Here is a 72,089-nt window from a genome sequence, read left to right as displayed (position 1 = left end):
ACTACCACCTGCTCAAGAGTTACTATGCACCCGTGATCAATAAGTTTGACAACTCCTACCAATGCCCATGTGACTGCACTCATGCCGCAACGGACAAAGGAGCACAGTACACCCGTGCATCCGCAAAGTACAAAAGAGCACAGTACACCCGTACATCCACAAAGGATAGACAAGTACAGTACACCCGTGTCCCTCAGAAGATGAGTACTCAAACTGCATTACGACTACTCGACACACGGGACTACTATGAGCCAAGCATAGCCCACGTCAGGGGCTTTGACTACTCCGACCTCAGGGTCGGGCTCCGCTGACCCCAGGACTCAGGGTCGGGCGAAGCGGAGTCTCACTCGGGGTCGGGCGAGGCGGAGCTGCCCTTCCAAAGGGTCGGGCTCAGCCGACCCCAAGACTCAGGGTTGGGCGAAGCCGACCCCAAACCTCAAGGTCGAGCGAGATGAATCCCCAGAGGGTCGGGCACAGCAGAGTTGCAATACTTCGAGTTTCGACGGAATGGAGTTAAAACTACTCTTCGCAAGACGACGACACAACAAATCCAAAAGGTTCGACATTTCAAAATATCAATGTATTCAAGTACAAGAGTATGTTGGAGGTATGCCCTAGAGGCAATCATAGAGATGATGATATTCCATTTGTATCCATGATTTGTATGTTGTGTTCATTGAATATCCATTGAAGGCTACTTGAATTGATTTGCAATTATGTGAATTGTATATGAAACTCTTTACTTGTATGGTTATTCTAAAGTTGTCCCTAGTCGGAGTTCATGTGAGGACAAACATGAATATTAGACTAGCACATGTATTAGTTGATGACTATGTTTCACAAGTCATGGACATGGAGATGTTGAACTAATAATGTGGACACATGTGGAGACATGTGCTAGGACTGACCCAACACGAGAAGTAGTTCTCTCTTTAAACAACATATACGCTTTGTCCTTAGACCTGAGATTGTCGCATGTGTTCTAGATGTGGATCGACCTACTTAGGGGCTATCAAACGCTACGCCGTAACAGGGTAGTTATAAAGGTAGCTTTCAGGTTTGTCAAGAAGCATGCTATGAGACATGGTCAATCAAGATGGGATTTGCCCCTCTCTGATTGAGAGTGATATCTCTGGGCCCCTCGAGTGATCGGATCCGAAAATGCATGGCCATGCTACGTACGGTTAAGAGTTAACCTACAAAGGGATTCCGAATCACAGGATCGAGAAAGAGCGGTCGGCTTGAAGCTAGACCAAATATCGTGAGGCAAAGGGAATAGCATGTATATTATATTGTGATGGTTCGTCTGATATGATCTTCGTGTGCGTATAGGAGTTGGCACGTCTTGCTAGAGGCCGCTACCGACTATTGGGCCGAGTAGGAGTACTCGGGCCATGTCTATACGTATCCGAACCCATAGGGTCACACACTTAAGGGGCTAGAAGCCCAATTCGGATCAAATCCGAGTTGGATTAGGTTGAGAAGTACTAATGGGCCTCGGATCCAGAGGCCCGTCAGGAACCTCTATAAATAGAGGGGTGGGGGCGCCCTAGGGTTTACACCTTTTGGCAAAACACACCTGCCGCGCCTCCCACGCCCTCGCCTGTTGCAACTCACGGATCTAGCAGTCCGGCTTGCGACACTTCCTCCCTGCACGTGTGGATACCTTGGAGGTGTTGCGCCTGCAGCACTTGGACGAGCCGCCGACGAGCCGCGGCACCGGAGGCGATCTTGCTGCACGTGGACGAGCTGCTGAGGAGCTGCTGACGTGATCGACTACGTACGACTACATTGATCGACTACGTACGACTACATGATCGTCTTCACTGCATCAACGCATATCTACATCTTCCCGTGATCCTTATACGGCAGTTCTTCCTGGTTATACGCGGTAGAATTTTTGAATTGCGCTAGTGTAGCCTACCTCGTATCCCTACAGTGGTATCAAGAGCCGTAGCTGCTTAGTTTTGGATTCGGGATGTGTGCATATGGAGATATGCGAGTTTTCCGTTTGATCTATGTCCTGGTTTCGTGCCCTTGCTGCAATGGTAGTGTAATGACATACTCCTACCGGTCGGTTTCCGCCATCGGAGTTAAGTGATACACGTAAATCCAGTTGCAGTGAGCGAAGATCAATATGATTGGTCGAATCGAAATCCAGGGTCATACGCCAGGCGCATTAGATGTGCAACAGTAGATGAGATCTACTGCCGGGGTCGGGATTTTTGCTGTTTGCGTATGCTTCGGTAAATCAGCCGTAACTTTTCAGTACGATCTCGGATTGGGGCGAATTTTATATGAAAATTGATCTACAGAAAAATTTACACATGAAATTCAACCGCTTCGCCGTTTTCGGCAAAATTAGATTTCCCAAATTCGGCTTGGAAGATGGAGTTTCGGGCATCCGAAGTTTGGAACGTTAGGACGCCTAACTCTGTTTTGCAGGATGTATGTTTGTATCTTGTGATCAGTATGGCCCCCTTGTGTATGTGATGCATGTGTGTAACTCATTCGTGACCTGCGTGTCGCGCGTACGGCAACACGGCAGGAGCCATATGTGTTGTCACTTTATTATATTTAATGGTCTGCGTACCAATCTGTGATGACCCAAGCAACTATGTAATCTTCATTACTAGATTCTTTACTAGCTATTAGGCGTAATAGCATGCTCTAGTTCTTGGAGGACTCATCACCAGGAGGATGGCACACATGGAACATGGAGATGGAGATCACCATGGTGAACAGGTTCTATGGAGATGGAGATCACCATATGAAAACGGGCCATACTGTGTCACAACTGTGTGAATGCTATTATGTTTATGTTTTACTTTCTGCATGCTGTGATGTTAGAAGTAGAACGATCCCTCACAAAGTTTAAGTTAGTATGCCCTCCCAACTAAAACTTGCACCGTCCCATGTCTTGTACAATTAGTGGTGGGTCTATGAAATTAGGGTACCACTAGTTTTCCTTGACTAGACGGGTTTGTGTCGGACACTTACACGCATAAGGGTTGGTTTGCTTAACGAGGTCATCTTAACGGTTAAGGACCTTGGGGCATAACGGTTGGGCGCCGAGACATGGAGATGTCACCCAACAACAGGAGTCATATGTGATATGATTAGCAAAAGTTGCTTACCGATCTACCTCGTTTGCTAGCAGTGATGCTAAAGCTCACTAGTGGACTTGTTAGTTGTGGATCCTGAATCACTAAGTTTCAATAGAGGGATATTGATTTTAGTGGGAGTAGATTCTGTTAAAATAGTTTAATGTAATTTGCTCTATCATGGATACGTTTGTCTTAGTGTATTTTGCATTACTTTTGTTGTAGATTAAATGGCACCTAGCAACACCACCACATCGTTTGCTTTGCTTTCGGTCCTTGAGAAGGACAAGTTGAATGGAACAAACTACTCGGATTGGATCCGTAACCTGAGAATTGTTCTCAGGGCCAATAAAAAGGAAGATGTTCTAGACACCCCACTACCACCAGTACCTACTGATGATGCATCTGCTGCCGTTAAGGCTGCTTACAAGAAGGCATTTGATGCTAATCTTGAGGTAAGTTGCCTTATGCTTGCTTGCATGGAACCCGAGCTACAGATGCAGTTCGAAACAAATCATGAGGCACACGATATGATCGTGGCGCTCAAGGACATGTTCCAGACACAGGCTAGGACCGAAAGGTTCAATGTGTCCAAAGCCTTTCTGGAGTGCAAGTTAGCAGAAGGCGCAGCAGTAGGACCACATGTAATCAAGATGGTTGGTTACACTCAGCGATTGGAGAAGCTGGGCTTCCCAATGGGCAAAGAGTTGGCCACTGACTTTATTCTTTCATCTCTTCCGCCTAGCTATGGGAACTTCATCTTGAACTACCATATGCATGGGACGGAGAAGGGTTTGAATGAACTGTGTGGTATGCTCAAGACAGCAGAGGTAGACATCAAGAAAAGCGCTAGTACCAGCCATGTGATGGCTATACAGAACAAGCCTAGCTTTAAGAAGAAGGGCAATTCTTGGAAGAAGAAGGGCAAGGCTGGAACGTCCAAGCCAAACCCAGCGCCCAAGGTTAAAGCTGGACCTGGACCTACTCCAGACAAAGAGTGCTTTTACTGTCATGAACTTGGTCACTGGAAGAGAAACTGCAAGCAGTACCTAGCTTCGTTGAAGAATGGCGGAAGTAAGAGTACTTCTACCTCAGGTACGCTTGTTGTTAATGTTATAGACAACATATTTCTCGCTGATACAATTATTAATTCTTGGGTATTTGATACCGGATCGGTTGCTCATATTTGCAATTCAATGCAGTGAATGATAAGAAGTAGAAGCGTGGAAAGAGGAGAAGTTGATTTCCGCGTGGGCAATAATGCAAGAGTTGCTGCGTTGACCGTCGGGACGATGCAACTCCACCTCCCGTCAGGATTTATTATGGAGTTGAATAATTGTTATTTTGTTCCTAGTTTAAGTCGAAACATTTTGTCTCCTTCATGCTTGATGAAGGATGGTTATTCATTTGCGAGTAAAAACAATGGTTGTGTGATCTCTAAGAATAATATGTTTATGGCTTTTGCACCCATTGTGAATGGATTATTTGTTTTAAATCTTGATGGTTCACCTGTCTGTAATGTAAGTGCTAAAAGGCCTCGGCCTAATGATTTGAGTCCTACCTACTTGTGGCATTGTCGTTTGGGTCATATAAGTGAAAAGCGCATGAAGAAGCTCCATTCTGATGGACTTCTAACTTTGTTTGATTTTGAATCATACGAGACATGTGAGGCTTGCTTGCTAGGCAAGATGACCAAGACGCCTTTCACAGGATTTCCTGAGAGAGCAGTAGACTTGTTGGAACTCGTACATAGTGATGTATGCGGACCAATGAGCACGACGGCTAGAGGAGGATTCCAATACTTCATAACTTTCACTAATGATTTTAGTAGATATGGCTATGTCTACTTGATGAGGCACAAGGCTGAAACCTTTGAAAAGTTCAAGGAATTTCAGAATGAAGTTGAAAATCAGCGTGGCAAGAAAATTAAGGCCTTACGATCTGATCGTGGAGGCGAGTATTTGAGCCACGAGTTTAGCAATCATCTAAAGAGTTGCGGAATTGTTCCACAACTTACGCCGCCTGGAACACCTCAGAGAAACGGTGTGTCCGAGCGACGTAATCGAACTTTGTTAGACATGGTTCGATCAATGATGAGCCAGTCGGACCTACTGTTGTCATTTTGGGGATACGCTCTAGAAACAGCAGCTTTCACACTTAATAGGGTACCATCTAAATCCGTAGTTAAGACACCATATGAGATATGGACTGGAAAGGTTCCTAGTTTGTCTTTTCTAAAGATTTGGGGATGTGAAGTTTTTGTCAAGCGACTTCAGTCGGACAAGATCACACCCAAGTCGGATAAGTGCATTTTCATGGGATATCCAAAGGAAACTTTGGGATATTATTTCTACAACCGATCAGAAGGCAAAGTGTTTGTCGCTCGGAACGGGGTTTTCCTAGAGAAAGAGTTTCTCAAAGGAGAAAAGAGTGGAAAGACAGTGCATCTTGAAGAAGTTCAAGATGAGCCGATCGGGCAAGAATTAATGAGTGATGCTAACATAGCAGAACAAGTTGAGATACCCATGGCAAGAGAAGCACCGCCACAACCACGAAGGTCGGCAAGGCTCCGCGAAATGCGGGAAATATTATTGTTGGACAATGATGAGCCTGCGACATATGCATAAGCAATGATGGACCCAGACTCCGAAAAATGGCAGAGTGCCATGCAATCCGAAATAGAGTCCATTGGAGACAATCAAGTTTGGAACTTGGTTGACCCGCCTGATGGTGTTAAAGCCATAGAGTGCAAGTGGATCTATAAGAAGAAAAAGGATGTGGATGGAAATGTTCACATCTATAAAGCACGACTTGTCGCAAAAGGTTTTCCACAAGTTCAAGGAGTTGACTACGACGAGACCTTCTCGCCCGTAGTGATGCTTAAGTCCATTCGGATTATTCTAGCTATAGCTGCATATTTCGATTATGAGATATGGCAGATGGATGTCAAGACAGCTTTCCTGAATGGAAACCTAGCTGAGGATGTGTATATGATACAGCCCGAGGGTTTTGTCGATCCGAAAAATGCTGGAAAGGTATGCAAGCTTCAGAGATCCATTTATGGATTGAAGCAAGCATCTAGGAGTTGGAACATTCGTTTTGATGAAGTGGTCAAAGGGTTTGACTTCACCAAGAACGAAGAAGAGTCTTGTGTTTACAAGAAGGTTAGTGGGAGCTCTGTAGTATTTCTAATCTTATATGTGGATGACATATTACTGATTGGAAATAACATTCCTATGCTTGAGTCCGTAAAGACTTCACTGAAAAATAGTTTTTCGATGAAGGACTTAGGGGAAGCGGCATATATTCTGGGCATTAAGATCTATAGAGATAGATCGAGAAGGCTTATAGGTTTAAGCCAAGATACTTACATCGACAAAGTGTTGAAGCGGTTCAGCATGGAAGAGGCAAAGAAAGGGTTCTTGCCTATGTCACATGGCATACATCTCAGCAAGACTCAGTGTCCTTCGACTGCTGATGAGCGGGATCGCATGAGTAGAGTGCCATATGCCTCGGCTATTGGATCTATCATGTATGCAATGATAAGTACTCGCCCAGATGTTTCATATGCACTAAGTATGACAAGCAGACACCAATCTGATCCAGGTGAGAGTCACTGGACAGCGGTGAAAAACATTCTTAAGTACTTGAGAAGGACTAAAGATATGTTCCTCGTCTATGGAGGTGAGGAGGAGCTCGTTGTAACAGGTTACACCGATGCTAGTTTCCAAACCGACAGAGATGATTCAAAGTCATAATCAGGATTTGTGTTCACGCTAAATGGTGGTGCTGTTAGTTGGAAGAGTTTCAAGCAGGAGACGGTGGCTGATTCTACGACAGAAGCCGAGTACATCGCGAAGCCGCGAAGGAAGGTGTTTGGATAAGGAATTTCCTCATTGAGCTTGGTGTGTTCCCGAATGTGTCCAGCCCATTGAATCTCTACTGTGATAACAATGGGGCAATTGCGCAAGCAAAGGAGCCAAGGAACCACCAGAAGAACAAACATGTAATGTGGCGATTTCATCTCATTCGAGACTTCGTTAACCGGGGTGAGATCAAGATATGCAAAATACACACGGATCTGAACATTTCTGATCCGTTGACAAAACCACTCCCGCAGGCTAAGCATGATGCGCATGTAAGAGCTATGGGTATTAGGTACCTTCTAGATTGATTCTAGTGCAAGTGGGAGACTGTTGGAGGTATGCCCTAGAGGCAATCATAGAGATGATGATATTCCATTTGTATCCATGATTTGTATGTTGTGTTCATTGAATATCCATTGAAGGCTACTTGAATTGATTTGCAATTATGTGAATTGTATGTGAAACTCTTTACTTGTATGGTTATTCTAAAGTTGTCCCTAGTCGGAGTTCATGTGAGGACACACATGAATATTAGACTAGCACATGTATTAGTTGATGACTATGTTTCACAAGTCATGGACATGGAGATGTTGAACTAATAATGTGGACACATGTGGAGACATGTGCTAGGACTGACCCAACACGAGAAGTAGTTCTCTCTTTAAACAACATATACGCTTTGTCCTTAGACCTGAGATTGTCGCATGTGTTCTAGATGTGGATCGACCTACTTAGGGGCTATCAAACGCTACGCCGTAACAGGGTAGTTATAAAGGTAGCTTTCGGGTTTGTCAAGAAGCATGCTATGAGACATGGTCAATCAAGATGGGATTTGCCCCTCTCTGATTGAGAGTGATATCTCTGGGCCCCTCGAGTGATCGGATCCGAAAATGCATGGCCATGCTACGTACGGTTAAGAGTTAACCTACAAAGGGATTCCGAATCACAGGATCGAGAAAGAGCGGTCGGCTTGAAGCTAGACCAAATATCGTGAGGCAAAGGGAATAGCATGTATATTATGTTGTGATGGTTCGTCTGATATGATCTTCGTGTGCGTATAGGAGTTGGCACGTCTTGCTAGACGCCGGTACCGACTATTGGGCCGAGTAGGAGTACTCGGGCCATGTCTATACGTATCCGAACCCATAGGGTCACACACTTAAGGGGCTGGAAGCCCAATTCGGATCAGATCCGAGTTGGATTAGGTTTAGAAGTACTAATGGGCCTCGGATCCAGAGGCCCGTCAGGAACCTCTATAAATAGAGGGGTGGGGGCGCCCTAGGGTTTACACCTTTTGGCGAAACACACCTACCGTGCTTCCCACGCCCTCGCCTGTTGCAACTCGCGGATCTAGCAGTCTGGCTTGCGACGCTTCCTCCCTGCACGTGTGGATACCTTGGAGGTGTTGCTCCTGCAGCACTTGGACGAGCCACCGACGAGCCGCCGACGAGCCGCGGCACCGGAGGCGATCTTGCTGCACGTGGACGAGCTGCTGAGGAGCTGCTGGACGTGATCGACTACGTACGACTACGTTGATCGACTACGTACGACTACGTGATCGTCTTCACTGCATCAACGCATATCTACATCTTCCGCACCAGTAGTGCGTCGAGTGGTAATCCCGTGATCCTTATACGGCGGTTCTTCCTGGTTATACGTGGTAGAATTTTTGAATTGCGCTAGTGTAGCCTACCTCGTATCCCTACAGAGTACACAAACAGTTCAAAGCTCTTCTAAGGAGACAAACTCCAACATCTTGGATGCAATACGCTCCGCCTCCTCGAGGTACTGCGCATAGGCCTCCTCTGTGCAGTTGCGAGCCACGCCATCACCTGCTGCCGCCAAGTCTGCCCTCGGGTAGTAGGACTTCACAACCGCAAGTACCTGTTTGCAAACAGTCTTGCAAAGTCCCGCCACTTTACTCAGGGCAGCTCTTAGTCGCTCTACTAGCGATTGCGGTCCTGCGCCTTCCTCCACCAGGGCTATGGTATTCACCAAGTCTTCGGCCGCTCCAGACAACTCTTGGAGTTCACCTCGAAGTCTTCCCAAGGTATGGGCATGATCTTTACATGCCACCATGGCCATGGCAAGCATCACGCCATTTTGCATCTTTTGGTCTCGCTGATGCTCGCAAGCAGCCTGTGCTTCTGTGAGCGCGGCCCAAAGATGTTCGGCTTCATCTGCCACTCGGTCGTGAGCGTTCCTCCAATCAATAACTTGGCTCCTTGTAGCTGCTTCCTGCTTCTTGAGCTCTACAAAGCAAAGAACTCAGGCCACATCCAACTACAGTTGGACACACCCAAAGTAGTCACAATGCTTACCTTGATACTTCTTGTTTAAGGACTTATAGCGGCTCTCCAGTTTCTCCTGCAGAACAGCGTGATCCGCGCATTCCACGGCAAAGGACTTTGCCCCGACTTCATGAACTCGAAGCGCTTCTATCAGTTGGGCACATTCCTGCTCCAACTGATGGCTCCTTTCCTGAAAACATTCAAGTCAGGTATGGTGAGTCTTAAAACCTCACAGCAACTCGGGTCATGCAACAACATCAACAGGGATATCTACTTGGAAACCTCGGAAAACATCAATGGCCCTCTGGAACTCCAAGTCAGAAGGTAGACTGAGTACTGGCCTTTGGGTACTCTCCACAAGATGAGGAATCGTACCCAGATCAGCACCTACAACATTCGCCATGTCAGCTACCAACTACGACTACAATAAACAGACTACAGGCAGTTACCAGGAGGAGTCGCCTGTTTGGCTTTTCCAACATCTACTACGGCCAGCGATCCGCCAGTAGATGATGACAAAGCAGTGCCTCCTGAACCTGATGCCGTAGTAGGAATCTCCACTGAGCGAATTATGTCTTGCAGCACTGACATAGTAGCTCCAAGACGGCCGGCGTCAACCTCAGGTACCTCTTCAACAATGAAGTCCTCCAGAGGAATAGATGTTGTAGTCAAGGGATTCGGCACTATCCCTACAGGGATAGTCTCCTCTGCATCTCTGCACCAAAAAAGTGTCACTACATGATTTTAAGACAATCCAACGGCATCCAACAAGACAAGGAGGCTCACCGAGTTGAACGCGGCGGCAGTCGCACACGCTTCTTCTCGGCGACAGCCGACCGAGTACTAGGAGCCGCGGGAACAGCCGCCGGCACCGTCTTCTCACCAAGACCTACAAAATCGAAGTCAAGACCAACAATACTACTCAAATGAAAACAATCGGAAGGGACAACGCTTACCGCTGGCGATCACATTGGACAGCAAGGTGCCAGTAGCAACTACTGGTCACAACTCCTTCGCTACTCCAGTAGGCAGCCCCAGAACCGCCTGGTCAGCAATGGGCGGCATGGCAGCCAACGGAGTTGGCGTGGTTAACTCGGGGGCTACCATAGTTTCTGTTGATGGCACCCTCTCCGGCACCGTGTCAACAGCCGCATCACCGACTTCAGGGTCGGACACAACCATTTCTTCAGCAACAGCCTCATCTATAGCCTTCGCAAACCAAGACAAGATTCACCACATCAATAACGAATTTCAAGTTCATCAGTAATACACAAGTTACCGACTACATACCTTGGTACCCCGAGACTTCTCAGGGGTTGAAGCAGACTTAGCCGCAAACATCTTGCGGACTACTCTACGTCTCTTAACAGGAGGAGAAGGCTCATCCTCCGACTCCTCGACGACGGCTTCCGACTGCGCCAAGTAGCCGGCAAGAACTCGGGACTTCAAACAACAAATCGGTATCAGCAACAAGAATCACAAGTCAAGGAAAAACAAGTCAGGAGGAAAATACTTACCACTTTTGGCTCGTACCAGGATTCATACTGGCGAAGGGCTGCAGGGATTACTGGTATTCCCTGATAATTCCTAAAAAACTTAGCCAGCAGCGCCTCTACGTCATCATCAGATATGTCCTCATCAAACATACGCGATGGATCCTTCAGACCTCCGTACTCACTTCCCGAGTGAGCACGTTTTTGAAGTGGATGGACCCTTCTCTTCAGGAAGCTGGCTGCCATGTTGATCCCAGTCAAACCGAGTACCTTCAACTCGGTGATCTGCTGCATCAGGAGATCAAGCTCAGGGGTGTCCTCGGGCTCGCTTACCCAGTTTTCCACATGCTTGGGCGCGTGACCAGTCACCACAGGCAAGCGAGGATCATGGTTCCCAATGTAGAACCACCTTTTCTTCCAATCCCCATGGGAGTCGGTCAGATTATACTCAATATATGCATTCGAGTTCCTGAGTTGGAACCCGGCGCCTCTAAACACTTCCGTCCGCTGGGCACTCGACTGAGGCTTGCAACGGAACAGTTTCCTAAATAACTCGAGACTTGGCGGTACTCCCAGAAAAACTTCGCACAGATGTACAAATATAGACATGTGCAGTACTCCATTGGGATTCAAGTGGACGAGCTGAAGATTGTAGTACTCGAGAATACCTCTGAAGAAGTCGGAGGTGGGCACGGCCAGTCCCCTTTCCACAAAATGAGCAAGCATCACCGTCTCGGCATGATGTTCCTCAAACTGCCACGCATTGGGAAACGCGGGGTGCCACTCAAGGATTTCCTTTGGCTGAAGGAGCTTGGCATCAACTAGCACTTGGACTGCTTCCTCCTTCATCATCGAGTGTTGCCAAGTTACCCCAGGTGGCGGCGGAGCAGTCTGGTTCATCGGCCCCACCTTCGGCGCCGGCAGCACCAACTCCTTCCCCTTCTTGGATTTGACCTTGCCCATCGCCAGAGCCTTGCCTTGGATCTTCTCGGGTTTCTTGCCCATCTTCTTGGAGCGCATTCGATGAACTCAACCTCAAGTTAAGGAAGAGGTTTCCACTCGGATCTATCTCAAAAAGCGGCAATGGTGGAGGCGGCAGCACTAGCGGCGGTGAAACAGCGAGCGAAGGCGCAGAGGAGGAGGAAGAACAAATCTAATGCCCCTGCATCACCATTGATTCCTTAATTCTCGACGACCCTTACCGCATAAAAGACCACCTAGGGTACCCCTAGGCGGGTTGCCGGTCTAAAACACCGATAGCAGCTACAACAATTTGGTGAGTACCACGCTGGTTGAAAAGTTGTCTTTACCCACTCGTAAGCATCCAAATCCATATCACATTCAATGGCTTAATGATGGTGGGAAAATTAGAATTACTCGATCAGTCCGTGTTCCTTTCTCCATGGGTGCTTACTCTAATTTTGTCGATTGTGATGTTATTCCCATGGAAGCATGCTCTCTGTTACTTGGGCGACCTTGGCAATATGGTACTAATAGCTTGCATCATAGTCGTTCAAATCATTATTCTATCATGTTTAAGGGTCAGAAAATAATTATACATCCAATGACACCTGAACAAATTCTTAAAGATGATCTTGCTAGAGCTGCTAAAACTGCTAAACAACTTGAACCATCGACATCTGTTAATTCTGAAATCAAGTTGAATGCTCCTGTTTTGCTTGCTACACGTGCTGATTTTGATGAGTTACGCGATGCTCCTTTACCATGCTATGCCCTTATATGCTCTAGTGTGCTCGTTTCACTTGATGATGCACCATCTTTGGATATTCCCCATGCGGTTGCTAACATTTTGCAGGAGTACGCTGATGTCTTTCCAAAAGATTTGCCACCGGGACTCCCACCACTTCATGGCATTGAGCACCAGATCGACCTCATTCCCGGCGCACAGCTTCCGAACCGCGCCCCGTACCGTACAAATCCGGATGAGACGAAGGAAATCCAGCGCCAGGTACAGGCGTTGCTTGACAAGGGTTATATTCGTGAGTCTCTTAGCCCTTGCTCCATTCCCGTGTTACTTGTTCCAAAGAAAGATGGCTCATGGCGTATGTGTGTAGACTGTCATGCTATTAATAACATTACCATTCGCTACCGATACCCTATACCACGCCTTAATGATATGCTAGATGAGCTTAGTGGTGCCATTATTTTCACTAACATTGATTTGCGTAGTGGCTACCATCAGATTCACATGAAATTAGGTGATGAATGGAAAACGGCTTTTAAAACAAAATTTGGGTTATATGAATGGTTGGTTATGCCGTTTGGTTTGACAAATGCTCCCAGCACATTTATGCGTTTGATGAATGAATTTCTAAGGCCCTTCATAGGATTGTTTGTAGTTGTCTATTTTGATGATATCCTCATTTACATCAAGTCTATGGAAGAACATTTAGAACATTTGCATGCTGTTTTTGATGCGTTGCGTGCGGCCCATTTATTTGCTAACATCGAAAAATGCATGTTTTGCACACAACGTGTCTCGTTTCTTGGCTATGTTGTTACTCCACAGGGCATTGAGGTGGATAGCAGCAAGATCGATGCCATTCGGGCGTGGCCTACACCGACGACGGTCACACAAATTTGAAGCTTTCTTGGCCTTGCAGGTTTCTACCGCAGGTTTGTTCGTGATTTTAGCTCCATTGCAGAGCCTCTACATGAGCTTACAAAGAAGGATGTCCCCTTTGCTTGGAGTGATTCGCAAGAGGTTGCGTTCAGCACCTTGAAAGATAAGTTAACCAGTGCTCCTCTCTTGCAGTTGCCTGATTTTACTAAAGTGTTTGAGCTTGAATGCGATGCTAGCGGTATTGGGCTAGGTGCTGTTTTGTTACAAGAAGGAAAACCGGTTGCTTACTTTAGCGAGAAATTAAGTGGTGCTAGCTTGAATTATTCTACTTATGATAAGGAGCTTTATGCTTTAGTGCGCACTTTGCATACTTGGCAGCACTACCTTTGGCATCGCGAGTTTATAATTCATTCTGATCATGAGGCTTTAAAACATATTCGTACCCAAACAAACCTGAACTGTTGTCATGCTAAATGGGTAGAATTCATTGAGTCTTTCCCTAACATTATTAAACACAAGAGCGGGAAGGAAACTGTAATTGCTGATGCTTTGTCTCGTCGCAATACCATGCTGTCACAGTTAGATTTTAAAATCTTTGGCTTGCAAATTGTGAAGGATCAATATGTGGACGATGCTGATTTTAAAGATGCTTTCGCCCATTGTATTCATGGCAAACCATGGGGCAAATTTCACATACAGGATGGGTTCCTGTTTTGCGCTAACAAGCTGTGTGTTCCAGCTGTCTCATGGGGCACTTTGGCGTCTACAAGACGCATGAAGTGTTGGCTGGCCACTTCTTTTGGCCCCGGATGCACGTTGATGTTGAGCGCCTTGTTGCACGCTGCACTACTTGCCAGAAAGCTAAGTCACGATTGAACAACCATGGTTTGTACATGCCTTTGCCTGTTCCTACTTCCCCTTGGCTTGATATTTCTATGGACTTTGTTTTGGGATTGCCTAGAACTAAGAAGGGGAGAGACAGTATTTTTGTGGTTGTTGATCGTTTCTCCAAAATGGCTCATTTTATACCTTTTCATAAGACTAATGATGCTAGCAATGTTGTTGAATTGTTCTTTCGCGAGATTATTAGTTTGCATGGTATTCCAAATACAATAGTCTCTGATCGTGATGCTAAGTTTCTCAGTCATTTTCGGAGATCACTGTGGAATAAAATGGGAACTAAATTGCTGTTTAGCACCACTTGTCACCCTCAGACTGATGGACAAACTGAGGTGGTTAATCGAACTTTGTCAACCATGCTTCGGGCTGTTTTAGATAAACACTTGAAACATTGGGAAGATTGCTTGCCTCATGTTGAGTCTGCGTATAATCATGCAACGCATTCTTCTACAAAGATGTGTCCCTTTCAGGTTGTTTATGGTTATATTCCTCGGGCACCTATTGATTTGTTTACGCTTGATGCTGAGGATGCCCCACACATAGATGTCGCTGCACATGCTGATCAAATGATTAGCTTGCATGAGCAAACTCAACAAAACATTGCTGTTGCTAATGCTAAATATCAGGTTGCGGGTAGTAAAGGGAGAAAACATGTTACTTTTGAACCGAGTGATCTGGTTTGGTTGCATTTGAGAAAGGATCATTTTCCTACTTTACGTCGTTCTAAATTGATGCCACGTGCTGCTAGTCCTTTTAAAGTGCTAACCAAGATTAATGATAATGCTTATATCCTTGACCTGCCTGCGGAGTTTGGTGTTTCCACGAGTTTTAAAGTTGCAGATTTGAAACCGTATGTGGGCAAAGATGAGGAGTTGCCGTCGAGGACGACTTCAGTTCAAGAAGGGGAGGATGATGAGGACACCACGAGTACATCTACACCAGCAGCACCTCAGGCGCCTCCAGTTGCTCCTCCACCTCAGGCGCCTACAGTTGATCATCCAATTGGGCCAATCACTCGGGCCCGTGCGAGAGAATTAAATTTCATCATGCTGTTAAGGAACGAAGGCCCAGCGGAATAAGAAGATGGCCCAACAGGGCAGCCCAGGTGGGGCGCCTAGGGTTGGGAGCCGCGGCCCTCCCCTGGTCGCGCGCGTCCCCCCTCCTGCTGTGGTGCCTCCTCCGGACTCCAGGGGCTGCGCCCCCTTTATTTAGTCGGAGTCCCTTTTGTTTACAACTTGAGTTTTGTTTTACATCTAGCTTTCGCTACTCTCGAACACACGCAAATACGTGCTGTCCTTGTGTGATTCAGAACTCCACCTTCGAGTAATATTTAGATTGCTCGCCTCTTTTTCTTGTTCGTTCTTCGATTGCGGACAGGAATCGATCTTCATGATCAGGCTGATCTTGCGTTGGCAAGGTTGGTAACCACAGGGAGTTGGTTCAGCGATTGCATTGGTGCTTCGGGTTCGCTCGTCATAGTCGGATCGTGAGGGTCTACTTCCACCAAGTCGAATTTATCTCCACTCACCGAAAGATCGGGCACTCCGACTCTATCACGTCCTTCTTTGGTTTCGTTGCTTGGAGGTTTCATTGTGAGGAACGTCAGCTGTAGACTCATCTTCGGAGATGTTGTCGAGTTGTGCTAATTGCCTGGGGGTTCTGTTCTGGCTAGTACCCGGGTTGTTATTCTGAGTAATAACAAGTATCTCCCTGTCCGGGTAGTAGCTTCCGGAGCTTGACGTTGCAATCTCTGTGGAGCTTTCCTCATGGTTGGAAGTGAGTGGAATGCCTTCTTGATATGGGAGGTTGTCTATATGGGCGACAAGGCGCGATTCATAGTCGCGGTCAAGAAGAGATGGTCGCAATCCTGGCCAATGGACGAATCTGCCTTGTGATGTTGAAGTTATTACCAATCCTTGGGCTGGACCGGATAATGGTATCTCTGGCGAATAAGACGAGTCGGAGTTGATGTCTTCATCGTGCCCGAGTTCAAGTTGGGTTCGAGTAAGAAAGCCTTGGTGAACTTTTGTTGCGTTGCGGAGTCCGTGCGAGAACCGCTTTGAAATCAAAACCTACTTGGGCACTAGCTGGGATCGACTAGTCCGAAGCAAAGTCGCATCCGATGCGTAGTCGAACTCGAACCCGTCGATTTTGAAACCTTGGTTTTTTCCGATCAGATCTTCTGATTTCTTCTCCTGAGTGCTGACGATCTGGCGTCGGAACGAACCCGAGCTGTCGGCGATGCAAAGCCAGGATCCGAAAACGAAGGTGGCTCCCGCTTCGATGAAGAAAACGGGCCTGATGATGACCTTCGCCATTGAGTTCGCGCTGAGAAACTCGACGAGTGCCCCTACCTGGCGCGCCAGCTGTCGGTGTTTTAGACCGGCAACCCGCCTAGGGGGTACCCTAGGTGGTCTTTTGTGCGGTAAGGATCATCGAGAATCAAGGAATCAATGGTGACGCAAGGAACATGATTTAGACAAGTTTCGGGCCGCTAGATCGCGTAATACCCTACATCCTGTGTGTTGGTTTGTATTGATGAACTAGAGTTGTTGTTGAGGGGGGTCCCTGCCCGCCCTTATATACATGGGAGGGCAGGGTTACAAGTCTGAGTCCTAGTCAGGTACTATTACAGAGTTCTACTCGGTAAGGCCCGAGTAGTTTTCCATAAACATACTTGACTAGTTCGAGTGGGATACGCCTATACCTTGTCCTGATCATATCCGAGTACGCCCCTTAGTGGGCCGTCCAAGGTCTACTCATGGGCCTAGGATGCATGCCCGACACCCAGGACATTGCAGAGGGTTCAGGGTCATTCCGTGGAAGTTTGCTTTTCGAGGTGACAGCTGTGGCGGATCCACTTCGGATTTGCTTGATTTAAGATGATTAAGCCGCCTGATATGCGACACTCATGCCTTAACCAAGTAAATGCAAAGTGCCGTCGGATTTCATCCGATTTAACCACTTGAACAGGATCGAATAGCAAACTCACACGAAGGTGAGCGGTTCCAGAGAATACAACAAGTCCACTAAGTTAACAAATTAACCATTTAGTTTGGCCATAAAATAACATCAGAGTTTACAAGGTTCAGAAGAAAACAACAGAAGGTAAAACAACAAGCGGAAGCTACTTCGTCGGGGTCGGACATCCCTGGTGAGGCCAACCGAGACGTAAGTGATCCCTCTCCTTGCCATCCGAGGAGGGATCCCACTCAACCGTCCAACCCGAAGGGAGTTGGGACGGCCAAGTGCCAACCGAGGAGGGCTCAGAGGCAGCAACTTCACTTGAAAAGAAGAGCCACAACAAGGCTTATCTACTAAGCTCAACAAGACTTAACCGACAGGAGTACTACTTACTCCACCACTCTAGACATGCAAGGCTCTATGGCTGAGGGGTTTATTTGCCAAAAGCACTAGGTGTATCCCTACTTTCAAGTTTTAGCTCAGATTCTAAGTTCATTACCCGATCTAAGTTAGCATCTTGCTCTAAGCAAACATAGAACCAACCAAAAGGTATATATATACATTCATAAAGACCATGTTCTCATCAGATTCCTTTATTACTCAGGGTGACATAGCGATCAAGCAGTCTCAGACTGTGAGAGGCAGACGAATCGATTCGAGTTTCTTAACCATGCATGGCGAACCTAATCTCACGACATCCATGCACCACAAGGGTCGCTTCCTGTGTTGGCCGTCCCCATCAATTCCCAGGCGCGTGTTAGGTCCAAACTTCCCTTGGCATGTAATGCTCCACAGTCCCGGTCTCTACCGTACTGTGACCGCACTTGCACCCACATGATGCACCATGGGAACCTCGTTCCAGGGACAGCAGGGGTATAAGCCACGCCCTAGTTCAATCAGGTACTGGGCTTCCCCATCCATACTAGGTATGAGATTAGTACTTTCAAACACTTGATCATGAACACCACCACTGTCGGGCCTTAGCAAACTTCATAGACAGACGGGGCGATCAACCGACCACCAAAGAGTTAACCAGAACCCTGCCCCGTCCATCGTCCTTATAGTTGTAACAGAAGGAAAACAGCCAACTCCTATAACTCGCGAGTGACAGGAAATCACTCGGCTTTTACCGTTTCCTATTTAAGCAAAGCATCTACTCGGTCCAACAGCTAGTGATCAGATCAAGGGATCTAAGTCATGCATCTATGGTTCCAAACAACTCCTATACGTAAATGCACAACCATGATAAAAAAGGCATGCGCAAGTTTGGTAAAACACAGGGGGATTCATGCATCCGGGGCTTGCCTTCGATCAGGGAGGAGGGAAACTGCTCTTCTGCTTGGACGGCTTCAGCTTCTGGAGGCGGGAGCTCTGCTGCAGCTTCGTCCTCTGGCGCCGGGCACAGTTTGTAGAGGCCGTCGGCGAGACGCAGCTCTACTCGAATGCAATGCATGGGTTAGCATTTAGACGGTTATTTCAACAGCAACACTTGCAAGTTTGAGCCCAGAAACTTGCGGCAAGTTACGGGAGGGTGGGGAGGTTCGCTTGAGTTGGTGGAGATCAAGATATAAGGGTCGGATGGGAAGGAACTTATGATCAGACCCTTAATCTAGAGGAATAGATGTGCTAGGGTCCTCAGACTTAACTCAGAGAAGTCCCCAAGTTTTACACATATACCCTCGGTTCAAGGAAAAAGATACAGCCGAGCCCTCGGGCGAGGCGGAGAAAGGTCGACGGAACAGACAGGGTCGGGCGAGATGGAACCGGGGTCGGGCGGACAGGAGGGGTCGGACGAGACGGACAAAGGGTCAGCAGCTTACCTTCGTCTTACAGATGAAGCTTGGGGTCGGGAAAGAACAGGCTTCGGCGGAAAGACTAAGGCTTGGGCAGCGGCGATGATGCCCGGTGGTACTCCGGCGGCGGCGGTGCTTCTTGTGGACCACAAGCAAGCTCTTGTGTAGCACGGGGAGCAGGGGCTGGGCGGATTGAGAGAGCGGTGTGGAGCAGAGAGGGGAGTTCCTCAGAAACTTAGGTGGTGGTGCTGTGAGCACGAACATGGAGCAAAGCGGGAGGGCAGCGATGGCGAAGGGGAACTCCGGTGGGGCTCTGGCATTCCCCTTTTATAGCTGCGCGAAAGAGAGAAGGGGGAAGCGGCGCGAAGGCTAGGGAAGAAACGATGGAGTGCATTGCCGGGGCGGCGATTGAGCAACGTGGGCAGTGGAGCAGGACTTCGGGGATGGCACCGGCGGTCATTGGGCACCAGAGGCGGGGCAGTGTAGGTGCGGTTTTGCCGGTGGTTGAGATTTGGCGGAGGCGGGCGTCGTCGTGCGGTGGATCTGATGGAAGTGACCACGGGAACGGTGCTAGAAACGAGGGCACACAGGTGAGAAGACAGGCGGCTGCGATCACGCGGGTGAGCGCGGAGCAACAGATTGTCGGCGGTGAAGCTCTGATAGGGCGGAAAAGGAGCTGTCGCGGCCGTGGTCTGGGTTGGCGGAGGAGGAATCGTCGCGTAGCGAGGACCGGGGCGACGCGACTGTGGAGGGGCGACGGAAAAGACGGGCGGCATCGGGCTCTGCAGCCGGGGTCTGGCGAGGTGATGATGGGCGCGGGCGGTGAGGTGCTGCAGAAAGGGTAGCAGAGGGGCTTCCGCTGCGATTGGGGAAGGGGGCGCAAGAATCCATCCGGTCGTGGCCGGCGACGAGGCGGACCGGCGGGCGTCGGAGAAGTTGAGCCACGCGGCAAGGGAACTCTGAAGCGGGCATGAAACTCGAGTGCGTGTGTCGCGGGAGATCTGGGAGAAAAGATCTCGTGGGTCCACCGGTCAGTCTCGGTGGTCCACTGCTCAGATTTGAAGGGAGGTGTTGTGGGAGGACTTAGAAAGATCCAGCGGGTGAGTTGGGGTCGGCGAGGGGTCGGACTACAAGGGTCGGGACCGAACTGGAGGTTGAGCACTTAGACTTGGTAAAACTAAGACAGGGGATCAGTGACTCGGGTTAAGATTAACGTGAAGGATTTAACCGAGGTCGTTACAACAACGCATCGTACAGAAGCCGCAAGTGAAGAAAGGAACAGATTGAGGAGAGCTGGTGGCAGATGCTAGAATCCAAAGTGCAGTCACAAGAAGAAAGAATGTTGGAGGAAATCAATCGTCGAGTAGCCCACGCAGTTGCGGAGTTGGCCCAATCTGGAGCATTGCCGAATCCAAACTATGCCAGCCCTTCTCAATGCCTCTTGAGCAGTTGTGCTTCTACAGGGCTTCCCGATGCACAGACGCCCAGGTTACCCATGGAGGAGCAACGGTTCGCTGTAGATGCCATCATGCAACGCACCTCATGCGAGCTGCATGCACCGGTCGGCAACCTCACCATTAAGGTATACTTATACATAATATTTATGCAATCTTCTGAAATGATCCACACCTTGGGATCAGAGTTTAATAACTTGTTTACTTCTGCTATATGTACAGGTGGTGTACGGGAGTGCGTTACCAATCCTGGTAGGGCAGACAAGCCATGGAATGGAGATTCCACCTGGCTATGCCAGCGTTAGCATAGAGCAACTTGTTGATAGCCAATATGAAGGCCTAGAGCTCAACCTCCCGGGAGGCGACGGGGAAAGGACACTGGTAGATGCGCTTCATCGGATCATTCTATGGCGCAAACGCTACATCATCATGACCGGCATGGAGCCATCTCCTCAGAGCTCAAGACCGGTCCCCGTAGATCCCCAGCAGCAACCTTCTCCTCATAGCTTGAGACCGTCATCTCCTCCACAACATGCTCCAGGACCGTCGCTTCCTTCTTGATCAAGGTCTCCATCACCACCACATCTTGGTGGTGGGAGCGACGATGACAATAACAACACCCCTCCCCGATCACCATCGCCGAGACTAAGAGCAGCCCCGATGAAGGAACCTGCAACACCACTAAAGAAGTCACGAGCACCGCCTCCCAAGCAAAGACAAAGAAAGAAGAAAATAAAGGAGCCTGAAGTGACTCGTAAGGAACGCTGGGAGGCAATGAGTCATGCAGAACAGTGGGCAGAAATCCAAGCAGAGGCCAATGCGTGGTTCAAGAAACAAGCCGAAGAAAAAAAAGCAAGGGAGATGGAGCCACCGCCAGTAAATCGAAAAGATTTAAATTTTTTTTATCAGGATGGAAGAAGGAGCTAAGAAAAGGATACCACTACTATCAAACTACGAATGAGCTTTAGTAAAGGCTGATGAGAGGGACAAAAGAAAAGGAAAGTCATGTTCTAGTGGTGTTGTCCCGGACCTCGGGCATCTACCAAAAAAGACGCTCAAAAGATAGCAGCAATGCCCTTGGATCAACAAGCACAAGTATTGAAATTCATTGAAGAAACAGGTATGGGACTAGATGAATGTTTAGGGCAAGTTGAGCTGCCAGCTGCACTGCCAGTTCAACCGAGATGGACTTTTGAGCTAGGCAAATCTCTAGTAAGGCCTGAGTTGGTACGGAAGCTATCAACAAAGATGTACGAATTCCATCAATGGTATATGAAGGTGTCCGCCGACTCGAGGGAGATGTTTGGCCTTAAGGTAAAACTGATAGATTTTTACGACGAAGGCGAGAAAGTTCTGTGGCTAGACTTCATGGATATAAATGAAGTGTACCATCATGATGCCCTAGACGTCTCTTTGATCAGTGCCTGGGTTCTGTAAGTGTCCGTTTATCTACATGGAACACAGACTTCCATGTACGTATGAAGTCTGCATATTTAGTACATTGTATAACTTTTTTTTCCGCACTGAAGTGGTTAAGACAGGAACCCGGGAATAATCTATGTGGCTACTATATCTGTGAGCACATGCACAAATTTATGGGACCCAAGGGACTAAAGATGATGCCGCACAACTTTAAAGTACGTAAAATAAAACTATTACTACTTAATTATTTTCTAGCTCCTTATATTTAATTGTTCGTGTAACATTCACATATTTTCAAATTATATATGTTAAATATTCAACAAGGACTCTTGAAGAAAGAAAGAGTAGAAGCAATATATGAAGGTCTCATTGGATTCCTAATGGATAAGGTGGTAAATCCACAAGGAGAATTTTATTACGATGGACGAAATTTAGACGCTCCGAGCAACACCTCGACGGGAAGATTGTAGATATATAGTTTGATTTGTATATATGATACGCACTAAGATCGATTTGTATATATAGTTGATTTCATTATACTAGTTGAATTGTGTATATGAATTGTGTATATATATAGTAATTGTATAATTACTCTTTTCATTCGTTTAAATACTAGTTGATTTCATTATAAAAAAAATCTCAACTACTAAAAGTTAATAAAAGGGCCAGGGTACGTACATGATGCATGAAAATTTCAAGCGCCATGCAGGGTGCCATGCATGAAAATTTAAGTAGGACTTTAGTCCCGGTTGGGGTTGGGACTAAAGGGGCACCCTTTACTCCCGGTTGCTTTTACCAACCGGGAGTAAAGGGCCTATCCCGCGCCTGGCGTGGCAAGCCCTTTAGTCCCGGTTGGTTTTGTGTGACTTTACTCCTGGTTGAAGGACCCGGGACTAAAGACCCCCCCTCCTTTTGTCTCGATTGGTTTATCCCGGATGGATTTTCGGGAGATATGCACCCTACCAACCGGGACTAAAGGTGAGTTCTCTACTAGTTACAGTATGGCACCATTGCGGCTATGTTGTGTTGCGTTCGGTCAGTCCGCATGGCATTGTCATCATCTTACGGCATCCCCAGCAGCCCTCGGTGTAGATGTTATCGGCACCATCTCCAGTGTGCCTAGCAGTTTCGTGGCATCATGGTCCGGCTCCTCCACTATTTGCTTGCGTCTCTGAAGATGAAGGCCATGTATTCCTTCTTGTTGGCTTGTCTCGCTCGCTGGCTTTTGGTTAGACTCTGATCCGATGCGGTTGCCGGGTCTGGGCGGCAACGGTGAGATGCGAGTTGTCGACGATGGTTGTGAGGAGCGTGGCCAGTTTGGTGATGATGGACACCAACCTCTCTATGGAGTGGGTCGGCCTTGACTCTTGAGGGCATATGTTAAAGTATGTATGCTAGAATGCGGCGATTGGTCTCCTCCGGCAACCCGCGACATCGTGTTGTTGGCCCACTACTAGAGAACTGGGTATTAGTACCGGTTCGTAGGGTGCATATCTCCCAAAAATGCATCTGGGATTAACCCGTCGAGATAAAAGGGGGCAGTCTTTTATCATGGGTCCCTGAACTGGGATATAAGACTATCTTTTAATCCTGATTTGTAAAACCAACCGGGACTAATGGGGATGCCATGCCAGGCACTGGACAGACCCCTTGGACTAAATGTCTCCTCTTTAGTCCTAGTTTGTAAAAAGAACCGGGACTAAAGTACGTGTGTACAGTGGCATGCAGGCGCCTGCATGGTGCCTATAATTTCATGCATCATGTACCCCTTTACTTAGTTGAGAGTTTTTTTTATAATTAATGAAATCAATCAAACTATATATAGTATTTAAACGAATCAATTTAACTATTACATACTTATATAGACAATTCTTATACAATTAGCTAGTATATGTACAATTCTTGATTAGTATATATATATAGTACAATTAATTCCAAGCTAGCTAGCTATATAGCTCTAGGATCTTCATCGAGGTCTTCCCGTCAAGGTGTTGCTCGGTGCTTCTTAATTTCATCCATCGTAATGAAATTCTCCTTGTGGATTTATCACCTCATCCAGTAGGAATCCTACGAGACTTTCGCATATTGTGTCTATTCTTTTCTTCTCCAAGATCTTGTCTCGAATATTATGCATCTGTAATTTGGAAGTGAATAATGTTACACGAACAATTAAATATAAGGAGATAGAAAACAATTAACTATTAATAGTATTATTTTATATTATGTACTTCCTGTTTTTCCTGCGGCGTCAACCTAGCCTTGTGTGACAGAAAACTTTGCATGTTCTCACATACATAGTACCCACATAGATTATTCCCTTGTTCCTGTCTTAAGCACTTCAGTGGGAAAAAAATAAGTTATAAAATATTCATCATATAGAATGTACAAAATATGCAAACTTCATATGTACCGGGAAGTCTGTGTCCCATGTAAGTTTTTCTTGGAATGCACCTTGGCATCATTTTTTGATGAATTATTTCCATGCCCTACGGATTTAAATAATTAATGATATAGTGTTGGGTGAAAATTTAGGAAACACACTTTTGTATTGAGATAAAGGTCCAGAATTATTAATTACAAGTGTAGAATGTCTTGAATCTCTTGGTACTCCGCTAGTGGTTTCCTCAAGGAATCGAGGATGGTAACTCGGTTTCTATCAGGCTCAATTACTATTAGGATCCAGTGGTAACTGCGTACATAAATATTCATTAGTCAGATAAGGAAAAGGATACTAAGATAGACGGTATACGTACATACAAACATTTACATGAAGTTGTATGGAAGTAGTATGTAGCTCTTGCCACCTTGAAGGTCCAGCATATTGAAACATTCCACCAACGTTTTTATCTGTAAAATCTCGTAGTTGGGTTTGGTTAACTACGAATGGATCCATGAAGCCAACATACAAGTATCCTTCTTGTCGGCACTTCTGAATTAGCCGCCTACATAAAAAGGAAGACAAAGTTAGTATGGCGATGCATGCATAAAAAATAATGACGAAGATAAATGGATACTTACAGAGCCCAGGCGCTGATGAGAGAGACATCTAGAATATCTTGATAGTACACTTTGTATATATCTTTGAATTCCAGCTAGAGGCATTTCTCGCCTTCGCCGTAAAAATCTATCGGTTTTACCTTAAGGGCGAACATTCATGTTCAATGGTCAATGGATGTCTTCATGTACCATTCATGGAATTGGTACATCTTCGGTGATAGGCTCCCTACCAACTCCGGCCTTACCAGAGACTTTCCTAGCTCAAACATCCATCTCGGTTGAAATGGCTGTGAAGTTGTTGGCTCGTGACCACCTAGCTCTATACATTGATCAAGTCCCACTCCAAATTCTTCCATGAATTGCAATACTTAATCTTCTTGAGACTTGGGCAATGCTGCTATCCTTCTAGCATCTCCTTCTGGTAGATGACAAAGGCGGCGATCAACAACAGTTGAAGATGACTTTCCTTTTCTTTTTTCCCCTATATTCATCGCCTCCTTGTTTGAATGTGACATCTTCTGAAAAAATTGTAATTTAGTTGGATCAATTGTTGGTTGTGGCTTCATCTCCCTTGCTTTTTGTTGTTCAGCCCTTTTCTTGAACAAATCCTTGCATTCTGCTTGGATTTCGGACCAGCGTTCCTCTTGAGTCATTGCATTCCAACGTTCCTCAGGAGTCAATTCAGGCTCCTTATTTGTTTTCCTCTTTTTATGTGCTGGCCTGGGAGTGTAACACCCGCCATTTTAATCATCAAAGTGACTTTGAATAGTTGGAAGCAATTCGAGAAGAAAGGAAAAAGAAATTGACCGAAAATCAAATTCGGGTCAAATTTGGCCGAAATTTGAATTTTGAATTTGAAATTCAGAAAAATTCGGCAAAAATATAGAATAGAAGTGTAAAGATGATTAGAACTTAAGGGTCAAAAATTTGGAATAATATTTGATCCTAAACACTCAAAAGAAATCAGAGAAGGAAATGAAAAACTACATTTACTGTTCACCGTCCGAAAACAAGAAATCAGAAAAACAGCCTCAGAGTCCATTTTGGAAATTGAATTCTGATAAATTTCTCAAATAAGTAAATCAGGACAACTATACCATGTTGAAGTATGAACTTTGGACTCCTAAATTTGGGTGTTGTTTATCAGGAATAGCAGAGGGAAACATTTCAAATGGAGACCTAAAGTTGGCACTTTGTCACAATAGGCGGCTTTGCTGGAATTGGTTGTCTGAAAAGGATATTGAGTACATGACTTTGGAACCAATTTCTGGAGAATTTTCTTTGAAAGTGAGTAGATATTTTTGGACATTAGTGAAATATGGACTATGGAAAAGGTAAATGAAATGTTTTCGTCCAGAGAAAGTGGAAGATTTGAATTCAAAATGGAGCCAAAAGTCAGCAAATAAGCAGATTTCGGGCTCCTTGCTGAAATAATTCTAAGTCCGAAAATAGTGTTGATTAGCAATGTTTGGAGTGAATTTCAGAAAAATCCAGTATAAAAGTTATATGGGTTATTGTGCAAAATGGAATCTTTGTTAGTTGTAGAACAAGGATAGGTAAGGTTCAAGCTGTATGGAAGGAGTTTGAGCAATTTAAATCGAGCTCAAAGTAGGGCAGAAGTCCCTGTTTTGGAACCTGACGAAACTGAATCGTCAAGGTTCAGTTACAGGAGGTTCTGGCCGAACTTCGAGCTTCAAAATCTCAGTGTTAGGGTGCTCATCTCGGGTAGAGGCCAATCTATCAATTGAAGTTCTTGGATTACTCTACAAGATTGTTTAAGGGATGTTCGAGAGATTGGGTTCGGATTTGCCGATTTTGAGGCTTGAACATGTAGATTGGGAGGAGATAAAGGAGAGAAGATAGCAGAAACAGGGGAAGAGCCGTGCCGCCGCCGGCATCTCGAAGCACCGGCCAGCGCAACGAGCTAAGCCACGTTTGCATCTACATACACCTGCCACAAGCCGAGGTGGATGGCATGCAGCGGTAACAATTTGTATAAGTCACCTTCCGTGCCTATCCGTCTACCCCATCGGTTTTCACCGTGGCAAACACAGAGCTCGAGCGAGCCAGCGCCATCGCCGGCCATCATCCTTGCCGTCGATTCCTTTCGCGCCACCGCCCACCAACAGCCCCTGTAGCCTCACCACGACGCCTTGAGGCTGACCGTTGCTCAGTTTCTCGCCGTCGAGCTCCGAAGCGCCGCCGCTTTAATCCGCCCGCCGCCACCACCATCCTCCGTTGAGCTTCTGTGCCGTCCGTTTCTCTTCAATGTTTGGATCCTAGTCACGTTGCTGGGTTGTATGAGAGCCATAGGAGGAGGCCGGGGACCGTGTTGCACCGTCATCTTGCGAGGCCACGGCCGGCAGCCGGCCAAGCCGCCCGCCGCCATGGAGAGGCCATCTCCGGCCGTCTCCCGGGGCGCCGCCGCCGCCCACGGGTGCACCGTGGCCTGGGGGTGCCTCCCCGGCCCGACCCCGTCGCCGGCGAGCCGCCAGCCGGCGAGCCCCCGTCAGCCCGTGCGCCTCTGTTCTTGGCCAGGGGAGGAAGAAGCCCTTGACCAAGGAGGCCCGCATGCCAGCCGCAAGGAGAGGGGGGGCACAAAGAGGATAAGGGCCGGCCGCCCGTTTCGGGCCGGGGAAAGGTATCGGCCCAGCTGGCCCGCGCGACGTAATAAGAGAAGGGGAAGCAGGCCGGTCGTTGTTGCTTGGGCCGGGATGCCAAGTTACGGTAGGGGAGGCCCAGGTGGGAGTGGGAAAGATAAGGAAGAGCGCCAGCCGTCCGTCTTGGGCCAGGGAAAGAACCGGCCCATCTAGCCCATGCGGTATAAAAGGAGAAAGGAAGCAGGTGGGCCGGCGGGTGAAAAGAAGGCCGTGGGCCGGATTAAGCAGGCCGATCGTCGGAAAAAGAAAAAGAAAAAGAGAAGATGGGCCAGCCGGTGGTTAAGAAAGAGGAGAAAAGGGGAGCCGGCCCAAAAAGGAGCTGTCGCAAGGAGGCCCACGCGTGGAAGGTTAAAAGCTGACGGGCCACTTCTCGGCCCGAGGAAGGGTGCCGGCCGTGGGCCCCACTTGTCAGTGAAGAAGAGAGGAAGGAGAATAGGAGGCCGGATGGGCCCTAGGTGGAAGTGATGGTGGGTAGAAGCAAGCTGGGTGAGAAAAGTTTGGGCCGGGGGTTTATAAATAAACCTTAGGTTTTCTTTTATTAGATAAATAGATTAAATGCGGTTTTCACCATTTAAATCACAGAAATTTCTAGAAGTGCCCAAAATTAGTGAAACCAATTTTATTAGGATTGTTTTATTTTCCTTTATGCATTAAAATTCTTAAACCCTAGGAAAAATAATAAAAATTTAGGTATTTATTTAATGCCTTTTTATTTAAGGTATTTAAATAAATACTTAAAACATTATTAAATGTATAAAACTTGAAAAATGCTTTATTATCCACAAATCCTTATTAAGTCATAGGAAATAAGTTTTTGAGATTAGAAAATTATTATAATGCTTTTAAAAATAAAGAAAAAGGTCTAAGATAGGATTAGTAAAGAAAATAAAAATGGTGGGTTAATCTTTTCGGGTTTTTGTGTGTTGGCTTGCAACTTTATCATGATAAATTGTATAGTCCTTGTTGGCTTGCAACTTTATCATGAAGGAAAGTTGTATAGTCTTGTATTCAAAAGTTTGCATCTCTAACTCTTGCATATACTGAATCGTAGACGTCACAACTCCTGAAGTGGAATTCGTGGATTTCAGCTGGAGATGGACAGCGTTCGCAAAGTGTTGAAGTGCCTCTTTTTCTAAAGGGGTTTTCCGAAGAACTAACCTTTGTGCATGATCGGTTATTATTTTGGAGTTATTATTTCATGTGTCCAATTATCGGTTATTTGCTATATGTATGCACTAAGTCTAGGAGTTGCTTGAAACCTATTCTTGTGCATGATCATACCTTGTTTTAAGGACATCTTTGCCACTTGTTCAAACCTTAGAAGATAACACAAGTCTAGAAATGCTTAGTTGCTTAAATGCTTAGTTTACCAACCTTAAGGAAAAACTTTGAGTCATACATGTGATATATGGAAGGTTAACTTGGAATTGGATAGCGGACAGAAGCTAGAGATGTAGTTCTGTCTGCTAGATTAATTTGGTTAAGGCCCGATTCGTTGTCTTAACCTTTCATCAAGTGATAAGCATCTGATCACTTACTGGGTATGGGACCAGTAAAGCCCAGTAGGTTAGTAAACTCTCTGATCGGGAATACTTCGTACCCGCGCTTGACGTGCTGGAGATTGGCAGGGGCGTAGCCTGAAACTCACATGGTGATCAGGCCAGACGTGGGGTCCCATGTGGGGGTGCGTCCCTAGGTCCGGGTAGTCTTATTCCCAATCATTGGATTTGCTGATCGAAAAGTCGTTACGTACGACCTGTACAGTCGTATATAGCTGGTGATCAGAGTACTCTCCTGCAGGATGTAATTAGATCCGGATCGCCGCAATTCTCGGTTATGAATGCACTTGATCACTGTTGAGCATCGTAGTGTAAATTCATGAATGATATACCTTTCTAATAAATGAGTGATGTATGGCTTAAATACCTTATGGTTGTATTTACTCTTTTCTCATCATCTAGAATGGTTAGGTAATGACTTAACCCAAATAAAAGATAAAACTAAGGCATCACTAGTAGTAAGCTTTTCGGCAAAAATTGTATTAGCCAAGTACACCAAAAAGCTAAGCATACACTTCCAAAGAACGCTATTATATTGGTTAGTCGGGTAAGACTTGCTGAGTACTTCGTACTCAGGGGATCCCTTGTTGTTATTTTCAGAAAGCCAGCAGGGACCCACCGAAGAGGAAGCTCCGAAGATCTAGGGTATCTTATGAGTCTCATGATACTCTAGAATAAAACTTAAATGTTTAATTTTTCTTTCGGACTGGTTTATGTTTTAAATTCTTAGAACCACGCTAATCTGCACTATTAAGTTTGTTTCAAACTATGGTTGTAATATATCGTACCTTTGATATGTCCTTAAAAATGTAATATTTGTTGATGTTATCCCATCGCGGATACTATCCTGATGTATGGCTATGAGACACGTCGTGGATCCTTCGAGGAGTCCTAGGGACACTCGACGGACTACCGGACTTATGCTGTTTTAGGTGCGTTTCGGATAATTGTTGTTCCGACAGCGATTAGGCGCACTTAAACCAGCTTAAGTTGGGCGGTTCCGCCACAGGGAGCCGTTGGTCGCGACTTCATAGCTAGGTGGAATCTCCATGCCATGGCTCGCCTGCGTTGCCCAGCTTGGTAAGGCACTCCCATACGCTACCTGTACATATAGCAGAAATAAAGATGTTATTAATCCTGAGGTGTGGTGGATCGATGGATTGAGAAGATTATTGCATAAATATTAATTATGTATAAGAGTATAGCTTAATAGTCAGGTTGCCGACCGGTACATGCAGCTCATAGGAGGTGCATTGCCTGATGAAATCAACAGCGAACTGTTGCTGGTCCTATGGATTGGGCTGTGCTTCTGATTGGGAAAGGGTCACTCAACGATTGACTTCGTCATGCATTCTTTGTTCTATAGATTGCACTTGAGATTCTAGGTTGTGCCGCCAGCTCTGCTGAGCCCGATCCTTTCTTCGCTTGCGGCTTTTGTAGGAGTCTCTATCTTCTTTGAAACCGTACTTCCACAGAACGATGTGAGCTCATCCATTTCTCGATCCACCACCAACGTCCTAGCCTTAACATCTTCAATGTTCTTGGCGAGCTGTTCGCCCTTGAGACGTATTTCCTCAGTTAAGATCAATGTCCCATTCTCTAGGTTCAGTTTGCCTCCATGAGCGAAAAACCAATTTTTAGCTTGTTGGCTCCATTCATGAGGTTCTAGTACGATACCCCATTCGAGCAGGTCTTGTTCCATCTTCTGAAATTTGGGAACTGCTATTTTGTAACCACCTCGCCCTAGCTTATGGTGCTCTCTCTTACGACCAGCATTTTCAACGTTGGTGTTGACTTTTTGCTGACTATCGTGGCTCCTCTTGTACTCGACAAATGCCTCCCAATGGCTGCTTAACTTTGGAAATTCGTTGAAATCTAGATTTTTGTCCTCCTTAATGTACTTTGAAACTAGAAATTTCTTGAATGTTTGAAATTGTGTGGCCATCTTCTTCAGCGCCACGCTTTCACATCCTTTTCAATATATCCAGCGGGAAATATAAAATGTTGCTTGACCTGTTCCCACAGCATATCATTTTCTATTTGCGGCAGCGCATCCGGATCATTGCCTTTTCCTCTCAATTTCTTGAAGCTGATGGGTACATTGTCCCTTACAATAGCCTCGAGCTGAGTCACGTACTTGTTTGCCACATCGACGGGACCAACCGGCCTGCCGTCTTTTGACACTTTTGTGATCTCTAGCTTTTGCGATCCATCCATCACCATGCTTCAACCTCGTGTCTTTTTAGGGTTCGCCGATCCAGATGGCTAACAGTTCAAGATTTGTTAATTAGTACATAATAACAAAGAATAAGACATTCTTCTTGGGGTACAACGTTATTAATGACATATACCTCGGTAGTATCTTCCGCCGCAGCAAGGTTTTGCTCGGGTTCTTCATTGCCATTGGCGGATATGTTGAGGTACGTGTCCACTTGGTTACTCTCTTTTTCGGTGTACGTTACATTATGATCTCTACAAACAATAATGTCCTCCAGCATGAACCTTGCATTCTCGTCATCCGCCATCTCAACTACTCCAAACACACATGAAATCATAATTACATGTACGTTAAGGTATATAAATAAAATCATAGAAATGAAAACATGAAACCGTACACGAAATTAAACTTACATGAAAACTTACATGAAAAAATACACAAAAAAGCTTGAATGAAATTTAATTACATGAAATGTCTTTAATGTATTACAAGTTAATGTACATACATGAACTCATAGAAGAATGGAGTGAAACCAGACTAATTTATACTGAATTCTATCAAAATTGAAGCGTAATTTATTTATAGAGATTTCTACTAATTTATTGGAATTTTTCTAAAATTTGTACTAATTAGTACAATTTATAAGAATTTCTACCAAATTTTATAACTAGAAAATTTATAACTACCAAATTCTAACTTCCTATACAATTTTACCAATCCAAAATTTTCTATTAATTTTATATCTAGAAAAAATAAATATAAAAGGCTTGCATCACTGCCAAATTTATTCTAACTTCGTATACAATTTTAACAATCCAAAATTTTCTATTAAATTTATAACTAGAAAAAACTAAATAAAAAAGGCTTGCATCACTGCCTGCATCACTGCTAAATTTATTCTAACTTCCTATACAATTTTACTAATCCATAATTTTCTATTAATTATATAACTAGCAAAAAGTAAAAAAAAAGCTTGCATCATCACTACCTGCATCACTGCCTTGCATCATCACTACCAATTGTATTAACACAACTAGAGTGGCGGGTGCTTGTGTTTTACACGCTCGGGCACGGCACGGGGTCAACAAGGCGCGAGGGTGGCCGAGGCGGCAATGCGCGCGAGGCGGATCGGGGCTCGAGGCACGGACGGAGGATGGAGGAGGGAGGCTGGACGGAGGACGGGGCACCAGACGACGGATTGAGGAGGGAGGCTGGACGGAGGACGAGGGAGGACGGGTGTAACAACTCTACCTAAATTAAGTACTTTTAAATATAAGCCAGTGGTTAATCACTAAGTAAAGAGGTGAAATGACCATTTTAACCCTAAGAAGCTCTTTTTGGAGTTTAAAATAAAACTTGAGATTTTATATGCAAACTTAAATTTTTCCCCAAATAAGAGTTGTAAAACTTTTAATTTCAAACAACTTTTGTTCAAGGCACTTTGACCAATTCGGAGTGGGAGGAAGTCAAAAATAGGAATCAAAACTGGAGAACTAAAGAATCCTATAAACCACCTAAGTCGTGGAATTCAAGTTTTCCTCCAAATTTGCAATCTGTTATCTCACGAATTCAAGCCCTTAATAAAAGTTGTAGTCCCTCAAGTGTGTTCCAACTTTATTACACTGACCTAGGTCCAAATCGAATCTGAACCTGTTCAAAATCTTGGTCAAAGTTAGATAAAATAGTCAACTCAGCCCCTGAGCACCACAACGGTAAGTCTAGAAAACTACTCAGAGTGCACCTCTTGGCGAGGGCGTTCCTCCAAATTTATGAACTAAACTCAAGAAATACCCTAAATAGAAGTTGAAGTCCTTAGTTTGGAGAGCAACTCCTTTAATAAAACTTTGGTCTAATTCAACTCAGAAGCTCCCCGAAAATCGAGTCAAAGATAGCTAAGTTCCTGAAACTCCACCCTCTCGGCTAAATTTTCCTAAGTCTGAAATTATATATTTTTGGCAACTTTAACTCGAGATATCTCCAAATCCTTTCACAATCTGAACAAACACCTTAAACCAAGTTTGAACCACATCCAAAGTTGAACAAGTTTGTTTATAGGAGTTTTGAAAGTTCAGTTGCAAAATCTAGAGAGAGGAGCTCCCAAAGCTAGTCGGGCTTACTGCACGAAGCAACCTCGACGCCTGCGCGCCGGAGCATGTTCGCCCGCGCGCCGCGTGGCCGCCGGCCACCGGCAGCTCGCCGGTGCCCTATCCCTAGCGAGATAGCGGCAAGGCGAGAGCCACGGCGCCCAACCCACGCCTGCGACAGGATAGGGCGAACGCCGGGCCGCCCAACCCGCGCCTCACCCGCCCGTCGGAGAAGCCGCCATGCCGTCGACGTCCCGCACCTACGCCCGCTCGCCTAACCCCCGCAGTGGCCCTCCACTTCGCCAGCTCGACAGACCGGAGGCACACAGCATGCTCCGCCCGAGGCTAATCGCGGCAGGAGAGCACCCGGAGCTCCGCCTCCCCAGCCCAATGGCGCCGCTGGCCAATGGCCACCTCACACGCGCACCTGCCACTCCCCGGCCTTATCCCCCCGCCACCGGAGCCCCACCTCGACCCTCCACTCCACCGCTGCCCTATAAAAGGGTCACGCTCGCCGTCAACGCCACCCTTTGTCACCGCCCACAACCGCGCCTCTGCTTTCTCCTCTGCGCCGCCGCTAGGCTCCCATGGAGCTCACACCTCCGCGCCACCCCGCACTCTGAAGACTTATCTGCCCGCTTCGCCACCCCTCCGTGCACGTCTTCGAGCAGCCCGTGGCCTCCCCGACGCCGCCGGTGTGCCGGAACGCCGCCTGCACCGCCGCCACGTTCCGACCCCCACGAGGCCATCTCCGTTGCCCCAACCCCACCAAACCGAGGTCAGGTAAGCCCCTGCACTCCTCCAGCAACTTGTTGCCCCATCCCCGCCGGCGAGCTGCCGGGGATTTCCTCGCCGCCGCCGCGCGCGCCCCCGGGGACGACATTGCATCTTTCCCATTCTTTCCAAGTGCCTGGGCGCAAACTCAGGGACCCCTGCATAGTTTAACTGTAGACTCAGGGGGTAGCTTGCAAGTTTACCATGCCTTTTTCTTTTAAATATAGATAGAAAAATAGTTAAACTTTGTAAATGCCTAGTAAATCGTAGAAAAACCATAAAAATGCCAAACCACTTTTGTTGGAATCCTTGCTCTGTCTAGTTCCGAAGAAAAATAAGTTTGCCTATGTTACTGTTGTAAATAATATCCTATGCTTTTAATCATGGTTTAGGTCTTTTAAATCCTAATAAATAGAAGAAAGGTGAGAAAAATGTAAAACCAACTCTGTGATGCTTGGTTCTATGTGTAGAAGCTCAGAAAAATGGTTAGGGCTCTAGTCTAGCAATTTATGTCACTGATTTAACTTTATTTTGGGAATGTAAGATTAAATCTTCCTTTTTACATAAGTTTTGATCCAGAGCTCATAAAAATATGAAACCAGTTGGGTTGAGTTTGTTTTGCTGTGAAGTTTGCAGGAAAAATATAAGTTGTTATGCAAATCAGAAAGAAAAACACCTTCCTTGTTAAGCATGTCTAATTAAAAGAAAAATAGAGTAAATAGTTATCCTTCTCCAAAAATCATGGAAAATTCACCAAAGCTCCTATAACATACCCTTAACCTACTGGTTAAATTTCACCCTCTGTTGCGCTATAACTTCGGAGATAGAAAAAGTTAAGCTCATGTTACCTTTAATAATAAAATGCATGTAATTTCTTTTTGAGTCATCCAATGGCTCCCAAAATTTTACAGTAACTTAGTGATGGCTTAAGTGAGGTGCTGTAATTTTATTAGTGCCTTTAGCTACTGTTTGGTTATGAAATCCTTTTTGGTTAATTAATCAACCTAGAAGAATAAAAGAAAAGCACAAATCCTAATACGATAAATAAGTGGAAATTGGAAGAGGTACATAAAAACATTCAGGAGTAAGTAACTCTCCTAATGCACTTGAACCACCCAAACATGACCTTTCACTCTCTTTATGCAACTCTAAGTAGCAAGAAACTATATATGTACACGATCGCCATAAAAATCGAACTCAAGTTTAAAATGACCACATTTGTTTGAAGTTAAAGAAAGTTAAACCTTGTCGAAGTGATGTGGCTGTCATGCGACTTCCTTTCTACTTTAAACCGTGCCTTGTATCGTTGAGTACAAGCGCGAGTACAACTAAACTCTGCATGTGCATGTCGTATAGAAGCAAATCTCACCGACGGAACCTACGAGCTCCACCCGGCACCGGAGGAAGTCCCCGCTGCGGAGCTCAACCACTTGGAGGGCGAGCTCGAACCGGATCAAGACCCCAAGGAACTGCTAACTTTTCCTGAAGGCAAGCCTCGGTGCATGAATTCCCTGTTTTACTCTTATGCCAATTGCAATGCTTATGTTTGTGCATTTACGTTTGTAGGAGTTGATTAAAATCGTAGATGCATGAACTTAGTACCTTGTTTTGAATACTAGTTGCTAAGGTCGAGTAGTTGCCATGCTTAATAGGTTCCGATAAAAGTCGAGTGATTTCCTGTCACTCGCGAGTTATAGGAGTTGAATGTTTTATTTATGTTGCAACTATAAGAACGGCGGATAGGGTCGGGCTTATGTTCGATGCTTGGTAGTTTTTCCCGTCTATCTAAATGAAATTGGACTAAGGTTGAAACGTGTCGGCGTTCGTGATCAAGTGTTTGAAAGTACTAATCTCATACCTAGTATGAGATGGGGAAGCCTAGTACCTGATTGAACTGGGGCATGGCATACTCCCCCGGCTGTCCTTGGAACGTCGTTCCCATGGTGCATCATGTGGGTGCAAGTGCGGTCATAGTACGGCAGAGGCCGGGATTATGGAGCATTGCATGCCAAAGGCAGTTGGCCCTAACATGTGCCTAAGGGTTTGATGGGGACGGCTGACAAATGAAGCGACCCCTCATGGTGTGCGGATGTCATGAGATTAGGTTCGCCATGCATGGTTAAGAAATTCGAATCGATTCGTCTACCTCTCACAGTTTGGGACTACTTGATCGCTATTCTGCACTGAGTAACGATGGAACATGATAATGAGATTAAGTTGATGCTAGTTCTTTAATTGCTTGGAAACTATGCTTGCTTAGTATAACTTGCTAATCTAGACTGGATAAAGAACATAGAACTTGAGCTAAAATATTGAAAGCAAGGACCTATTTTAGACACTTTTGGCAAAGCAAACCCAGAGCCAGAAAAGCCTTGCATGTCTAGGTCTTGGTAAAATAGTTCACCCAACGGGTCAGTCTTGCTGAGTATTAGTTGCTCAGCCTTGTTGTGGCTTAATCTTTTCAGGTGATGTTAATAGTTTGGCTGCTGGCACCACTTGGCCTACCCAGCTCCCTCGTGTGGGATCCCTCCTCGGACGGCGAGGGTAGGGATTTTTGATGTCATGATTGGCTTCGTCGTGATATCATGTATCGACGTTTAGCTTCCGCTTGTTTTATTCGACTTTTCGAACCTTGCAACTTGTTTTTATTTCAGAAACTCTAATGTAATAAATTGTGGAACTAAGTTAATGTGATGGGATGTTGTAATCTCTGTGCTACTCACCTTTGTGTGAGCGATGCTTTTCGATCCTGTGTAAGTGGTTCATCGGATGAAATCTGACAGTCGACCAGGTTGATTTGCTTAAAGTGCATAATCACATGTCAGGCGACTTATATGCATCTTAGTCGGGTTAATTTGGGCGGTTCCGCCACAACGGGCGCCGGACGGAGGAGGGGAGGACGGGGTGCGTAGATGGAGGAGCGAGGATAGGGTGCCGGACAGAGGGGGTAGGACGCCCGAGGTGCCGGGTGGAGGAGATGGCTCGCGAACGACGACGAACGGCAGCGCGGATGGAGGCAGAGGACGACGGAGCGGACAGAGAGGAGGCGGCGATGGGGATGAAGACCACCGGCGGCGACGGGGACGGAGGCGGTAGTGCGACGCCCGCGGAGCCGGCGATGGAGACGATGCGGAGACTGGAGGAGTAAAAATTTAGCTAAGTCACCGGGTGCGGGGGGGAGTAGAAATGCCAGTTACTTTTATCCCCCCTACCATTTATCTCGGTTTGTAAGAAGAACCGAGAGAAATAGGCTTTTAATCTTGGTTCTTCTTACAAACCTAGATAAATGGTCTGTCCTTTTATCTCGGTTTGTAAGAAATCGAGATAAAAGGCCTTCCCTTTAATCCTGGTTTTGACGCACCCGGGATAAAAGGGCAACCCTTTATCTCGGTTCATAAGTAGAACCGGGAACCGGGATAAAAGGTGACGTCCATGCGGGATAAAAGGGAGCGTCTAGTATGGACATTGAAGATGGCGACACCCCTTCTCCGACGCATAGTGTTCCCTCAGTAGGCAACCTAGATAACTTTTAGGTGGAATACTGTAGGGAGCTAATCTTTTGTTGTCCTCCTCGGCAACCTAAATTTTGGATAGTGATGTAATAGGTCAGCCTTGAGTTGAGTGTTCTTCCTGTTTTATGAGAACAGCAATGTTATGATCTTGGGAAAGCAGTTCACTCTTGATTCGACTTTTGACCCTTTGTGACATGCCTTGGATGCCAAGTTGTGTGAGTTTTTGTGCTATGACCGCACGCAGGTTTCCGTTCCTTTGGGTCTGTCCAAAGTATGGCCGACCCCGAGTCGCAAGGTCGGATGCGCCTGACCTGTCGCGGCAGGTCTCCGCCTCGCCCGACCCCTTGTTGCACGGTTTCGCTTCGCCGACCCAAGCACTTAAGGTCGGATGTAGTGGAACCCATGGGACACAGTTTTGGCTCGCCCGAGGTTGTGTGCAGGACCGAGCTAGTTGCTAACATGGTGTACCTCTCCTTAATGAGAAATGTTGTTGTGTTGCACTATCGGCAAGAGTCGCATTTAAGGATTTAACATATACATTCCTACATGAGTGGAATACTTCTGAGATTATGGAATTAATGGAACGTTGACTCTTGCAGATGGCGCACCGCACCCAATCTGGCTCTGTGCCCAGTGGCAGCGAGCAGAGGCAGGACCTTCCCCCGCCTCCGCCCCCGCCTTCACTGGAAGCCATCTTGGCAGCTCAAACTGAGTTGCTGAGGCACATTGTCCAAGAGCAACAGCAACAGCCCCATGGAGGGAGGGCTCATCAGCAACCTCCGGTTGCTCGCTATGAAGACTTTTTGGGCACGCAGCCCCCGAACTTCCACAAGATAGAGGACCCTCTCGACGCCGACACATGGGTTCGCATGATCGAATCCAAATTCGAACTCCTCACCACCCCATGCCTCGACCAGAACAAGGCTCGGTTCACAGCTCAACAACTGCATGGTTCCACCCAGCTTTGGTGGGACCACTACCACGCCATGTTGCTAGCCGACCATGTCGTCAGCTGGAATGAGTTCAAGACCGCTTTCAGAGGGCACCACATTCCAGAAGGTCTTCTAGAGCGTAAACTCAATGAGTTCCTTGCTCTTACCCAGGGAAGCCACAATGTTCTGCACTACGCGCAAGCCTTCAACGACCTGTGCCGCTACGCAGGCTATCATGTGGATACCGACGAAAAGAAGAGGGATAGGTTCCGCAGAGGTTTAAGCCTGGAGCTCAAGGAGAGGTTGAACCCTGTCAAGGTGGATACCTATAATGAGCTAGTGAATCTAGCCATCTCCCAAGAAGATTGTATGCAGGCCCTCAAGGCCGATCAGAAGTGGAAGGCCTCAATGGCATTGCCGAGCCCGCCCGCTCGAAGATTCAGAATGGTTCCCCCTCAGGCGCCCCACAGACCAAAGCAGTTGGGACGATGGGTTGCTTGCCCTCCACCACCAGCGGCACCTCGTTTCCCCGGTTTTCACCCACAGGCACCCCGGCCAACCTTATCGCCGCCGTTGCGCCCTGCAAATGGTAACCGTTGCTTCACCTGCGGTAATGAAGGGCACTTTGCTAAGGACTGCCCCAGAAACAAGAATCAGCGGCCTGGCCAAAACCTCACAGCCAACAGGGGAAGAAAGCCCAAGGTGCAGGTTCGCCAGGGTCGTCTCAACTACACCAGCCTAATCGAGCTCCCCGAAGGTGCGCCAGTAATGACGGGTACCTTCCTTGTCCATAATCAAACTGTTGTTGTTTTGTTTGACTCGGGAGCACCCCATAGCTTCATCGGGAATAAGACTGGTGAGAGATTTAAGCTGGGCGTTGGTCACACCAAAGGGTCATATGTGATCTCCACCCCGGGACGGAAAATAGCTTCAGACAGATAGTTAACCTTGTGCCTATCCAGTTAGGCCAGATTCTTTTTAGGGAGAATCTCATCATCCTTGACCTAAAAGGAATAGATATCATCTTGGGGATGGATTGGATGACCCGACACCAGGTGGTTCTAGACATAGCTACCCGAGCTCTCCACATCAACTCACCTTTGGATGGCAACTCTACCCTACGCTTGACCCACCCTGAATACGCAACTCCTTGTGCGTACCCTATAACGGAAGCCCGAATAGAAGACCTTCCTGTTGTTCGTGAGTACCCCGATGTGTTTCTGGATGACTTGCCTGGCATACCGCCGGATAGAGATATCAAGTTTGCCATTGAACTACAGCCAGGCACCGCCCCGATATCGAAGAGACCCTATCGGATGCCACCCGCCGAGCTGGCCGAGTTGAAAACCCAATTGCATGATCTGTTGGAGAAAGACTTTATCCAACCCAGTACTTCACCCTAGGTCTTCTAGAGTGTAAACTCAACGAGTTCCTGGCCGTTACCTAGGGAAGCTGCGACGTTCTACACTATGCACAAGCCTTCAACGACCTGTGCCGCTACGCAAGCTATCACGCGGATACCATTCTATATCTTCTCATCCTTAAAAACCTCACATTATGTGGATATTCTTATGATCATTGGCTCAGAAGGTAGGCAACTGTTAGAGAGTTTTCTTAATTCGATAATATAAGTGTTGATTCTAGCTAGCCTTACCCAAGCTCCACCATATAATTGAGTGACCTTTTGAGAGGTGAGAGCTTGCAAATAAGTAGGATAGCCACCATTCATTTGAGCAACATGTAAGCACCTGGAAAAGAATTCTTATTTCAATTTTGTTGCAGGGAGATACTTTTTTGATGAAAGAAAAATAACCTCCGAAGAAAGCCAAAAAGTAAGTGTAGTTAATTCTTGATGTTTCTTGGTTCTGAATAATAGCTGTGGGGGAATCTTTGCTTAGATAAATCTTTGAACATCCATACTTTGATTATCTTTGCTGCTGCTCTAATCTTTTGTTTGAAGGTTAGGTACTTCACTCTCTTGCTCATGTTTAGTTCAAGCTCTTTGTTCAACCCTGTTGGAGAAGTTTATAGTCACCTGACTTGCTCGAGGACAAGCAAGAGCTAAGTGTGGGGGGGGATTATTGACACACTTTTAGTGATATTTAACAAGTGTTTTCATGCTTATTCTTATACTATCCTGTCACTTGGCTCCTGAAATAACCCCATTATTGCATATGTGTTGTATTTTGGAAGATATTGTACTTTGGCAGGAAATATGACATAATCAAGGGGGTTTCTATAAAGAGATTAATGGATATTTGGACATGGATCGTCGAGGAAAGCCAGCATGAGGAAGGAGAGGACCAAAAGGGCCCGGAAGGGCCTAGGCCGATCGGCCTAGGACCCTCTGAGCTGATCGACCTAGCCCATTCCAGGGGTCGGTCTATAACAACCTAGCCTAATTAAACCATGTTTAATCTTAAGTAAAGTCATTAGAGCATAAAGAAGAACAGTTGGCAGTGGTGGAGGAAAGTAAAAAGGGCACTTTTGCCCTCACAAGCTAAACAACTGTTTATACCACAACTCAAATTTTTGCTTAAGAACATAAAAATCTGTTCAACTAAGAGTTGTATAAATCAACTTCTCCAACAATGTTTATTTTTGGTTTTTTATTTGAATCTGAGCAGAAGACCTTCCAAAACTTGAAATTTGAATATGTACCAATTTAAGAAAAACGGATAAAGTCCCAACTTTCGAGCTCTTTATCTAAAATTTTTCCAATATGAACTCAAGTTGAACTCTATACAAAAGTTTTAAAGCTCCGAGCCCTCAACAATTTTTACTAAAGGAGTACGGTTGGAATCTGCACAGAAGACTTTCAAAACCCAAGTCAAAGTCGGCTAGATTGGTCAACTCAGCCCAAGACCTGCAAATCTAGGCTAAGTCTGGAATCAGTTCAACCACGCATCTTGGCATGAGCTTATCTCACGAAATTTGAATAGAACGTTAGCAAAACCCTTTATAAGAATTTGAGAACTTAGTTCATACAACAACTTCATCAATTAGACCCTTGTAAAATTCACCTTAGAAGCTTTTTGAAATTGGAGCTCAATTCAGCAAAAAATCTTGAAAACAGCCAAACCGATGAAATTCTTCCAAGTCTTGAAATCGATGTTCCCTCAAACATTGAAGCTTTGGATCTTCCAATCTGTTGCGAATTTGAACTCGATTCAAATACAAAAGTTGAACTTGAACTTGAGGACTACAACTTTTGTAAAGGGAGTTAATGTCGCGCAGATAAAAAATTTGATGTTAATAGCGCTCAAAGACCGTCCCATCGCCGGATCCTGCAGATCCCTCGCACCCAGAGCGCGTGTGCGCCACGCTCCGCTCGCCAGCTGTCCCGTGGCGCAAGCTCACCGGCGCCGCTCTATCGCCCCATCCTCAGCCGCAACTAGTTGGGTTGACGTGCCGGCAGCCCAGTCGAGCGCGCGGACGCCCTGCCCGCTGCCTCGCTTCGCCTCACCCGAGGGCGTGCCCTGCTGCAGCTCTACACGCTCTTGCCCCACGACACTACCGCCTCCACCAACTGCCGCCCCGACCGCGACAGCTCCTCCCCACCTCGCCAGTGACGCGTCCCGGCAAAGCCCTCATCTGCCGCGCCACTGTCGGGTATGCACCCCAGGCTCACGAGTAAACCCTGAATGACCCACTAAGGGACGTACTCGGACATGATCGAGACAAAGGGATAAGTGTATCCTGCTCGGAATAGTTAAGTATGTATATGAAAACTACTCGGACCATACCAAGTAGAACTCTGTAAATATACTTGACTAGGACTCGGACTTGTAACCCTGCCCTCCCGTGTATATAAGGGCGGGCAGGGACCCCCCTCAAATAGAACAACTCCAAGTGCATCTAAGATCAATACAAACAAACACACAGGACGTAGGGTATTACGTGATCTAGTGGCCCGAACCTATCTAAATCGTGTTCCTTGCGTCGCCATTGAGTCCTTGATTCTTGACGGCCCTTACCGCATAAAAGACCACCTAAGGTACCCCCTAGGTGGGTTGCCGGTCTAAAACACCGACAGCTGGCGCGCTAGGTAGGGGCACTCGTCGAGTTTCTCAGCGTGAGCTCAATGGCAACAGTCGTCATCAAGCCTGTTTTCATCATCGAAGCAGGCGCAACATTCATTTTTGGATCCTGGCTCTGTGTCGCCGACGGTGCCGGATTGTTTTGGCGCCAAATCATCGACATCTAGGAGAAGAAAATTAGAAGATCCTATCAGGAAAAATCAAAATTTTAAGATCAACAACCTCGAGTTCGACTATGCATCGAACTCGACTTCAGTTCGGACTAGTCGGTCCCAGTCGCTTCCCAAATTGACTTCAACTCCAAAATGGTTTCCACATGGACTCCACAATGCAGCCAAAGTCTACCAAAGTTCCCTCACTCGAACCCTACTCGAACTCGGGAACGATGATGATGATGACTCCGACTCGGTCTATCTCCCAGAAGTCCCACTGACAGGACCAGCCCAGGGACTGGTAATAACTTCGACATCGCAAGGCAGATTTGTACAGTGGCCAGGATTGAGACCATCTCTCTTCGCCCACGACTATGAATTGCGCCTTGTCGCTCACATAGACAACCTCCCATATCAAGAAGGCGTCCCACTCACTTCAAGCCACGAGGAAAGTTCCACAGAAATTGCAACATAAAGCTCTGGAAGCTACTACCCCGACAAAGAAGTCTTTATTATTACCCAAAATAACAACCCGGGTACTAGCTAGAATAGAACACCTAGGCGATTCGCACAACTCGACAATATCTCAGAAGACGAGTCAACAGCCAACGCCCCACAAGATGAAACTTCCGATCAAAGGAACCAAAGAAGGATACGCAACGCTACTCGAGCTGAGCGACGGCAGACGCTGGCTACAAATATTCCCATCACAAACCTCGAAAGAGCATTTGATGCAGTACAGGCTCAAGAACATACCACTCTACTCGCAGGAATCGCCTCTATCAACCTTTTAGCAACGTTGATACCCCGAGACAAAGACAATGGAGCCACAGCTCAGCTCACACAGCGCGGCAACCGACTAATCGTGCAACTCGCAGAACAAGCTTTACAAGCTACTCGACAAAGAATTGCCCATCCCATCTGTTCCCCACATCGCAGAAGGTAGTAGAGGTGTTGCAGCCAACAACAACGATGCTCAAAGAAACGACAACGAAGTCATCAACCAACCTCGGCAACACAGCCTAGGCCCGAGTAAATACAATGCCCCAATATGCCAAAAGGACGTTGGAGAAGTCAGCTGCACTAACTCCGTGAAGAGTCCGCGCCCTACTCGGAAAAAACACAAAGTATCAAATTTCAGCGATCTACAAGAAATAATCAACAGTCGGCGTGAGCGAGAAGTCGACAATTACAACCACTTTCCCGTTTTCACAAATCGGGTAATGAGGAAAAGACTACCCGAGAAGTTCAAACCAACAGGAATCACCAAGTATGATGGCAAGCAAGACCCCATTCAATGGCTACGATGCTACTCACTAGCAGTCCAAGGAGCTGGGGGCAATAACGACACCAAAGTTATCCACTTTCCGATATGCATGGAACCCGCACCACTGACATGGCTTGAGTCACTCAAGCCCAAGTCAATCGACTCTTGGGCAGATTTGACAAAGGCTTTCACCAACAACTATGCCGGCTCCATGGCTAGTCCAGGCAACAAGATTGACTTGAGTCAAATTAAGTAAAAAGAAGGTGAAACACTACGCGACTACCTACGACAATTCTTCGAAAAGAAAGCTACTATAGTTGACATCTCAGAAATAGACATCATCGAGTGCTTCCAGAATGGACTCTACGATCGACGAACATACCAAGACTTCGGTAGACGACGACTAGCTAATGTCAAAGACCTCAAAGTCATGGTACAACAGTGGGCGGATGAAGAAGACAAAGAGCGAGAGCGGTTTGGCTCTCACCGCAACCGTGGACGTGATAACAACAACGATGACCAAGATAGAACTCGACATAATGATACTCGAAACAACTTTTTGAGTAATCAAAATTGCAAGAGGAAGCCCGACAACACCGTTGCTACCATGACTAACTCCGGGAAAAAGGGATGCCGCAAAAACGATGGAGGGCCAACCTTCACCGAACTACTCAAAAAGCAAATCCCATGGCACCCAACTAGCAAACACTGGGCAATAGACTGCTACAGCATGCGTCAAGTAATACAAGACTTACCCGCACCACCACCCCCTGAAGAATACAACAAGAAAAAAGACAAGGGAAAGAACAAAGTCCACAATGATGAAGAAGAAGAAGGCGACTTCCAAACCGCGTCCAAGACAGTCAACGTCATCTTTGGCGGAATCCCAGGCACCGCATCCAAGCAAGCCAGCAAACTCGTACTCAGGGAAATCATGGCCATTGAGCTGACAGATCCAACATCGCTAAAATGGTCAGAAGTACCCATATCTTCCAGCAGAAAAGACCAGTGGACAAAATTCTCAGAGCCAGGCCAATTCCCTCTGGTACTTGATCCCGTCGTGGTAGGATCAAAGCTGACAAAGGTACTCATCGATGGTGGAAGTGGACTCAACGTCATTTTCGCCAAAACACTAAGAAAGATGTGCCTCGATGTCACGGAAATGCTCACTCCGACAAATTCACCCTTCTATGGTATCGTACCAGGAAACACAGCTATACCACTAGGACAAGTCGTCCTCCCAGTTACCTTTGGAACTAAGGAACACTACCGCACCGAGTATATCAGATTTGAAGTCGCCGACTTCGAGACATCTTACCACGCCATACTCGGAAGGCCAGCACTAGCTAAGTTCAAGGCCATACCACACTACGTTTACTTGGTACTCAACATGCCAGGGCCCATGCGAGAACTAATGCTACGAGGAGATCTACGACGATCTTATGAGTGCGACACCGAAGCCGTGGAGATTGCCGCAACCTCTCAAGTGCCTAGTCCCATGCAACAAGTCTTCACAGCTTCAAAGAAACTTCACCCAACCGAACTTGAGATCCTAGAAAATAAGTCGGGGTTCACAAAAGTAAAGCCAGCAAGCGAGAAAGACTTCAAAGCAGTCGATCTCCACATAGGCGACTCTTCCAAGATAGCCCTGATCGGAACAGAGCTAAATCCTAAATAGGAAACCGTGATCATCAGTTTCCTTCAGGCTAACTGTAATACCTGCCATTTTTAAGTCGTCAATGTAGCTCTGAAGAAATAGAAGCAAATCATGAAGAAAAGGAGAAGAAATGGGCTAAAAATCAAATTCGGGTCAAATTGGACCGAAATTTGAATCTTGAATTTGAAATTCAGGAAAATTCAGCAAAAATGTGGAATGGAAGTGTGAAGGTGATTAGAACTTGAAGATCAAGCTTTAGGACAAGATCTGGTCCCAAATGCTTCAAGGAAATTTAAAGAAAGAAATTGAAAACCGAAGTCACTGTTCGCCGTCCAACAATAGGAAGTTCAGAAAAACAGCAGCAGAGTCCATTTTGGAAATTAAATTCCGACTAATTTTCCAAATAAGTGGACCAAGACAACTACATAATGATGAAGTGTGGACTTTGGACAATTAGATTCAGGTGTTGTTGATCGAGAATAGTAGAGGGAGCCATTTCAAATGGAGGCCTAAAGTCAGCATCTTGTCACGGTAAGCTGCACCACTGAATTTAACTAAGTCTGAAACAGCAATATATGGCCAAGTTTGGAGCCGATTTCAGAGAGATGTGGAGTAAAAGGTGTACATGTTTATGGGCAAAATGGAACCCTTGGATGTTGTAGAACGCAAATGGAGAGAAGTTGGACTGGAAGAAAAGAATTTGGATCACTAAATTTATTTACGAAGTAGGGTAAATGACCCTGTCGTTTATTTCCCAATCATTGATTTTGCTAATCGAAAAGTCGTTACGTACGACCTGGACAGTCGTATATAGCTGGTAATCAGGGTACTCTCCTGCAGGATGTAATATGATCCGGATCGAGCAATTCTCGGTTATGAATGCACTTGATCACTGTTGAGCATCGTAGCATAAATTCATGAATGTCATATCTTTCTGATAATGTTTGGTGTATGACTTAATACCTTGTTGATTGCAATTAATCTTTTATCATCACTTAGAATAGTTAGGTAACGACTTAACCCAAATAAAAGATAAAACTAAGGTCTCACTTGTAGTAAGCTTTTTGGCAAAAATGTATCAACCAAGTACACTGAAAAAGCTATCATGTACTTCCAAGAAAAACTATTATAATGGTTAGTCGGGTAAGACTTGCTGAGTACTCCGTACTCAGGGTTATCCCTTGTGGCTATCTTTTCAAAAGCACCGCCGGAGTCCACTGAGGAGGAAGCCCCAAAACCCTAGGGTATTGTTATGAGTCTCACAATACCCTTAGAAGAAGTGTTATAATGCTCATCTCCACCAAACCGTTTATGTTTAAATCCTAGAACTCTATCTAACACTGCACTGTTAAGCTTGCTTCAAACTATGTCTTGTATTAACTCGTACCTCGTGTATGTATGTAAAATGTAATATTTGTTGATGCTATCCCATCGCGGATACAATCCTAATGTATGGCTATGAGACACGACGTGGATCTTTCGAGGAGTCCTAGGGACACTCGACGGACGACCGGACTTATACTGTTTTAAGTGCGTTTCGGATAATTGCTGCATCGGCAGCGATTAGGCGCATTTAAACCAGTTTAAGTTGGACGGTTCTGCCACACTAACCATGATATCTTCGCATGGAAACCAGCTGACATGCCTGGTGTGCCGAAGGAGCTGATTGAGCATTCTCTAAATGATGATCCTAAAGCTACCCCAAAACGGCAGAGACTCCACAGGTTCACCCAAGACAAACGAGAAGCAATCAAAAAAGAGCTAGCCAAGCTACTCGCAACAGGGTTCATCAAAGAAGTCTTTCACCCTAACTGGCTCACCAATCTCGTACTCGTTCGCAAGAAAAACAACGAGTGGAGAATGTACGTTGACTACACCGACCTCAACAAACACTGTCCAAATGACCCTTTTGGACTACCCAGGATCGACCAAGTGGTCGACTCTACTGATGGGTGCGCTTTACTATGCTTTCTTGACTGTTACTCAGGCTATCATCAGATAAGCCTCAAAGAAGAAGATCAAGCTAAAACAGCCTTCATCACACCATTTGGGCTTTTTGCTACAAGACAATGTCATTTGGACTAAAAAACGCAAGGGCAATCTATCAACGAGCTATACAGATGTGCTTTGAAAAGTAGCTACATCGCAATGTTGAAGCTTACGTGGATGACGTAGTCGTCAAAACACGAAACCAGGAGGAACACATTGCCAATTTGGAGGAAACTTTCTCAAGTCTACGAGCTTTCCGATGGAAACTCAATCCTACCAAGTGCGTTTTCGGAGTAGCTTCCGGCAAACTACTCGGGTTCATCATTAGCCATCGTGGCATTGAAACCAACCCGAAGAAAATATCTGCCATCATAAACATGCACACACCAGCTAGCATCAAGGATGTGCAAAAACTCACAGGCTGCATGGCAGCTCTCAATCGGTTTATCTCGAGACTTGGAGAACGGGGACTACCCTTGTTCAAGATTCTCAAACGACAGGACAAGTTCAAATGGACAGAAGAGGCAGACAAGGCATTAACACAACTCAAAGACTTTCTGTCAAAACCTCCAATCCTCACTGCTCCACCTCCAAACGAGGACTTGCTCCTATACATAGCAGCTACTACTCACGTCGTCAGCACGGCAATAGTAGTTGAACGGTCTGAACCAAGCCACGTTTACAAAGTCCAAAGACCTGCGTACTTCATTAGTGAAGTACTCTCGGACTCCAAAACTCGGTACTCGCCGATACAGAAACTCCTATATGCAATTCTGCTCACCTCACGAAAACTGCGCCATTACTTCCAAGAACACAGCATCACAGTCATCTCTGACAACCCGCTCAGCGAAATTCTCCACAACAGAGACGCCACGGGTAGAATCTCCAAATGGGCAGTTGAACTCAGAGCTCTAACCCTAGACTTTAAAACAAGGACAGCCATCAAATCCCAGGCTTTGGTCGACTTCATGGCCGAATGGATTGAAAACCAAGTACCAACGCCAGTTGAGCGGCCAGAGCACTGGGTAATGTATTTTGACGGATCCCTCAAACTCGAAGGAGCCGGTGCAGGCGTACTTCTCATCTCCCCAAAGGGAGACCAACTCAAGTACGTACTGCAAATCTTCTGGGAAGCCTCCAACAACGAAGCCGAGTACGAAGCACTGCTACACGGCCTTTGCCTCGCAATTTCCCTCGGCATCAAACGACTACTGGTATATGGCGACTCTCTAGTTGTCATAAACCAAATCGATGATGAGTGGGACCGAAACAAGGACAACATGGACGCTTACTGCAAAGAAGTTCGCAAACTGGAAAACAAGTTCTTAGGCTTGGAATTTCACCATATCGTCCGCGACAACAACGTAGCCGTCGATGTACTATCAAAAATGGGCTCAACGTATAGCCCTCCATACTTTACGCCAATGGCACCACCACCATTAATGGTCGTAGTAGCACGCCTGGCTCTCCCCCTTCGGTCCCATCCGCTGGCCCTAGAGCCTCGCTCGCCTATAAGTGCATCGCCGACCCCGCCGCACTCCCCTTCCCCGCTCCAGCTCACCCTCGCCACACCCGTCGCCGCCCGTGCTCTGCTTTGCGCCCGTCGTCGAGTTACCTCTCCGTGGAGCCCCCACCTCCGCAGCTCCCCACTTCTCGCCACCACCACCGCTAGCTCTACCGTGCCCACGCGAAGCTTCCCGAGCCGCTTGTTGGGGTCCCTAAGCGCCGACAACACCGGCACGCCGCTGGACTTCGCCGCCGCCCGAGCTTCTCGCCCTTGCGCCGTTCCACCCCCACAGAGCCTCCTCCACGCCCGCAACTGCCGCCAATCAACTCCCGGTGACCTCCCACGCCTTCCCCACAACTTCTTGCCCGGGATTGGCCGGCGCATCGCCGGAATTTGGCCGGACCGCCGCCGTATGTGCCGCCAAGGACACACTTTTGTCTTTTTTTCTTCTTTTAGGGGCCTTAGCGCTAAAGTAAGGGATCCCTGCGCGTTTAACCCATAGACATAAGGGCTAGATCGCAAGTTTACCATGGTTTTTCTTTTGTTTTTGGCAAAAAATAATCCGAACTTTGAAAATACACCATAAATTGTACAAAAATCAAAAAAATATCAAATCAGTTTTGCTAGACTTAGTATAAAGTACAGTTTTTGATAAAAATACTTTTAGCACATGTCTCTACTAGAATTAATGTGATATTTTTTAATCCTTGTTTAAGCTATTTAAATCATAGTAAATTACAGAAAAAAGCTAAAATGATGAATCCAACTCTCAAGTGTTTGTTTCAGAGATTGGAAGCTTATAAAAATAATGTGGAATCCAACTCTCTGTTTTAGTTTTATAATTGAAATCTAAGGTTTCTTTTATCTTTTGCATAATAATTCATCCAGAGGTGAGAAAAATGTGAAACTACATTCAGTAAATCAGTGGTGAAGCCTAGTTCATTAGAAAAATTTGGAACCTTGTCTGAAGGTTCTTGGAACCCACCTACCTTTTTATAGGAAGATAAATAAGAAGTTATGGTATATAGATACCCTTAGTCAAGAATTCTGAAAAATTCACCAAAGGCTATGTTGTTTCCTTGTAACACTCTGTTAAAATTTTAGCAACAGACTCTCTAAATCACTCGAGTAAAAAATGATTAAGTACTTGTCACCTTGGGATGATGAAATAATTTTAATTATTTTTGTACTAATCCAATGCACCCTAAACTTTTACAGTAACCTAATGATGTTATGTCTAACCTACTGTTAAATTACCAAGGTCATACCTCACTGTTTGGAGACTGAAATAAAATTTGGAAGATGGACCTAATTAAATGGATGAAAGAAACCTTAAGTAAGGGTAATGGTCTTTTTCGGAAGAGGTACAAAAAAATATTCAGAAATGGGATAACTTTCTGATCTAAAGTTTAATAAAGTTAAGTTGTATATATGGATACAATCAACATCAAATCAACCTCAGATTTTATACCACAACACACCTTACCTAATGAAGATAAAGAAGGTTTAGAACCTTATTTAGGTGAATGTGGTCATAATGTAATTTACACTTCAGTACTTGTAACACCCAAAATTCCATCATAAATGCAATGTAAGCAACTTCGGTCTAGTTTCTTTTCTAAGGTTTAAATAAATTATTTTAATTAAATTATGGTCTTTAATAAACAAAAGGCACTCGAATTTAATTTTAGAGGCGACAAGTGTTTGATAAGTTTTTATCTTTCGTTTAGTTTTTCTTTGAAGTGTGGTTTGCAAAATTTCAAAAATATAAACCTTTCTCCCCTCCAATCTATTCTGCGGGCTCAATCTTCCTTCCTCTCTTCTTTTGGCCCACCCTTTTTCCCCTTCATCAGCCAGCCCGAGTTGCCCAACCGGCCTGCCCTCTCTCTCCCACTGATGCGCGGGACCCACCCATCAGTTCCTTCTCCCTCCTTTGCCAAGGTGAACAGGCGCACGCACGCACGGGCTTAGGAAGCCAGGCGCCACCAGCCCCCTCCATCTCCCGTGACTTCCGACCTCCCCGAGCCTTCCTCTTGCCGCGCCACCTCCTCTCGCCCACTCCAAGCCTCAAACCGCCACCCCCTCCTTTCCTCTCCCCAGAAATGGCCGCACAAAGCTTCAAGGCCATTAATGGCCGGCTGGCTCTTGATCTCCCCCGGGCACCCCTTCTGCTCCTCCTCGCACCCTATAAAGCCCCCCAAACCTATTCACCAGAGCTCCCCTTTCCATTTTGCTGCTCACCTGCCTCTCTCTCGCGCCATCTTGCCGTCGCCGCCCTAGAGCCTCGCACCGTCAGTTCCTGTTCGCCGACCCGAGCCTCTGTCATCCTCCCCTTTGCCGCTGCCAGTGAGGCTCCATCCTCTCCGCATATCTCTCTCCCTCGCTGGTCCCCTCCTCCCCACGCCAAGCGCCAGCGAGCTCGCTGCCGGTGATGCGCCGCCACACCGGCCAAACACCCTGCGCAAGCTCCTACGGTAGGAAGAAGAACTGGATAAGGCTCTGTTTTACTTTCTGCCCCCTAAACTCTCTATTATTCTTTTTCCATATTCATGTGCCTAGCAATCTATAGAAAACCCCCTGCAAAACTTGTATTCTTTCTATTCAACTTGAGCCATGTAATCTTGCATATCTAACCTTGTACCTTTCTATATTCGCAAGCACTGTTCTCTAAGTCTTGTGAAAATTCCTTGCTAGCCCCTGAAGTATATAGTTAATTCTATTTTAGCTCCTGAAACTTGTTTACTCCATATCTTCATCATTTTAAATCCGATTTCAGCGTGCATGAACGTTAGTTTTAGGAGTTTGTTTTCAGTCTTTTGTCATGTTTGGTGTACTATTTTATTTATTAATCCAGTAGCATTTTATTTTTCCTCCTAGATGCACACGGGATGCTTAATGTTTGTCTCCTCCCATAGGTACATGTTATTTGGATGCAGCTATGTTGGGTATCTTACCTTAGAAGCTGATTCATCTACTTGTTTGCTACTGATTACTGAATCAATTAAAATCATGTCAAACTGCTTCTTTTTTTAACGAACCGCACAAGACAGTGCGAGTTTATATTGATAGAGCAGAAAAATATAAGATTACGGCTCGGGAAGGCCCTAGGCAGGAAAAAGAAAAAGAAAAGAAAAAACAACCTATACTCACCCGGTTGGATTGGGACATCAACATGGGTAACACTCAACTCAAATCCATCAAAGCCAATCCAACCGGTTGGATTGGGATCTCAATGCGGCTGCACAACTCCACTCGACAACGGCACCCATATCGCAGCGTCCACCAACAATCTCACTCCCATATTGTCGCCGAAACCTCCCGGCATGGCCCCGCATTGACAGGAACCCAAGAGAAAACAGACCGCACCGCACCAAGAAGGCCACCGCCAACCCTTCGTCGTAGTGCTGCTACAACACCACACTTCATCTGATAGAGTGATACCACTAGATCAGGACCCCTCGCAGGCTGCCTTGTAGTCGTCACCATGATAACACAAATACGCGGGGGCCTCGCCACACCCACCGTTGGACTCCACCTCGCTCTCGTCGCCTCGAAGAAACACCGTGTGCGGGGACCTCGCCACGTCTTCCACAGTACTCAATATCACGGATCTATTCCTATTGTTGCCATCAGAATGGACGGCAATGGTGCCCTGCTTCCCCAGGTCCCCATCGAATAGCCAAACCACCACCGTCGGCCAACCTTGCCTCGTTGCCCCACGCGCGCGCATAGTCTTCGCCGTTGAGGCAGTAGCCGAAGAGGTCGCTTGCGCCGTCTTCCGACGATGTAGCACACCAGAGTAGCCCAACAATGCTGAGCCATCCGACGTATTCCGCTGCAAGCCTAGTCATCCCACAGTGATGTTGCTGCAAGCGCCACCCACCGACACTGACAGCTGGCAAACGCCAGCCACCGCGGTCCACTGCAAGCAGCCAACCTAACAACAATGCGATAACCCCTGGCCGCCACCCAAGCTGCGATCACCTCCACATGAGCTCAACAACCCCATCAAGCTCGCCATCCTACACCATGCCACCTTGCGCTGCCACCAGCTGCGGCCTCGTTTGGTCATCGTCACCAACAAGGCCACATTGCTTCTTTTTTTAGCTTGCATGTAGAAATACGTGATAATAAACTGAAAATGCAGTTGAGTTGTATTGTGGGTGCATGCCTTCAGGAATGTGTGGGATTCTTTTCAGTCTTGTTGTGTGCTTTTGGCCATCTTTTAGATGTTTGAGAGGAACTGCATCAGAAAGAATCATGTTTTATTAGTCAGTAGCAGTACTGTTGGATAGTGTAGTTCATCCACTTATTTACTTGTTGGATCTTACATTTTGAAACCATATTGCAAACAACTGCCAGCTTGGATTCCAAGGATCTGTACCTTGATTGACATCGAATTAAAATAGGCGAAATATTACTGTAAATGTTACACAAATGTTTGATTTATTTCATTTCGCCTCTTAAATCAACCTTAATCATATTACTTGTTCAATTCAATCCTAAAACATCTAGCTGAAAATTAGCATTTCAATTTCATCTTTCGTGAAGCTCCTTTAGCTTTTTCTTTTGCTCTTTTAAGTAATTTTTTGTTTAAAAAAACAATTGCAACATGGTTTTGTATTCTCGTTGTGTAGGTGCAGACACGAGCACAACACTAAGTGTGTGACCTTAGGGCGTGTTTGGTGTCCTGCACCGGCGTGAGCCAGGCTCACCGCATGCACCCTTCTTTAGTTTGGTTGCCTGGTCGACCCCGCGAGCCAGGCCCTGCGCGTGCAAAACACCCCCTGCGGCCAGGCTCCACGGATACGAGGGGAGCGGCCGTTTCCGCCGGGCCTGGCTCCCGCGGTGCGACAGTGGGCGAGCGGGAGGCGAAAAGTTTGCCGGCAGGAGCTCGCGCCATTTCGCTAGGGTTACCTCCCCCTTTCGCGCCACTCACCGCAAATATACCCCCCTTCCCGCCGCCTCCGCTCCCCATCGATCATCATTCGTCTTCTTTGCTAGATCTGAGGTGATCCCCTCTCCTCTCTTCCTCTGGTTTTCATTGATTCGGTTCATCAATCCGCGTTGTATTGATCCCTTCCCTCCTTCGTTGCTTTCTAGGTGCTCTGGATCTGAGTTCTTGCACAGGTAATCTGGTTCGCCTCCCTCTTCCACCCCTGTGTTCTTGATCTCCTAACCCTAGATGCATCTCTCACTAGTTCTTGTTCAAATCAATGCAGGGATCTCAGATCTGTGTTCCCCACTTGGTTCCAAGGTACGAATCCATGTTCTTGGTTAGGGTTATTTTTTCCTATTTATTTCTATCATTTTCCTAAGGTATGAATCCATGTTTCTTAGGGTTATAAGGTATGAATCCATGTTGTTGGTGCCAGGTTGCAGATCTGTTGTCAGTTGTTTGTTCGTCTGCATCATTGTTTGGGTGCTTGCCATCCTCGTTTGGTATAAGCAATCCTCCCCTCCCTCTCCACCATTTTAGATGAATGCGGGTGCTATCGATGCTGATTGCGTGCGCTACAGATCTGATAATACTATTTTTCTGAGCTTATGTCCAAGTCAATGATGTTTTCTCTTTTATTTTGAGCATATGTCCATACCAATGCTTATGCTTCTTTTAATCTGAGCACTTGTTCAATGCCAATGATGTTGTCTCATTATACCTTTAAATCTGAGCATGTGTTGAATGGCAATGATGTTTGTCACCGTTTTGCTGCTTTGTTAGTCATGGTAATTGTCTTGCTTGCTTAGATGGCTTTGGAGGACCAGCAATGCTTGCTGATTGCCCGAGCTGCTGCTCTTATCACGGCTATGTATGCATTCTTGTTGAGCAGGATAAGAATGCAACATAGTTCAAGGCCACAGATCAGTTATGGCCCTTTGAGCACCATGGATGAGGAACGCCAAAAGAACCTGGATAAAATTTACAATTGTAATGATATAGAGTGTGTTGCTATGCTTCGCATGAGAAAAGCACCTTTTTTTGCACTATGCAACTTGCTTAGGGAAAGGAATTTGCTGACAGATAGCCTTCATAGTTGTGTTGAAGAGCAACTAGCAATGTTTTTACATTTTGTTGGCCACAACCAACACTTTAGAGTTATTCACCAACATTGGAGAACGTCAATAGAAACAGTGCATAGATATTTCAAGGAGGTCTTGTATGCTACTGGGGAACTTAGGCAAGAAATGATTAGAGCTCCATCTAATGAGACACCAGTTAAGATAAGCAATAGCCCAAGATGGTACCCATATTTCAAGGTAATAAATTTTTCATGTAGTTTGTAGGTTATTGCTGCATACTTGGGTGCATATCATGTAACAAGCATGTATTGGGTTTTCATGTAGGACTGTGTTGGGGCAATAGATGGGACTCATGTATATGCTAGAGTGCCAGCCAAGATGCAAGCAGCATTTAGGGGAAGGAAGCACTACCCCACACAAAATGTTCTTGCTGTTGTTGACTTTGATCTGAAATTTACTTATGTCTTAGCTGGTTGGGAAGGGTTTGCTCATGATGCTACTGTTCTTGCTGATGCACTAGAGAGGGAGGATGGGTTAAGGGTTCCACCAGGTAATTAGCTAAATTGGGTACCTAAATAAAAATTGTAACTTCATAACAATGGACTTAATGCATTTATGTACTTGTTATAGGAAAATTCTGCTTAGTACATGCTGGATATGCTTGTCGTCCTGGATTCCTTCCTCCTTACCATGGCACTAGGTACCATCTGAAAGAGTATGGTGGTAGAAAGTACCCAACCAACCCAAGGGAGTTGTTTAATTTAAGGCATTCAAGTCTGAGAGTTTCTGTTGAAAGGGCTTTTGGTGCTTTGAAGAACCATTTTCGCATCATTGATAATAAACCATTTCATCCCTACAAGACACAAGTGAAGTTAGTACTTGCTTGCTGCATATTGCATAATTGGATACTTGGGCATGGGGTTGATGAGGTAGTTCCTGCTGAGTTCTCATGGGTGCCCAACAATAATGCAAGTCCTGGACATGGGGTCCAGATGGATGACAATGCTGTTTGGGCTCAAAGTAGGGATGAATGGCCTAATCACATGTGGTCCAATACGGGCAACTCTCACATCTAAGATGTATCTGTTTTGTATTCTATCTATGTTGAACACTGTTGTTTATTTGTGTTCTGAGGCATTGAACAATTGCAATGGTGATTTCACTTATTTCATTACACAATATAGCTAAGGCATTGGACATGTGCAATGATGTTACACCAATTTTGATACTACACTAGACCTGAGGCTTGAGACATTTGCAGTGATGATTTTATTTTCCCTGATACTTCTTTAGAACTGAGGCATGAGACATGTGCAGTGATGAATTTTTATTCCTATTTTCCTCTTGAGTGCAATGCATATTGATGACATAGGCCAGATGACACATGCAATGATGTTTCACCAACTATGTTGTTCCTGTTTCTGAGTGGGGGTGTGGCAACTGGAAATAGGAATGGCTAAGGAGATGAATGCTGAGATCCTTGCTGCTGATGAGCTTGTGTTCCCTGGTGGGGCTGTTGGGACTGATGGGGATGATGGGCCTGTTGGGGCTGATGGGGCTATTGGGGTTGTTCCTGGTGGTGCTCAGCAGAGACCTGCTATGAGGTGGACAGATGTGATGTCTGGATTTATTCTTTGCTGCATGTGCCAGCTGATTTAATCCGGTGTTAGGACTGATAAAGGTTTCAAAGAAGTCCACCTCAACCAGGTTGCCAAGGCTCTGCATGAGTTCAGTGGCAATGAAGTCACTATCACACAGGTGTATAACCACTTGAGGAAGTGGAGGCTGAGGTGGGTTAAAATCTCAAAGCTGAGAGAGCTGAGTGGAGCTTTGTGGGATGTAGATAATTCCATGATTGTACTTGAGGAGGAGCACTACAATGGCCACATCAAGGTATGTACTAATGTTGCTATTTTCTTTCTTTAATGTTCAGCAGTTAAAGTATCTAACTTAAGTTGTTGTAATGGCAGGCACACCCCAAAGATGCTGAGTACCTGAACAAGCCAATTCATCACTACCAGGAGATGATGGTCATCTTTGGTAATGGTCAGGCAACAGGTAAGTATGCTATGGGGTCAAATGAGGCTCTTGGTAGTCCTTCTAACTTTGCTGAGAGCCCAATGAAGCATGACCTACCTGATGAGCTTAAGAGTGGCAAGACTGAGGCAGCTTATGTTTCCAAGTCAGAACCACCTGTTGGAAGCAAGAGAAAGAGGTCCATGCTGTCAGATGAGGATGTCCTTGTGTTCACTGGCATGACTGATGCAGTGAACAATGTTGCAGATGCTATACGTTCTACCAAGGTTGAGGATTCCCACCTTGACTTGTATGGTGCACTGATGTACATGCTAGGGTTTAGTGAGGAAGCTCTAATTGTTGCATATGGTCACCTGCTTGACAATAAGGCCTAGGGATCTGCTTTTGTGAAGATGTCTGACTCACACCGTGTTCTTTGGCTGAGTACCTACTTGGCCAAAAACTACTACATGTGAGGGCCTAGGCATGGTGGTTGAGCTGGTCTGGTTGTGCAGTGATACTCTTTTGGATGATCTGGTGCAGTTGTGGCTTCTTTTGTGCATACCTGTTGGCTGATCTAGTGGTCTTTTGTGCAGCTGACATGACCCTGCATTCTTTTGGACAGTTGACTTGATCCTATCTCCTAACTATATGGCTAACTGTAGCATATAGTTGCCTGACTTAGATTGGCCTACTATGAAGTCATGTTATTATGTCTGAGTGAGATATTAAACTGAGCATGTGTCTATTCTGCCTTTTGTGTCTGTGTGAGCACATGTCCATGCTAATGATGATATGCTTCTTCTTCTTGATTCCTTGCTGTTGATATGCTTCTTCTTCTTGATTCCTTTCTCATGATATGCTTTTAGTTCCTGATTCCTTGCTCATGATATGCTTCCTGTCTGATTCATATGTTGCCCGTTCCTGATCCTGTCTGTTCATGGTTCCGACTTGCTGATTCTTGTCTGTTCCTGATCCTTTCTGTCTATCTGAGCACATGTTCCTGATATGCTTGCTATGGCCCTTTCTAACCTTATGATGTAGTCCTTTGTATCCTTGATATCATATGCATCTTTATATTTATATATGTTACTAATGTTTCATGAATTGTAGACATCTATGGCCTGGTATGTTGTTCATGTTGGCCGACAACCTGGAGTTTACTCCAACTGGGTTCATGACCATGCTCAGGTTAGTGGCTACAAGGGTGCTTGCCACAAGAAGTACAAGTCAAGTGAAGAAGCATTTGCAGCCTTCTACGATCTTCAAAACAAAGAGGTCAAGCCAACTGCATCACATGAACCTGTTGCACCTGATCCGAAGAAGATGGAATTATCGAATGTTAAAGATGTAATTATAGTTGTTCAATTTGTAATCATTGCCTTTTTTGTTTGCAAGTTGTTGTAATGTCGATCACATTTGCAAGTTCCTGTCACTTTAGTTATGGTTACCTCCTTGTGCTGAACTTGTTGGCACTAAAAGTCAGCCGATTGACCCTCAGTGTCGGACACACGACCTGGGAGAATCTACTTAGCTCCTGTTCGGGTGATTGCCCTGGTGCGGTTCGCGCGGCGTGCCAGCCAATCTAACCTGTTGATTGGTGAGGAAGAAAACGTGTCAAATTCTAGGGGTTCCGATCGGCTAAAGTTCCGATCTCGAGGAGCATATCAGCGAATCGGCCGATTTGCTATAAAAAGACAATCGGCTATAATACAGCCGACAATCACGTAGCAATTGTAAAGAAAACTACTAGAGTGAACTAAACAAGACTAAAAAACAACACTTGAAACAGATCTAATTGGTTGTATGATAATAATGAATGAAAATAACAATAACAAAGCTGACAGTTCAAATCTCAAGCAAGATAACTGGTGATAAAACTAGAACAACAGATAAAATCTATAATTCTAGTAAATATCGATAACTAGTGAATAAATCTAAACGGAACGATAGCGATGCGCCTGAAGTTAAAGCTTAGATATTACTTGATAAGCGGAACTTACAGAATCGGCCGGAGATCATGTCGATGAAGTCCTGCCAACCCGTACGAACTCGTGAAAGAAGAAAAGTATTGGCGAAGTCGCCGACTTGAAAGTAAAGTACGATGAAAAAGTAGATTTGTTGTATTGATTGATGTGTTCTTTTACAAATCTCTAAAGATGGCTATTTATAGCCTGTTACAACCAATCTCTTAACCGACTAGGATCTATCTCTAATTTTAAACGAAAACGAATATTTACAAGTACAACTCGTACCGGAGTTGGTTATTGTATTCCCACAGGCCAATCTTCCTCCATCTTCTTTCTCTGACCCATTTTAAGCCCATATTGGCCCAATCGCTCCAGCCTCTCAATCGACCGATCTCCATCAACTCCGTCTACCAAAACACTGTAGCGCCAATCGGCCGATCCCCAACTGTAGCACCAATCGGCCGATTCCCAATCGTGACCTTCCAATTTGCCGCATTAGCCAATCTTCTCCTTTCTTGACGCCGATTCCATACATGTCGAAATCTGGCGTCAACACATGCCCCCAAGTTTCGAAGTAAAACATAGCTTTTACTTCGAAATTCCTTTTCAACTTCTCCTCCGAAACAAACGCATTAAAAATATTCTTCCGTTTCGTGGTCTCCTACCTGATGATTGCAATCGTTTCGAAACGGGTGCCTGGGACAACCACTCCCCTGAAATTCACGTAGACAGCACGGTAAAAATCCCACCTTTACCCCTTCTCAGACCGTCCTTAAATACTGGCATGTCCCGCACTTCTTCTTCACAAGCTAGTAACTTCCTTTCTTTGGCGTACTAGTTTCCATGTTCTTCCGGCACCCTCTTGGCTTCCAAGGAAACCCTCCGGCGACCCCCCAGTTCATCCGCATTCCACCACATCTTCCCAATGGCGACACCATCGGCAACCTCTCCAGCAACAGAAACTTCAGCGGCAGCTCCAACGGTGGCGGCAGCAGCTCCATCGGCGGCGGCAGCAGCTCCGCCGGCGGCCTCGGCAGCGGCAGCTCCACCAGCAGCCCCATTAGCGACGATGACCTTCATCCCAGAGGTATTTACCCGGAACTTTTCTTTCTACCTTTACCGCCCAGGCATTAGCTTTTAGATCCATTCTTAGTTCTTCCCTTATTACCTTTTTAGGCGGTTAGGCACCAAATCACCATTCGCCTTTCCGAAGCTCCCGATCTCATTTGGTTAGGCCCTATGGGGAGTCCAGACCCAACCGATCTAGTAAACTTAGAAACTCACAGAATACCATTTAAACAATCCCCAATAGAATTGGATCATTCGTTAGGCACCTTTAGATCTTGGCCGAATGAAACCCCGGGTTGAAAGGAGTAGTACCAAACGATAGCCAACTCCAAGAGGGTTCAATGGGACAAACGAAAAATCGGCCAATGTATCAATATTTCTCTGTCTCAGATGGAGAGGAATGAGCCCTTGGTGATGGCAGCCTCCTACTTCTGGTCCAACGCCCTCAATGCTTTCCTCTTCAGCCATGGGCCCATGACCCCCACTCTAGCCGATGTGGTAATGTTGACCGTCCTTGACATTTCTTCTCCTGACACCCCCTTCCATTATCTGGTCAAGCCGACCTATCGGCCAGAGACAAAAGCAATCGGCGGGAGGAAGGGGTACATCAAGAACAACATGAAGACCGGGGCCGTTTCAGAGAGAGAGTACGCGACCTTCCTGATGATGTGGTTGGAGAAACATCTTTTCTGTGGTAGGGCAGTCGGTCCATCTTCCAACACACAGGCTTTGGCTGAACCATTGTCGAGAGGAGCCTCTGTCCCCCTCGGGAAACATCTGCTGGGATCGGCCTATCACATGTTGCATCAAATCGGCGTCAAACTATCCAAGGGAGAGCCGATTAGGAACCCAGGTGGCCCTTGGTGGTTCATCAATCTCTGGCTCAACTTGTATATGACCAAGATCTCTCAGCATCGGATGGAGCACATGACCTTCCCCAACATTGAATCGGAAGAAAACCCCACTGTACGGCGCCGATGCACTTCTTTTGGTGAGGCAGCATCAGTCTTCCCCGGTTTCTAGCTCACTGCCACCAAAGTAGCCGAATATTTCAGATGTTTTTACAACGGCTTGAGTGAAGAAACCACCAGCTGGTACCCGTATCAGAGGGCAGAGCCACTGTTTGAACTCCCTTTCTATTATGATTCGACGACCAACACCTTTGAGAATGACCTTATGGACGTCTTGATTAAACCGGGGATCTTACCGGCGAAAATTTTCTCAAGGAAGGATGCCCCTACTTATCAAGTTTATAACCCATCAGTTGCGGCATGACAGTTCGGTCTAGGTCAGCTGCCGATTCGAGTCTATTTCGCCGGTCGAGTGCAATTCTGAGACGGGCTCACCAAGGGCCTTGACTACAGCCGGCTGTGCGACCGAGTGCCTGATTCCAGCACCATCGATTTGAACGACTGGATAGTAGCTCCTTTTTCTGTCCAACCATTCAAATTATGGTGGGCGGAATGGAAACAACATCTATTTTGTGCATCCCCCGCGACATACTGCAATGATCTGGATCCCGAGAACATCGACCCAAGTGCAGAGGTACCGCTTTTCTTCAGCCGGTTTTGATGTTACTTTCTTTCCTATGCCACAAATTTGTCGCTAACCCTTGCCCCAAAACGCAGCCGGAGTGGCAGGCTGATAGAGAACCGCTACCCGTACACGGAATTCCCACTCATCGGCCATCACGCCCCGACCATTGATGACATCACCATCGGCCGATTGAAACAAACGCCGAAGACAGCCGTAAAGAAGACAAGCCGCCGGGTGTGCGCCCGCACGGAATCGGCCGATCAGTCTGCGGCGGCATCGGCGGAACCTTTGGCTGTGCCGATTCTCCTGGTCATCGACGAAGTTGATCCCCAAGCTGCTACGGAAGCTGGAGCGGCCGCTGCATCACTGCTACTGGAAGCCATTCAGGTAACCTCATGTTCACATCCTCCTGAGCATTCTCCCGATACTGACTTCTCTTTTATATCAGGTCGCACAAGACGCCCCGGTACCTCCGCAGCAATCGGCAATGCCCCAAACAGAAATCGGAGCATCAGTAACTCCTCCCACTAAGGTAAAGAATACCTTCATTCAATTTTTTAATACTTAACCAAAAACTTGACCAATTCTGATGCAGGCTACCCTTGGTACATCAATTGTGCCTTCTCAACAGCCATCGGCCAGCGAAACCACGGAGGTACGGTAATCATAACAAGTCATCAGATCTAAACATTTGTATCATACTCATAAGAACTTGCTCCTTCTACCTTTCCAGGAGGTCGGTCCAAGCAGGATGCCAATAATCGTCGACTCCTCCTCTTCCAATGAGCCGGTCGCACTAGCTCTTGAACCAAGGGAAGCACTCCCGTTGACGCAAACAGAAGAGATCCGCTTCAAAGAGGTAAGAGACTTGTCACCCGAATTGGCCGATTTCCCTATTACCGTCGGCTAATCGATGCTTATCATTTTACTTTCCTGCAGGAACAAGGTACCCCCAATAACAGCCTCTTCTCCTTCGCGATCGCACTTTCTGATGATGAGGAGGTTGCCTCACGTAAGGTCACCCTGAGCTCAGTCACTGATGACGTCCGTGCCAAACTCGAGAGCATACAGACCCTCCTCCAAGAAGACATCGGCCGATTGGTGGAGGACACTTTGCTGATTCAGCAGCTCTTTAGTGATATCAGCGGCCAAGTCACAAAGGAGGCGGAAGAAGCCCTGGCGCCAGCCGTATACATTGAATCAATGCGGATCCCAGTGTTCAGGGCTTTGCGCCACATGGCCGATCGCGCCAAGCTGGCTAAGGCTCGTGAAGAGGAAGACTCTTACAAGCACCGTGCCGAAGATGTGCATCACCGGATCAACTTCCTTGAAAACTCCCACCCGGATATCATTGGTGCTATTGATCGCTTCAAGCGCTGAAGGGCGGAGTTCGCCAAGGAAATGGAGCAGGTGACCAAAGACATAGCCATTGAAGAGAAGAGGCTCCAAGACCTTCCCTCTGTCATCGCCGATCTGAAGCAAGAGAGACAACACTTGGCCCACGAGGCAATCAGACTTCATTGCCATATGCCAGAAGTCCCAGGATCGGTGGATGACGACCAGCGAGTTTTAGACTCGGCCGATCAAGTTAAGCAATGAGCGATTGCGGCCACTAATGTCCTCCTTGGATGAACTTGTCGTTGTCAAGATTAGCGGATCCAGACTACGGCTAGTAAATTTATTTTATGTGTGCAAGGCTTCGGATGGTGGCATGGGAAGACATGGGGTTAGACTGGTTCGGGCAAGGAAAGCCCTACGTCCAGTATGAGGAGCTGCTCGTGTTCCCCACGCAGGGTCTGGAGTAGGGGTTACAGGACGGCGAGAGAGGGAGATGGTCCCAAATATCTTGGGTGTGCACTGATGCTCTAATGGTGAGTGTGTGTGTTCTGTTGGCTTCCGAGTCTTCTAGTCTCAGGGCCCCCGGTTGTCCTTTTATAGCGCAAGGAGAGCTCAGGGTTACAGATGAGCCAGGCGTGAGGAGAAGTGAAAGAGATAAGCTAAGTGAAGTAAAGTACAAGGAGAAGGACCAAGTCCCCGGGTCGCCGCCTCCTGCTCCGGCCTTCGGCTCCTGTCAGCGCATCCACTGGAGGAGGGCGGCTGTCTTTGGATCCTATCGACGATCTTCCTGGCGACCGCTGCCGCAAAGCATGATGATGGTGTTCGGTCGTGGCAACTGTGCACATTGGGGAAGATGCTTGACCCCTGGTGTCCTGCTTGTGGCCCATGTAACATGGACGTCGCGTCCCTGTCGCCAGATACACTGGGCGCGAGAACGGGCGGCGCCTCCTCCTGTGCCGGGCGGCGCATGCTATTAGTGCCCCACGGCGAATCAGAGGATGCTGCGGCCATTGTAGCTTGTTCGGTCGTGGCTACAGCGGTCACTTCGAGGGGTCGGGAGTGCCTGACTATGAGGCCCTGGGTCGGGCGAGATGGAGTAGGATGTTCTCTGCCTCTACTGGGTCGGCGGTAATCGTTATTACCGCAAGTGGGCCTGGGCCTTCATGATTGTTGCTTTAAGGGGCATTAGGAGGTCGTTAGTATTTCCCCCCAACAGTAGCCCCCGAGCCTATGGTGGAGCAAGGATGCTCCTCTAGAGGCTTCTTTCGTCGCTCGTCGAGGATCTCTAGCGCGGGAGGATTCCTCATTGCTCCGTAGGGCACTCCCTCCTCGAGACCTCAAATCGCGACCACATGTGTGGTCATTGGTTGTGATGCTAGCCCCCGCGCGTTGCAGGAGACCGATTGGGAGACCAGATCGGCTTTTGATCGTTACCCCTCAAGCGTTCGTTCGCTGAGATGGAGGGGGTGAGCCGTGCCACGCTATCCTCGTTGGACGAACCGTGGTGCTCGTTGAGATACGAACGGGTCGGTTCGAGTGGAATCCCGGTCCCCGTTCAGGAGGGTCCGGCTTGGGCCAAGCTGGTGGCATACTCCAGATTCTGGCTGGCCAGTTCATATAGTTCTCGAGTCCGTTCAATCGGATTCAGGGGCTCGTTGCCTTTCTTCGGGGAAAAACCATGAACTTAGACGCCAGCCCGGACTCGAACGTGAGGTCGGGACACCCTTGGCTTTCGTTCGCCTGGGTGGTGGCCGCTAGCGGACCCATCCCTTCTCACCCCTTGTTTGGGGGATGTCCTGGGGTGGCTGTCGAACCCTCTGGAGGGCCAACCTTCAAACCCCTGGACCGTAATGGGCCGTAAGAGCATTTTCAGCTCCGTATCTCTTTTTTACCTGAAGCGAGCTCTGGTCCGCTTGCAGAGGAAGTTATGCGTATGACCTTCGGGAGTCGAAGCGGCAGAAAACACCGAGCTCGTGGAGTAAGGAGGCGCGCTGTTCCTGTGGTTAAAAAGAGATCATGCGTACGGTTTCCGGAGAAATGCGAATGTGACGGGATGTACCTGATGTTGCAATAGATGCGGTTGGTTCGTATTTTGTTTGTCGTGCACTCCTTATAGAGCGAAAGAGCTTTCTTCATCATTATCCTTATCATTATCGTCATTGTCTTCGTCTGTTATCGTGCTTGAGCCCTTTCCGCAACCTTCGGGGTTTCGTCGTGGCCTTTTCTTCTTCTAGCGATTGGAGGCACCTTCGTCGGCGTCCTCCTCCCTCGTTGCCTTACCCTTGGAGCGATCTAATATCGCCCCGACGGCCTCCTCGCCCGAGGCAAAGTTGCGACGATGTCGAGGAGATCCTTGGTGGTCCGTGGGCCTACACGTCCCAGTTCATGGACCAGAGACCTACAGAAGGTCCCTGCCAGGAAGGCCCCGATGACGTCGGCGCCAGCGACGTTGGAGAGCTCGGTGCGCTTCCTAGAGAAGCGTCGGATGTACTCTCGGAGAGTCTCACCCGACCCCTGGCAGCAGCTCCGAAGGTCCCAAGGGTTCCCGGGGTGCATGTATGTGCCCTGGAAGTTCCCTACAGAGATTTCTTTTAGGTCGTTCCAGTTACAGATCTGACCTGATGGAACATGTTCCAGCCAGGCTCGCGCCGAGTCGGCCAAGAACAATGGGAGGTTACAAATGATGAACAGGTCGTCATCCACTCCGCCGACCTGACAGGCAAGCCGGTAGTCGCTGAGCCAAGGCCCGGGGTTCGTCTCCCATGAGTATTTCGCCACATTGGTGGGCTGTCTGAAGCGCGCTGGGAACGGAGCGTTCAAGATGCGCGCGGAGAAAGCCCTGGGCCCCGCTGGGTCGGGGCTCAGGCTTCAATCTTCTCCGCCGTCGTGGCGACCACCACGGTGTACGCGGTAACCGTAGTTGGCTCTGTCCTCCCTGTCCGCACGGGAGCACCTCCACACGTCCAAGGCATCACGGGCGTCGCGGATGGGGCCGACGCTGTGGTGGACGGACGAAGCCCCGCCGCCCGCGCATGGTGGAGTCCGTCGAATGGGCGAGGCCCGGTTTCCCCCGTCGGAGGAAGGTTGGTGGATAGATCCTCCATACCTCTCGAGAGGTGCGGAGGGTGTGACCCTACTAGCGCCGTGTATGCATCGCCGAGACGCGGAGCTTTCTGCCTGGTGGACTGCTGCACACTCAAGCAAGTCGTGTACCCCTCGGTGGGCCTGTCGCTCCTCGGGCATTGCCAGCTCGGGGAGTCATCGGAGTAGGGCTGCCGTGGCGGTGACGTTCGGGCTGGCGCGTGAAAAGAGTTGGGGATGACCCTCATCCCCGCAGATGTGTCACTGGATGTCGCGGGCCTGATGACACACCCTGCCCTCGTTGCAGTGGTGCTCGTCCTCCTGGTGAGGCGCCGCGCGCGCCTCTGGCTGTCATGGCCACACCGGGACCCTGGCAAGGGCCCCAGTCATAGCTGCGGCGCGCGGTGGGGGAATGAGCTGCTTCCCTTCGGCGCCGTCGTCGTTGTACCCCTCGGGGTGCACTCCGACCATGAAGCACTTGTGTGAGGGACGGTGGTTCTCGTTGTTCAAGCTGGCGTTGGAGGTTGTCCTCGCCACGTCCACGAGCTCGTTGCTCATGGGCGGCACGGTCATGGACCGCGCCAGGAGGCGACCGTAGGTCACCACAGTATTGCGCAGCCCGAAGGGCCACTCCTCTGAAGGGGGCCCCATGGCGCGCGCCCGGCCGCTTGCCACTATCCTGGTGGCGGAGCCAGCGAAGACGGGTTGAGCGGACAAGACAAGGAGAGGGATCAGCTCGATCCCCTCCCTCGTGGCGAGGAAGTCCAAGCCCCCGAAGCGGATGAGGGAGCCTAGAGCGAAGTTGGCGTCGTGGCTGGCCATCTGAAGCCGGTGATGTACGCGCAAAGGTCCCCTACCTGGCGCACCAACTATCGTTGTCAAGATTAGCGGATCAAGACTAAGGCTAGTAAATTTTTTTTATGCGCGTAAGGCTTCGGATGGTGGCGTGGGAAGACACGGGGTTAGATTGGTTCGGGCAAGGAAAGCCCTACGTCCAATATGAGGAGCTGTGTTGCCCATGCGGGGTCTGTAGTAGGGGTTACAGGAAGACGAGAGAGGGAGATGGTCCCAAGTCTCTTGGGTGTGCACTGATGCTCTAATGGTGAGTGTGTGTGTTCTGTTGGCTTCCGAGTCCTCCAGTCTCAGGGCCCCCGGTTCTCCTTTTATAGTGCAAGGAGAGCTTAGGGTTACAGATGAGCCAGGCGTGAGGAGAAGTGAAAGAGATAAGCTAAGTGAAGTAAAGTACAAGGAGAAGGACCAAGTCCCCGGGTCGCCGCCTCCTGCTCCGGCCTTCGGCTCCTGTCAGCGCATCCACCGGAGGAGGGCGGCCGTCATTGGATCCTGTCGATGATCTTCCTGGCAACCGCTATCGCCAAGCATGATGATGGTGTTCAGTTGTGGCAATTGTGCACGTTGGGGAATACGCTTCACCCCTGGTGTTCTGCTTGCAGCCTACGTAACACAGACGTCGCATCCCTGTCGCCAGATACCCTGGGCGCGAGAACGGGCAGCGCCTCCTCCTGTGCCGGACGGCACCTGCTATGAGTGCCCCACGGCGAACCAGAGGGCGCCGCGGCCATTGTAGTTTGTTTGGTCATGGCTACAGTGTTCCGCCCGGGTACTTGTGGCGGTCACGTCGAGGGGTGCGGGTGCTTTTCAGCATGCTAGAGCCATGGTGCATTTATGGTGAGATCGGTGGGGGAGCCCACGAGATCCGCGCCCTTGTTCGTCGGTCTGCGCCTGAGGCGGACACTTGTCTTGTGGGCCTGGATGAGTCCAACCCCCTACGCCCAGGGTCAGGCGAGTCGGAGCCTTGCGGCGAGGGGTCGGGCGCTCCCGACCCTGAGACCGTGGGTCGGGCGAGGCAAAGTTCTACCATCGAGGGGTCGGGAGTGCCCGACCCCAGGGCCCTGGGTCGGGAGAGACGGAGTAGGATGTTGTCTGCTGGGTCGGCAGTAATCGTTATTACCGCAGGTGGGCCTAGGCCTTCATGATTGTTGCTTTAAGGGGCATTAGGAGGTCGTTGGTATTTCCTCCCAACAGAACTGTAAAAGTGTTGGCCGCTCTGTAAAGACATTAATGTCATTTTGACCGTTCGATGTGCGAATCCAATCCTGACCCGTCCTTCGTGGCGGCCTTTCATTTATTACCCCTTTTACTCCGATGGGACGCGTCTTACCAAACTCTCACCCCTTTTCTTTCTATAAGTACGAGACCCCGTATTGTTTCCAAGGGCACTCGCCTCGATCGTCTTCTTCTCCTTTGGTAGTTCATACCACCGGACTATCACCAAGATGTCTTCTTCATCTTCTTCCTTTTCCTCTTCCTCTGTCAACCAGGTACGAGATCTCATTTCGCCCTCCGTTCCATGTTTCAACATTATGATTACTCTGACGTTGAGCGGCATTTTGTCAATTTGTTTTTAGCCGAGACGCCTTAGTCCTGAACTGGAATGGGCAATCAAGATCATGCACTTCGATGAACCGTTGTCGCAAGAGGACAAGGATTTGATTAGAGCTCATCGTGAAGAACTCAGGGATCATGTTCCTGCAAAAGTCAAGCGCATCTGGGATCACATCGATGCCAACTGCTCTAGGCGGCCGCCAATAGAAAGGAGTCATCCGCTCCCTCGCCCAGTCACCCTTGAAGACGCTGCAGCGGGAATGTCTCAACCACCGCTTGACCGAAGCCATCCTCTTCCCCATCAAGTTGAGGCTGAAGCCGCGATGAAGGATGTGGAGGAGAGAAGCATCCGTCTCTTGATAGAACTAGGTCGGATAGAGAGGGAAATTAAGAAAAAGCATGGTTAGTAGGTGTGTTGGTACTTTTTGTTCTAAGGGCGACATGTACCGTGTTGGCCATGTACCCTATCGTTCGCACCGAATAATAAATCGGCCAACTTGAACGAATATCTTGTTCTCGAGGTGATGTTGTTCTTGCATCGGCTACAAGATCTACTAGGAGCTCGCCGCATCATCTTGATATACTCCGTAACTGCTTATGCATCAACCCATACACTAGGATAGTATCTTTTAAGGTAGCTCCCGTTCAAGGCTCCTGTGAATTCTTCTCCTTCGATCTTCTCAGGTATGTACGCGTTTCCTGGAGCGCATCGGCCAATTTTATACGGCCCTTCCCAAGTGGGCGACCATTTACCGAACTTGGGATCTTTAGACCCTATCGGCAGCACCAACTTCCATACCAAATCTCCCTGGGAGAATTGCTTGACTTTGACCTTCTTGTCGTACCACCTGGCCACTCTCTTTTTATTCTCCTCAATGCTGATCAAGGCCCTCAATCGCTGACCTGCCAAATCGTCGAGTTCTCCCTTCATGAGCAAGGAATAGTCGTCGGCCGTCAACTGATCTTGAAGCGATGTACGTCTTGACCCTATTCTTAATTCCCAAGGCAACACTGCTTCATGACCATACACCAATTGATAAGGGGATATCTTAGTAGCCCCGTGGCAGGCCATCCTGTAAGCCCATAAAGCCTTGATCAAACACAAGTGCCACTTCTTAGGTTGTTCTTCAATCTTCCTTTTGATTAACTTAATTATCCCCTTATTGGATGATTCAGCTTGGCCGTTAGCCTAAGCATAATATGGGGAAGAATTTAACAACTTGATCCCCATATTGGCAGTGAATTCCTCGAACTCTCCCAAAGTGAACATCGTCCCTTGGTTGGTTGTGATGGTTTGAGGAATCCCGAAACGATAAACAATGTGGTCTCTTACGAAATCGACCATAGCGGTCGATGTCACGGCTTTTAATGGGATCACCTCCACCCATTTGGTAAAGTAGTCGGTGGCTACTAATATGAACTTGTGTCCCTTGCTTGACGGAGGATAAATCTGTCCGATGAGGTCTATTCCCCAACCCATGAACGGCCATGGCTTGATTATCGGATTCATAGCCGACGCGGGCGAACGTTGTACATTTCCAAACTTCTGACAGTCCTGACACCCTTTATAATATTTGAAGCAGTCTTCAAGTATTGTCAGCCAATAATATCCACTTCATTTTATGAGCCGATTGGTGAGCTCCGCACACGCCTTCATGGATTTCTCCCATCAGGATCTTTGCTTCTTCCATCCCTAGGCATTTGAGCAGAACCCCATCAATTGTTCGGTAGAACAAATCATCTTCTAGTAGTACATATTTTGTGGCTTGAAAATGCACTCACCGATCCACTTTCTTGGATGGATCTTTCAAGTAATCGGCAATCTCTTTTCACCAATCGTCGACCGCGAGTTCCGGAGTCATGGCGCCTTGAATCGGCCGATACCCGGATGCGTGTTGGGCGAGCCTATTAGCCTCTTCATTATAGTTTCTGGGAATATGCTCAATAATCGTGGACTTGAATTCCTTCAAAAGTTGGAGGCAATCCTCGTAGTAAATCCGCAGATTACCATCTTTACATTCTGATCTTCCCGTTAGCTGGTCTACGATGAGCATGGAATCCCCAAAAATCTCTACAACGTTGGCTTTGATCTCTCTCAATAATTGAATGCCTTTTTAGGATAGCTCGGTACTCTGCCTGATTATTGGTCGCGGAAGCTTCTATCGGCAGAGAGAAAACATAGCTTGCCCCCCGAGGCAATATGAGAACGATGCCGATTCCTGATCCGGCGCCACATGACGAACCATCAAAGTATAGAATCCATGGAGATGGCTCTACGACGGCGATTTCTGGTCCACAGCGTTGGGCAAAAAAATCGGCCATAACTTGACCCTTGACAGCTTGGCCGATTCGTACCTTAGGTCAAACTCCGATAGAGCCAGGATCCATTTCCCAATTCATCCCTTCAAAATCGGCAATGACAGCATGTACTTTACCACATCATCCTTGCATACGACTATGCATTTTGCCAATAACAGGTAGTGCCTGAGCTTGGTGCATGAGAAATAAAGACATAGGCACGGTCGTTCTACCGAGGAATATCTTGTCTCGGCGTCCAGAAGTCTTCTGCTAACATAATATATTACCCGTTCCTTTCCTTCGAACTCCTATACTAGCGCCGATCCGATGGCCCGCTCATTAGCCGATAAGTACGGTCTGAAGGGCTTGTTAGCTTGTGGTGGGACCGGTACAAGTGGCGAGATTAGGTACTGCTTGATGTCTTCTAATGCTTTTCACTGTTCTTCTCCCCATACGAACTCTTGGTCGGGTTTCAACTTCAATAACGGCGTGAAGGCTTGAATACGCCCGGATAGGTTGGATATGAATCTCCTGATAAAATTGACCTTGCCGATTAAGGATTGCAACTCAATTTTATTCTGTGGGGCCACGACCTTGTTGATAGCTGCTATGATTTTCCGATTGACTTCTATCCCGCGCTCATGAACCATGAATCCTAGAAATTGCCCGGCCGACACGCCGAATGCACATTTGTTCGGGTTCATTTTCAAACCATACTTCCTTGTGCATTCCAATACCTCTCGTAAATCGGCCAGAAGTTCCTGATGTCCTTTTGACTTGACCACAACATCGTCGATGTAGATTTCCACCAGGACGCCGACCAGCTTGTGGAAGATGTAATTCATAGCCCGTTGATATGTAGCGCCGGCATTCTTTAATCCGAAGGTCATAACTGTTGGGATACGAGGTAGGCTACACTAGCGCAAATCAAAATTTTCTACCGCGTATAACCAGGAAGAACTGCCGTATAAGGATCACGGGATTACCACTCGACGCACTACTGGTGCGGAAGATGTAGATTTGCATCGATGCAGTGAAGACGATCACGTAGTCGTACGTAGTCGATCAACGTAGTCGTACGTAGTCGATCACGTCCAGCAGCTCCTCAGCAGCTCGTCTACGTGCACAGCAAGACCGCC

General features: G+C 47.1%; 1 pseudogene; it reads left to right on the top strand.

Moving 5' to 3' along the window:
• The first annotated feature begins 55,618 nt into the window (after positions 1-55,618).
• On the top strand, positions 55,619-57,651 carry LOC117861779 (uncharacterized; annotated as a pseudogene).
• The last annotated feature ends 14,438 nt before the right edge of the window (positions 57,652-72,089 follow it).

Source organism: Setaria viridis, chromosome 6, assembly GCF_005286985.2.
Source record: "Setaria viridis chromosome 6, Setaria_viridis_v4.0, whole genome shotgun sequence".
Classification (NCBI taxonomy): Eukaryota; Viridiplantae; Streptophyta; class Magnoliopsida; order Poales; family Poaceae; genus Setaria; species Setaria viridis.
This window is presented reverse-complemented; position numbering and strand designations above follow the sequence as displayed.